We start from the raw sequence: 71,599 nt of genomic DNA on the forward strand, positions 1-71,599 counted from the left end.
TAGTATCCGAGCCCTAGAACCTATTCAAGAACGTTATTTTGCAGTTGCAATAGAAATTGTGCACTGCACATCCAGTCAGTTAGACATAGGGTTTACGTGGGACTGTGGACAGAGTGATCAGAACATGAAAATGATACTTGCATCCTCCGCTAAAAATAGCTCCTCCTCAACTCCTATTTCTGGATGCTGTGCTGGTGAGACGATACATGTATCACGCTCTCGCGAGTCGCTGATTACCTATAACATTGAGCACTTGTCCAATGGTTACACGCTGATTGAGGAACGCGATGTATATGTAAGCGCCAGTAAGAAGCCAATCTTGATGGTTCGTATGTCTCACCCCGGTACATCTGTTAGGATATTATCTATATGAATTGGACGTATGTTCAGGTTGTAAATAAATGGATGCGTACTTAGGAGTAGAGGAGTCAAGTAGCCCAACGCACGCCCAGCATCAATTTCGGAAACAAAGCACAATGTACGTAATTCACTGATTTTTAATCTTCCGTAATCATCCACCACCCCACACTGCTGCGCTCTAATCATGTCCTGGACAATGGCCAGCCTCTGTGGCATACAATGTATATAATTTATATTGAATGTATGGTGTCGTCACTACTGATATTTTGTTTTGATTGTTCTACAATGTATATGTGTTAATGTGAGCAAGCTCCACTACAGCCACTTCATCACTTGAAAAACTGTACATACACCTTCTCCAAATCAACTGGTCTCTTTGCTGCAAATTACATTGTCTCAGTCAAATTTTCAACCATGAGCTCGGCTATCCCAATGATTGAGAAGAAAGACAAGTGATGTGGACCCATATCAGGCAACACAATGTGGAACGAAACTACACCAAACGTGATAAAATTGCACCATCCTTTCCGCACATGCACACACATACACATACCCATGCACATGCCAAAACTAAGAGACACACACTCTTACTCACACTCGCACCAACACACACGCGCTAACACCAGCTCACACTCCGAATCATACCCACACTTACACGCGTTTAGCAAAGAAACACGCACGCATACACACAAAATACCCAATCTACCTGAAAACAAGGTGTGAATAGTGGCGGGACTATGACAAAAAGAGATGAGATTCCGTCCCCAAACTGCACTTACGCTAAAACATTGTGCTGAACAGTATAACAATATTTGGTTGTACATAATTATATTAGGATTAGGTTTGCTCCCACACTGTAGCTCGTGCTATTCCGCCGACTTGACTTGACACTTGACTGACTCACGACTGCCATCCAGAGCACAAGAGAAGTCCATCGAACCTTCGACTCGGCGAACCTGCAAGAAGGCAACACTCCCTGCTCAATACACAGTGTTTCGGGGAATTCATCAGTTGAGCTTGAGTAGGCTGAGGAAGATTGCGCCTGAAGAGCACGACTTATAATAGTGCTCTCCAGGCACAAACATCACCAGAGATACAAACTTACAGAGACGCTCTGTTTGCAGCGCGACAAACACCTCGTGAACACCAAATAGCAGCGTGAGTCAATGTCGCTCTTGGACGGTGAGAGCAGACGTAGAAGACCCTCGGCCATTCAGAACACTGTCACCTCCAAACCAGCTAGTCAGCAAATCCATTCCTAAACAATTATCGCCGAAGTCGCAACAACTATTTCATAATTATATTATTTTTGATAGGATTGGGAGAACTTCGAAATTCAAAGGATCAGTTGGGGAAGTGAACTGCCTGAAAAGAGAAAAAACCGCCAGACCCACCAGGACTCGAACCCGGGACCTTGCTTGCGATAAGCAATGCTCTAACCACTGAGCTATGGGACAGGGCTGAACCTAGAAGGCGCTGACAAGTTTTTAACTCCAAAGGCAGCTCACAACATTTGCCGCATATATTGATAGAACTTGGGTCTTTCTCCCTCCCCCAGGGGACCAACCACGGTCAGTGTCTAGACCCTACCAGAAGTGAAAGAGAATGATAAATTTTTGAACGGATTGGGAGAACTTCAAATTCAAAGGATCAGTTGGGGAAGTGAACTGCCTCAAAAGAGAAAAAAACCGCCAGACCCACCAGGACTCGAACCGGGGCCTTGCTTGTCAAGAGCAATGCTCTAACCACTGAGCTATGGGACCGGGCTGAACCTAGAAGGCGCTGACAAGTTTTTCACTCCAAAGGCAGCTCACTACACGTGCCACACATATTGATGGCACTTGGGTCTTTCTCCCTCCCCCTCGGGACCAACCACGGTCAGTTTCTGGACTCTACTAGAAGTGAAAGAGAGTGATACATTTTTGAAAGGATTGGGAGAACTTCAAATTCAAAGGATCAGTTGGGGAAGTGAACTGTCTGAAAAGAGAAAAAACCGCCAGACCCACCAGGACCGGGTTCGAATCCTGGTGGGTCTGGCGTTTTTTCTCTTTTCAGGCAGTTCACAAACCACTTCTTTCACATCGTGAATACAATAAAACAAATGAAAATGACCAATTTCTGCAGTGATCAACCTTCTCTGTGGAGGAGCTATGCCTTTCATACGTCATCACTGCGCTGGTCTCTATGGCAACGTGAGCAGACAATTGGTGATTTGGCAAGTTTGGCGTATCGTATGGAAGCGAGAGATATGCCATTCTAACCGATATCAAATTGTCTTTCCTCTGGACCCTACTCGAAGAATCGATGCACTTCCCCTTTAAGCCTGGTTCACACTAGGCCGATTTTACGGCCGACGCTCCACAGGCACAATGAGAAGTATCAAAAGTTTTTGCCAGCTAGCTGGCCTCTGCGTACACCGCAGACACACCCACCCACACACAACAGAAAGATACAGATCACAGTAGTAGTGTGGTCTTTGTTCACTCACGGTGGAAGATGGAAGAGCTTAGCGCAGTGTATAGATGAGCATGAAGATGGGCATGCCACCTCACGCATATACATGTACACGTATGTACCAGACCAACATGATGCAAGAAGTGAACCACTGTGGTGAATGGGGCCGCCGGATAATTAACCAGCCCGAAGCTGGCGGAAAAAACCTCAGGACCCCGGCGGAGACACAACCCTGAGGAAAAACCGGTTAGAATAACCCCATAAGATAAATGAACAAAATGTAGCCTGCAGGACCTATCCCGAAGTGAGAATAAAGGGGAGGGCGGGTGGGAAACTACAACGAAAAGAGAAAGAACACGATGAAGAGAAAAGTTTGAGAACACTGACAAAAAAACCAGCCGACACAATCCTGGTGCCGTAACTATGGTGAAAATACATTTTTCGTTTCATTTGCTACCCTCAGCCAACGAAAATTAACACGTTTAAAAAAACTGAAACTGATGATTGATTGACAACGTTAAAGCAGTGCACATCGCAATCAAGAACACCGGTGATGTTGTCTCGCTCTCAACTTTGGCATCCACAGAAGCCAAGGGGCTGCGGGGGGAACAGTGGGCACTATTGCGGATGGGGTGCGTGTGTGGTGTGATAGGCTCATCCGACCACAAGTCTCGGAGTCAGAGTCACACAAACGCAATAGTGATTAACTAACTTGATAAGAGAGAGAGAGTGTGTGTGTGTGTGTGTGTGAGGGGGGGGGGCAGATAAGATAAGACATTTGGGTGATTCAGCCACAGTGTGAAATGTAACATAGTTAGATGTAGCTTGGTGCGACAGCACCTCAAACAAACACAGTCCGTGTCACTTCTCACGTTATTCACTATCCGCCACGGCCAATCCGGCAAACGGATTGCGGGTGGCCGGAGAGGCTGCGGCCGCACGTGACGCTACCCCACGACAGGAACTATCATCTGCTGACGATGCGGCAGCACTGGAGTTGCTGCTAGCACTAAGCTGTGCCAACAGGTTAAGGCTCTGGCCTCAACTCATCATGGTCCAAGCCCTCCAGTTGGACTGCAACAACGCTCTTTAGTTCGGGATGGCACATCCATTTCGCTAAGTCTTCAGTGTATTTCGGCGGTCGTACGAACAGTGCTATTCTCCCGTCTGTCGCCAGGCGCAGAATATGATTCGCGGCACGGTAGGTATCGGGACGGGCGCCCTTTGCGGTATGGAAACCCCTTTCCTCCGCCCACTTCTCGCAGACGTCCCACGCGGACCAGGTGTGGCCGTCACAACGAAGTGAGCTTGAACTAGCGTGGCCGTTGCACAGCGGGTTTGTTGAACTGTCGACGCATGCATCGGATTGTGGAGGAACAGTCGGGCATGTTTCACTTGTTTTCTTGGCCAGTCCCAGTCGGTACAGCAAATTACATCCCAGGCGCGCCGCCAGATAGCCGACGGATGTATATGGCTCACGCACTTGGGAAATAGGGTACATTCCGGACAGGATCTGTAGCTGTTTTTCAACACGTGACGGAAAGACTAGGCCAGGTGAGTCGCACAGGAGGATGTGCGGTGTGAGGAAGTGCGTCTGAAAGTGCTTCGTGTGGCCGGGTGTGCGCGACGCACTTACAACTTTCTTGCCAATCAGGCTATTGAGAATGGAGGACTTACCCACGTTGGGATGGCCGACCAGACCTATTGTAATGAATGACGGCGGTGAGGATGCTGTTGCCGCTGCCGTACCTTCATTGCCACCGTTGGTACCGTTGCTGGAGTATGCAGTATGCTTACGACGCCGGCTATGACGTACTATCTCTTCGTGCACTGATGCTGCTGTTATTCCAGCATCGTCGCACACTTCAAACTTTGAGAGTTTATCCGTCCAACCGGACAGCATACTGTGATCGGCCACCACATTGGCCAGGGCGCGGATCAGCTGACGGGCACCTTGTACGCATATCATGCGCCGCTTAGCGCCGCACCGGGCGTGCGACATCAGACCCTTGGCGTCGGAGCGCTGGCTGCTGCTCTGGTTCCCTGGGCGTGCCGTGTAGAGGACGACGTGAAGTTGCGGGAACAGTCCATAGAAGTACTCGCGCCACGCCAGTACCACACTCGCCGGCACCAAGTCTATCTTGTTCAGCACTAGCACGAGCGTTTTGTTCAGTTCATGTACGACGTGGCGGTACAGGGATGGTGGGAAGTGCAGGATGGGATGGCGTGCATCGGCGATAACCACTATTACATTCGACATCTCCAGCACACGCCACAGCTGCCGCCAAGTCTCCAGGTTCCGCTCAAAGTAGCTTAGCGGATGGCCGTGTGTATCAGCCATGAGCCGGTCAATGTACTCATTGAAGTAGCGCTGCTCCTTAGCTTCCAGCTGCTGCTTGCTCAGGCTGTATTGCCAGGTGGGACGAACAGGCATGTCAATGTGCTCCATACTTCCATAGATATCTTCATAGGACACTTCCAAGTCTTTTTCTGCCAGGGTTTGCAATGGCTGACGCGACTCCCGCTTGCGCTCCTCAATTTCGCTGGCACTTTCTTGGGCAAACATCAGTTTGTATCTGTCTTGACGCCTTGTCTCAGCCACGGCATCGCCTACTTCGAACTTGGGCTCAAATTTATCTGCAATCTTGGCACTTTCAGACGTGACCAGTGTTTCTTCATCTTCATCTGAGTCAGATGGCGAGTCTGAGCGTATCTCCAACTTCTCTTTGGCAGGCTCCTCGTCGTCCTCTCGGAATCGCTGCACATCTCGCTTTCGCTGGAGCTGGGCTCTCTTCTGCTTGCCACTGAACGGTTTTCGGCGACTGTGTTGAGGCATTTTCAACAATGTCAATAAATGCAGATTGCCTGGAAAGTACCACAATCCACCAGAACTGGAGGCGAGAATCCAGAAAGCAAAATTCTTCTTTCACCTTGAACCGACAACATAGCACTCTGTCACCTGGTTCTAGAGGTCTGCGTTCAGAAACAAGGAGTTATAAAACACAAAGTATTGAATCAACACCAAACGGAACCGATTTCTTCTTCACTACTGACTTGTGTAACGTAACTGAGAGAATGCTCGTTCCCGCGCTCACCTTTATACCAGGTTGTTGGCGTGGGTGAAGCACGTGAAAGGGCTTCATGATCCGCGACGCTTAGAATCTGAGCGTACATGTACATGTACGTGCAAGCCATAGAAAGGAGCAAGATCACCGTATCCCGCTGGGCCTCGCCATTGTTGTTTATCCATTGTGCTCTGCGTTGCCACGCGTATCCTAGGACCCATTGACGTCACACTATACAATTAACAGCCCCGTTATTATTACAGGGTGCGACCCCGTTAGTATTATTATTCTTACAGTCATGACATGTAAGCGTGGACTGTGCTGACTGCTGAGAGCCTCCCACGTACGTGCACGGTATGGTCACTCATGTCTAGTGGCTGAGTCACGTAGATCTACGTTGTTGTTGTTGTTGTTGTTTATTTATTTTACATCGCAAGGCAAACGGGCAGTTCTGCCCAATATTATGGAAGCGATGACAACCAGTAAGAGGAGTCAGAAATGAAGAGAAAAATAAATGAAAATAGAAATACGAAAATGGAAGTAGCAATGAGGGGAGGCAGGGTCAAGACGAGCAGAAAAAAATGGATCTCAAATTTACAAGTCGGGTCATCGTAGCATGATTCTATCGAGCCTCATCAGCAGGTTACAAAAGCCATTACATTTAACCGAAGTAAAATACGCGCAGCATGCGTTTGAATTCACGGACAGATACTATGGACTTCATACAGTCGGGCAGGCCATTCCAGAGTCGGCAGCTGGCTAGAAGCGGTCGGCATGCGCCAGAAGCACTGTGGGCCAGGGGAGGGGAAGGTTGCGTCCCAATTGACCTCGAGTGGTCATGCCTGTCGGCGGGCCTTGCAATACAATTCGGGACGACAACAGCTCACTGACGATTCCAGAACGGATTCTAAATGTCAGGAGTCGGAGCTTGCATTCTCCTCGTTCCAGCGCTGAGCAGACACCCAGCCTGGTGTACAGGGGAAGAGTGTGGGCCAATGGGTGCTCATCGGCCACGCAACGGATACAACGTTTATCCAGTTTGGCTACTGTGTTCCGCTGCTCAGCGGACAGTCCTGGGAGAAACGCATTCGACGCATATAGAATATCCGGTATGACAAGGGCAGAGTAATACAGCATCGCCTGCCTCACTGTTAGGCAGTGCCGGATCTGGCGGAGGATCCGCAGCTTCATAGCCGTGCGTCGGACGATAGAGGTGACTTGCGGTGACCAGCGAAGATTTTCGTCCAGAGTGACTCCGAGGTAGCGAGCCGTACTGGTCTGGGCAAGAGGCGTGCCAGTGCAAGTAATGTGGAGGTCGAGGTGTGCCTGCCGTCCAGCTTTGATTGCAAGCACTTGCGTCTTTCCGGTGTTGAGGATAAGCCCTTTGGCATCGAGTAGCCTGGCGACAGCCGACACTGCTGCGGAAAGGGTGATGTTGATGGCGTGAGCGCTAGCGTGGCTCAGGTACAGCATGATGTCGTCCGCGAACATTAGTGTACGCACCGGGTCAGCTACTGATGCGACACATCTCGTGTAGATCGCGAATAATATCGGACCAAGCACGCTTCCCTGGGGGACACCGCACGTGCAAGCTGTTTCCTCTGAGCGTGTACCGTTGGCAGTGACCACACACTGGCGTCGTGAGCTGAGGTAGTCCGCAAACCAGTCCAGTGCCGTAGAGGAGACACCAAGTTCGAAGAGATCCTGGAGCAAGGTCTGATGTTGGACCTTGTCGAAAGCTTTGCTCATATCAATGAGCACCACGCCGGTATGCAGGTGCTGGTCTGCGGCTTCGTAAAATTGATCTACAGCCAACAAGACTGCGTCCTCTGTGGAGTGGTGGGCTCGGTAAGCGAATTGCTCGGCAGGAAGGAGGTCATGTTCGGTTAGGAGCACACAGAGCCTTTTATGCACAATCCTTTCCAGGATCTTTGAAACAACCGGGAGCAAAGATATAGGGCGGTAGTTCTTAGCAGTTTCGGGGTCTCCTGCCTTGAAAATGGGGCGAATATGGGCCAATTTCAGCATCATCGGAACCTTTCCCATGGCCAGTGACGCGTTCATCAAGATAGTCAGTGACGGGGCCAGGACCCGAGCGCAGTGTCGCAACACATAGCAGGGAATTCCGTCGCTACCCGTGGCCTTCCTCTCGTCTACCTTCAGTAGGAGAGCAAGCACTTCTTCGCATGTGGCTGGTTCGAAGCGGTTCAAGCCATCTGCTATGCCCGGTCCCTCAGGTTGGGATAGGACATCAGGTCGCTGCGGATCACTGACAACTGAACTGAATTGGGCATTGAGGGCAGACGCAGTGAGTCGAGTAGGAGTTGACGATTTCTTCCGACCGCAGAGGTCGTTGAGGACCTTCCAAGCTTTACGGGGGTTGGATTGACACGTGTCCAGTAGTTGTGTATAGTAGGATGATTTCAGCTGACGAGCAAGCCGCTTTGCTGCTTTGCGGGCATCTGAAAATGTGTCGTAAAGTTCCGTGTCCGTAGGTTTTCGGAGCCAACGATGGTGGGCATGATTTCGTTCGCGGACTGCATCATGGTAAACGGCCGTTTTCCATGGGGATCTTGTAAGAATCTGATGTCTAGAGCTGGATAAGCGGTGCTCCTGGACAGGAGCATGCCTGTCAAGGAGTGAGGTGACCTTGTCATACCATAGCTGCCACATATCTTCCAAGGATTTCGCTGTGCTGAAGTCTTCTAGACGAGAGTTGACCAAGTCCTGGCAGAGCTGCGGAAGATTTATTCCTCTGATGTTTCGGCTAGATCTGAGTACTGGCACGGTTGGCATTTCGAAGGCAAGGGTAGCCAAGATGGGGAGGTGGTCACTGAGGCTATGCGGGAGAACGCGGCAAGAGCCCACTGCACCGTCCTCAGCCAATAGGAGGTCTATGGTGGTTCTGGACCCACCACGTCCAACACGCGTCGATTCAGTGACGTGGTTCGAAATACAAAAGTTACCGCAGAAGTGTTGAAGATGCGTCAGCTGGGCGGCTCTGGAAGACGATGTGTCGATATTGAAATCTCCGACCAAAGCAATAGGCGTGCCGGCCCTGGGCGCGTGGACTGAGTCCACAGCGTCAGTCAGCTTGTCCCAGTACGAGACCAGCGACCCAGGAGGTCGGTAGACTGTGCCGAGGATTAGTTTACCATTGAGGCCGTGAACGAGGAGAAAGAGAAGTTCAAGATCACCACGAGCAAAGTCCTCTAGCCGAGTAACATGAAGTGAGCTCCGTACATAGGCCGCTACTCCACCACCGAAGCCAGGTCTGTCTTGACGGACAAGTTTATAGTTTGGGATGTTGACAAGGCTGTCCGGGGTCTCTGAGGTCAGGAATGTCTCGGCAAGACACATTATGTCTATGTTGTGCTTCTGGATGAATTCCTCGACCTCGTCCTTCTTGTTAAGCAAGTGACAAATGTTGAGGAAACTAATCTGGAGGCCCGCTATCTCAGACTGAGAAGCACTACTAGCACTGGAGATCGGGGGTGGTTGAGATCTAGTACCTAAACTATGATGATGATGCAAAGGGTTACGGGATTGAGTGAAAAGACCCGGAAAAAAGGGGGCGGCATTAGGATTAAGGTCAGACATAGGTGAGAATAATGATAAGAAAGTTATAGCGTGGATATACTAGAATAGTTACCTTGCAGGACACTGTAGCCGTTAGCAGCTTTCTCTGCGGCAGCGGATCATCATGTTGACTGCTGCCGTTGTCGGCTGGGGATACTGCTCACGGGTGAGGACGCGGGGATGGAATGTGTGTTTACCTGAGGCCAGGGTGAAACCTTCCTCATCCGGAGACGCATGGGCCGCTTTGCCCCGGGATGCCAGCCGGAAGGCTGGAATAACAGGTGTAGTTTGGCTACTGGGAATCCTGGATCCCTGCTTCTGCTCTGGTTGCTGCTGCTGTTCCTGCTGCTGCTGCTTAGGCAGTGGTAGCCGCGGCTGCTGGGGATCGGCCTGCTGCCCTTGGGCTGGCGCATGACGTGCCTCGCTGTGGGGAGTTGCCGCACCAGTAATGCCATGTGCGTCCGCTGTTCCAGCAGTAATGTCCGTGGACGTCACTTGCTGCTGCTGCTGCGTGTCGTCACTGAGACCAATTTCCGGACTGGAGGTTTTCTCCCAGCCACGCTTCTTTCCCTTCGTACTCAGTACGGGGCAGTCCCTTGCCTCATGACTTGGCTTGTTGCAGTGCCAGCATGTTTTAGCCTGTCCTTTGTGCCATGTACAGTCAACTTCGCCAATAACGACATTCGGCGGGGCATCAGAAAAGTGTCCTTATTCGCGAAGTGTCCTTATAACCGAAGTCCCATTTGAATGTATGTGAACCCATATTTTGTATAGTATGACATGCATATCAAAATCAAGCTCTTTTCTTGCTCTATGTCAATGTATACTTTATTTTCATATTGCAGTTGAAAGGAACTAAAAATTCAATATGCAAGGGAAATCAATTGAAAAATATGCCTTTTTGAGCCATCTACAGGGCCAGAGATATGTACATGTATGATGATTACTGTACAATCATGTACATGTACAACTACATGTACATTGTATACATATAGGTGTGCTGGTAAATCCAACAATTTTGAAGCCAACATAAAAAAAGGAAGAAAAAGCCCCCCCCCCCCACCCCCCATTGGCTGCATTTTCTTGCATGTGTGCCTTTATAATTATATCCATCACCATAGGTTCTGGTACTTCTGCATGACAGGTACATGTACTTGACTGACAGGTACTTGAAATAGCTGTCAAAAGCCCAGAAAGTCGTTATTCAAGCAGTGAATATGACCTCGGGGCACTAAAAGCATGTCGCTATACGCGAATTGTCGTTATTCAGATAGTCGTTATATCCGAAGTAAAATGTATACAGTTAGATGGGACTTTGCTCTGGGCATGGAAATTCGGTCGTTATTCGCGAATTGTCGTTATATCCGCAGTCGTTATTAGCGAAGTTGACTGTACGCAGTTTCAGCTGGCCGACTGCTACACACGAAGGTACGACTGTACGCGGTAGAATGGTGACGTACCTGGTGCCGGTTTCAATTTCGAAGTTCTCAACCCAGAATTTTCCTCGCTGAGGGACCCCTATCACTGAGCCAAATTTCAGGAATGAGGCTGCGACAGCACTATCCGACAGGGAATGGGGGCATCCAAATACATGGACGCTGACAACGTCAGCGCCACTGATAGTTAACTGAACGGGCTTACCAGCAACAGAGATGCCTTGGGAAAGCACACGATCCCGGACCGCCACGCTCGAGACAGTTACTGAACAAAATCCACGACGGCCGTGGAGGTCGATCTGCAGGATGTCAGAGACCGCAATTCCGCTGCTCATGAGGTTGTCTATATAGAACATGTGCTGGCTTGGCCAGTCATCGTCAAGCTTGAAGGCAAATGCAGTAGAGCCTGCAGCTCGGTTTTGGCCTCCCGCCTCCATTTTTGAAAAAAAGCGGTACGTAGGTGAGTTTGAGTGCGTTATGCAGTCTATGCCAGCTCGCGCTGCACTTCACCCTCTCAGAAAACAGATCCATCATGACTGCATCCTGCTAGTATTAATGCGAAGTGTGTGTGGTGATGGGGATCCAAAGGCGTAGGGGGATGTGGTGACGTCACGTATCTTGACACCATATGCCTACAGCTCGAGCTCTCTATTTCAGTACTTGTAGTACAAGTGCGTTGAAGTCGTGTGACTCGTGTTCTTTAACCTCCTCTCAAACAACCACTAGCCATCAGGAAGATCGTTACTAGTAAAATCCATATACCCGCAAGCCGAAAAATTCGCCAAAAACGAGATTTATCGAAAAATCGCTAAGCTTTCGCCAATTTTGGAGAATTCCTTTGAGAATCGCCGAAACCCTTCCAAAACTTCCAACATTTCTCCAATTTTGAAGCCAGTATGCTTTGTGTGTGTGTGGGGGGGGGGGGGGGATGGTAGGGGAGAAAGCAATAAATTCACGAACAAAGCCAGCAGGTTCTGAATAGATATTCTTTCAGTAGAGTTCAGTTGCAACTCTGTTTCTCTCTATTTCTCAATTCTAGTTACTCGTAACACTGGAGCTCATATACTTCCCACAGAGTTGACTTGACAACATTCTTCTTATAATTATCGCCCAAGTCACTATCACTAATTCTAAGTTCTGTGTATACTTCGTAGGGTCTAAGATAGTGCCAGAGGATCGAATTCTGTTGCGAGATAACAACTGTGGTAGGTGATGATTGCATTATCCTAATCATTCTGTCACTGCTTCCCACGAATTGGCTAGTGCTTTGTTGCTGAGCCGCATAGATGTAGGCAGACATGACGAAAACCACTTGCTCTCGTGTGATTTTTAACCCCAGTCGTCGCTCCAATAGAACCCGGGAATGGATTAACTACTAGAGTTTTCACCAACACGCCACCGATTCCTACAATTGTTATCCTATTCCAAAGGTGATATTTTGCACATCTTCCTTATACCGCTTTAAAAGTCGTAAGTGGTGCACCAACATGGCGCTGGACGTATGTATGACGGTGGTATCTCTCAGCTCACATACTCTGGTCATATTCCTCTCAGTGACGTTAAAAGGAAATCCTCACATCCTCTAAGCTATGTTGTTCTCAGCGACGTATAATACCTGGTCAGTTTATTTTGTGCGACTGTATGATGCGGCCACCGTGTGTATTCTGCAGAGATGGAGTCGATAAAGCAGGCAAACTCCTCACGTGTCTGTACAATATCTGTAAGGAATGCCTGGCAGCCAGTGTTCAGCGAGACGGGAGAATACGTTGTGCCAAGTGTCGATGTCCTACGCCATGTCCACCTCCTGGTCGAAGTCACGAAGAGCAGTTGGTGGACGATTCCATGTTCGACAATGTTCCATGTGATCTTGTAGATGAAGTTCATCCACTTCGTAATTGCGAAGAGATGCAACTTGATACAATTCCACCAGATTCAAGCAGCTCCATCCAAAGTTGCCGGAAAACGATACCTCGACAGGGGCGAGTGCACCATTGTCCTGTCCACAGCAAGATGACCATGCGATATTAGTGTGCCAAATGTAGAGAGGTTCTGTGTGAAAAGTGTAAGCTCCAAAGCAAACACGCTTCTCATACAAATCAGATTCGCGATATAAGTGCGGAAGCTGCAGTTGTACGTACGAGACTGACGGAGCGTCAGAGAAAGATATCACCCGAAGACAAGGAAGAAGAAGTGGAAGCAGGCATGAAACGCGCTGGTGATCTCATTTAAGCATTTGGCTGTGACCTCCAAGGAAAAGTAGCTGATATCAAGAGATTGATACATGAACACTGCGACGAGCAACTTCACCGGATCAAGCAACGAAAAGAAGACCTGATGAACGAGGTGGAATTGCAAAGTAAGAAGTTACGGGAGCTACAGGCTCACACATTTGCCGAGTGCAATGGAGTTTTCTTCCAACCCAATGCTTTGAAGGCCATCAGCAAATCTTCTCTGAGGAATGAAGATCTCCTCAAAATCCATCCACACTTGACTGAAGTTCTTAGAAGTTCTTTGCAGTACTTCGGCGACAAGAATTATTCTCTGATGCGGAGATTAGCGTTTGAGTGCCAGAACCTTTCTGGTTTGGCAGGCATTATCGGCACTACAGGAGAGGTCGTTAACAACACTCATATCGATTTGTCCAGGTGTGCATTTTCCGATCAGAACAATATGTACATCGGTTATGTAGGCGAGGAGACGAAAATTACAGCTTTGGTAAACAATTCGCAAGGTGATCCCATATCTGAACCCGCATTGAAAGTCTGCAGTATTCAAATCTGGGCAACTAAAATCCAAGCTACGATGATCCCAGTGGCCGTGCCGATATCAGGTTATAGCACAGGTGAAGTGCGTGCTCACGTTCAGTGTACTGAAGCGGCTGTTTTCCTTCTGGAAATCCGCTTGGATAGTCCTCGTCCATTGCCAAAACTGCAAGGATACGAGTTGATCGACGATTTGCGCACATGCAGCCCTTTGAATGCCAAACTTTTGGTTTACGGATGCAGGTCCATTACATTTGGTGACGTCCACAGCTCTCCGAAAGGATTTATACGACCATGCCTAAGTTATTCTATTGAACACGTAGCATACACGCATGTCACCCTGTGTCAAATTGAGGATGGAACTGCTAGTATCCGAGCCCTAGAACCTATTCAAGAACGTTATTTTGCAGTTGCAATAGAAATTGTGCACTGCACATCCAGTCAGTTAGACATAGGGTTTACGTGGGACTGTGGACAGAGTGATCAGAACATGAAAATGATACTTGCATCCTCCGCTAAAAATAGCTCCTCAACTCCTATTTCTGGATGCTGTGCTGGTGAGACGATACATGTATCACGCTCTCGCGAGTCGCTGATTACCTATAACATTGAGCACTTGTCCAATGATTACACGCTGATTGAGGAACGCGATGTATATGTAAGCGCCAGTAAGAAGCCAATCTTGTTGGTTCGTATGTCTCACCCCGGTACATCTGTTAGGATATTATCTATATGAATTGGACGTATGTTCAGGTTGTAAATAAATGGATGCGTACTTAGGAGTAGAGGAGTCAAGTAGCCCAACGCACGCCCAGCATCAATTTCGGAAACAAAGCACAATGTACGTAATTCACTGATTTTTAATCTTCCGTAATCATCCACCACCCCACACTGCTGCGCTCTAATCATGTCCTGGACAATGGCCAGCCTCTGTGGCATACAATGTATATAATTTATATTGAATGTATGGTGTCGTCACTACTGATATTTTGTTTTGATTGTTCTACAATGTATATGTGTTGATGTGAGCAAGCTCCACTACAGCCACTTCATCACTTGAAAAACTGTGCATACACCTTCTCCAAATCAACTGGTCTCTTTGCTGCAAATTACATTGTCTCAGTCAAATTTTCAACCATGAGCTCGGCTATCCCAATGATTGAGAAGAAAGACAAGTGATGTGGACCCATATCAGGCAACACAATGTGGAACGAAACTACACCAAACGTGATAAAATTGCACCATCCTTTCCGCACATGCACACACATACACATACCCATGCACATGCCAAAACTAAGAGACACACACTCATACTCACACTCGCACCAACACACACGCGCTAACACCAGCTCACACTCCGAATCATACCCACACTTACACGCGTTTAGCAAAGAAACACGCACACACACATACACACAAAATACCCAATCTACCTGAAAACAAGGTGTGAATAGTGGCGGGACTATGACAAAAAGAGATAAGATTCCGTCCCCAAACTGCACTTACGCTAAAACATTGTGCTGAACAGTATAACAATATTTGGTTGTACATAATTATATTAGGATTAGGTTTGCTCCCACACTGTAGCTCGTGCTATTCCGCCGACTTGACTTGACACTTGACTGACTCACGACTGCCATCCAGAGCACAAGAGAAGTCCATCGAACCTTCGACTCGGCGAACCTGCAAGAAGGCAACACTCCCTGCTCAATACACAGTGTTTCGGGGAATTCATCAGTTGAGCTTGAGTAGGCTGAGGAAGATTGCGCCTGAAGAGCACGACTTATAATAGTGCTCTCCAGGCACAAACATCACCAGAGATACAAACTTACAGAGACGCTCTGTTTGCAGCGCGACAAACACCTCGTGAACACCAAATAGCAGCGTGAGTCAATGTCGCTCTTGGACGGTGAGAGCAGACGTAGAAGACCCTCGGTCATTCAGAACACTGTCACCTCCAAACCAGCTAGTCAGCAAATCCATTCCTAAACAATTATCGCCGAAGTCGCAACAACTATTTCATAATTATATTATTTTTGATAGGATTGGGAGAACTTCGAAATTCAAAGGATCAGTTGGGGAAGTGAACTGCCTGAAAAGAGAAAAAACCGCCAGACCCACCAGGACTCGAACCCGGGACCTTGCTTGCGATAAGCAATGCTCTAATCACTGAGCTATGGGACAGGGCTGAACCTAGAAGGCGCTGACAAGTTTTTAACTCCAAAGGCAGCTCACAACATTTGCCGCATATATTGATAGAACTTGGGTCTTTCTCCCTCCCCCAGGGGACCAACCACGGTCAGTGTCTAGACCCTACCAGAAGTGAAAGAGAATGATAAATTTTTGAACGGATTGGGAGAACTTCAAATTCAAAGGATCAGTTGGGGAAGTGAACTGCCTCAAAAGAGAAAAAACCCGCCAGACCCACCAGGACTCGAACCGGGGCCTTGCTTGTCAAGAGCAATGCTCTAACCACTGAGCTATGGGACCGGGCTGAACCTAGAAGGCGCTGACAAGTTTTTCACTCCAAAGGCAGCTCACTACACGTGCCACACATATTGATGGCACTTGGGTCTTTCTCCCTCCCCCTCGGGACCAACCACGGTCAGTTTCTGGACTCTACTAGAAGTGAAAGAGAGTGATACATTTTTGAAAGGATTGGGAGAACTTCAAATTCAAAGGATCAGTTGGGGAAGTGAACTGTCTGAAAAGAGAAAAAACCGCCAGACCCACCAGGACCGGGTTCGAATCCTGGTGGGTCTGGCGTTTTTTCTCTTTTCAGGCAGTTCACAAACCACTTCTTTCACATCGTGAATACAATAAAACAAATGAAAATGACCAATTTCTGCAGTGATCAACCTTCTCTGTGGAGGAGCAATGCCTTTCATACGTCATCACTGCGCTGGTCTCTATGGCAACGTGAGCAGACAATTGGCGATTTGGCAAGTTTGGCGTATCGTATGGAAAGAGATATGCCATTCGAACCGATATCAAATTGTCTTTCCTCTGGACCCTACTCGAAGAATCGATGCACTTCCCCTTTAAGCCTGGTTCACACTAGGCCGATTTTACGGCCGACGCTCCACAGGCACAATGAGAAGTATCAAAAGTTTTTGCCAGCTAGCTGGCCTCTGCGTACACCGCAGACACACCCACCCACACACAACAGAAAGATACAGATCACAGTAGTAGTGTGGTCTTTGTTCACTCACGGTGGAAGATGGAAGAGCTTAGCGTAGTGTATAGATGAGCATGAAGAAGGGCATGCCACCTCACGCATATACATGTACACGTATGTACCAGACCAACATGATGCAAGAAGTGAACCACTGTGGTGAATGGGGCCGCCGGATAATTAACCAGCCCGAAGCTGGCGGAAAAAACCTCAGGACCCCGGCGGAGGCACAACCCTGAGGAAAAACCGGTTAGAATAACCCCATAAGATAAATGAACAAAATGTAGCCTGCATGACCTATCCCGAAGTGAGAATAAAGGGGAGGGCGGGTGGGAAACTACAACGAACAGAGAAAGACCACGATGAAGAGAAAAGTTTGAGAACACTGACAAAAAATACAGCTGACACAATCCTGGTGCTGTAACTATGGTGAAAATACATTTTTCGTTTCATTTGCTACCCTCAGCCAACGAAAATTAACACGTTTAAAAAAACTGAAACTGATGATTGATTGAAAACGTTAAAGCAGTGCACATCGCAATCAAGAACACCGGTGATGTTGTCTGGCTCTCAACTTTGGCATCCACAGAAGCCAAGGGGCTGCGGGGGGAACAGTGGGCACTATTGCGGATGGGGTGCGTGTGTGGTGTGATAGGCTCATCCGACCACAAGTCTCGGAGTCAGAGTCACACAAACGCAATAGTGATTAACTAACTTGATAAGAGAGAGAGAGTGTGTGTGTGTGTGTGTGTGAGGGGGGGGGGGGCAGATAAGATAAGACATTTGGGTGATTCAGCCACAGTGTGAAATGTAACATAGTTAGATGTGGCTTGGTGCGACAGCACCTCAAACAAACACAGTCCGTGTCACTTCTCACATTATTCACTATCCGCCACGGCCAATCCGGCAAACGGATTGCGGGTGGCCGGAGAGGCTGCGGCCGCACGTGACGCTACCCCACGACAGGAACTATCATCTGCTGACGATGCGGCAGCACTGGAGTTGCTGCTAGCACTAAGCTGTGCCAACAGGTTAAGGCTCTGGCCTCAACTCATCATGGTCCAAGCCCTCCAGTTGGACTGCAACAACGCTCTTTAGTTCGGGATGGCACATCCATTTCGCTAAGTCTTCAGTGTATTTCGGCGGTCGTACGAACAGTGCTATTCTCCCGTCTGTCGCCAGGCGCAGAATATGATTCGCGGCACGGTAGGTATCGGGACGGGCGCCCTTTGCGGTATGGAAACCCCTTTCCTCCGCCCACTTCTCGCAGACGTCCCACGCGGACCAGGTGTGGCCGTCACAACGAAGTGAGCTTGAACTAGCGTGGCCGTTGCACAGCGGGTTTGTTGAACTGTCGACGCATGCATCGGATTGTGGAGGAACAGTCGGACATGTTTCACTTGTTTTCTTGGCCAGTCCCAGTCGGTACAGCAAATTACATCCCAGGCGCGCCGCCAGATAGCCGACGGATGTATATGGCTCACGCACTTGGGAAATAGGGTACATTCCGGACAGGATCTGTAGCTGTTTTTCAACACGTGACGGAAAGACTAGGCCAGGTGAGTCGCACAGGCGGATGTGCGGTGTGAGGAAGTGCGTCTGAAAGTGCTTCGTGTGGCCGGGTGTGCGCGACGCACTTACAACTTTCTTGCCAATCAGGCTATTGAGAATGGAGGACTTACCCACGTTGGGATGGCCGACCAGACCTATTGTAATGAATGACGGCGGTGAGGATGCTGTTGCCGCTGCCGTACCTTCATTGCCACCGTTGGTACCGTTGCTGGAGTATGCAGTATGCTTACGACGCCGGCTATGACGTACTATCTCTTCGTGCACTGATGCTGCTGTTATTCCAGCATCGTCGCACACTTCAAACTTTGAGAGTTTATCCGTCCAACCGGACAGCATACTGTGATCGGCCACCACATTGGCCAGGGCGCGGATCAGCTGACGGGCACCTTGTACGCATATCATGCGCCGCTTAGCGCCGCACCGGGCGTGCGACATCAGACCCTTGGCGTCGGAGCGCTGGCTGCTGCTCTGGTTCCCTGGGCGTGCCGTGTAGAGGACGACGTGAAGTTGCGGGAACAGTCCATAGAAGTACTCGCGCCACGCCAGTACCACACTCGCCGGCACCAAGTCTATCTTGTTCAGCACTAGCACGAGCGTTTTGTTCAGTTCATGTACGACGTGGCGGTACAGGGATGGTGGGAAGTGCAGGATGGGATGGCGTGCATCGGCGATAACCACTATTACATTCGACATCTCCAGCACACGCCACAGCTGCCGCCAAGTCTCCAGGTTCCGCTCAAAGTAGCTTAGCGGATGGCCGTGTGTATCAGCCATGAGCCGGTCAATGTACTCATTGAAGTAGCGCTGCTCCTTAGCTTCCAGCTGCTGCTTGCTCAGGCTGTATTGCCAGGTGGGACGAACAGGCATGTCAATGTGCTCCATACTTCCATAGATATCTTCATAGGACACTTCCAAGTCTTTTTCTGCCAGGGTTTGCAATGGCTGACGCGACTCCCGCTTGCGCTCCTCAATTTCGCTGGCACTTTCTTGGGCAAACATCAGTTTGTATCTGTCTTGACGCCTTGTCTCAGCCACGGCATCGCCTACTTCGAACTTGGGCTCAAATTTATCTGCAATCTTGGCACTTTCAGACGTGACCAGTGTTTCTTCATCTTCATCTGAGTCAGATGGCGAGTCTGAGCGTATCTCCAGCTTCTCTTTGGCAGGCTCCTCGTCGTCCTCTCGGAATCGCTGCACATCTCGCTTTCGCTGGAGCTGGGCTCTCTTCTGCTTGCCACTGAACGGTTTTCGGCGACTGTGTTGAGGCATTTTCAACAATGTCAATAAATGCAGATTGCCTGGAAAGTACCACAATCCACCAGAACTGGAGGCGAGAATCCAGAAAGCAAAATTCTTCTTTCACCTTGAACCGACAATATAGCACTCTGTCACCTGGTTCTAGAGGTCTGCGTTCAGAAACAAGGAGTTATAAAACACAAAGTATTGAATCAACACCAAACGGAACCGATTTCTTCTTCACTACTGACTTGTGTAACGTAACTGAGAGAATGCTCGTTCCCGCGCTCACCTTTATACCAGGTTGTTGGCGTGGGTGAAGCACGTGAAAGGGCTTCATGATCCGCGACGCTTAGAATCTGAGCGTACATGTACGTGCAAGCCATAGAAAGGAGCAAGATCACCGTATCCCGCTGGGCCTCGCCATTGTTGTTTATCCATTGTGCTCTGCGTTGCCACGCGTATCCTAGGACCCATTGACGTCACACTATACAATTAACAGCCCCGTTATTATTACAGGGTGCGACCCCGTTAGTATTATTATTCTTACAGTCATGACATGTAAGCGTGGACTGTGCTGACTGCTGAGAGCCTCCCACGTACGTGCACGGTATGGTCACTCATGTCTAGTGGCTGAGTCACGTAGATCTACGTAGGTGAGTTTGAGTGCGTTATGCAGTCTATGCCAGCTCGCGCTGCACTTCACCCTCTCAGAAAACAGATCCATCATGACTGCATCCTGCTAGTATTAATGCGAAGTGTGTGTGGTGATGGGGATCCAAAGGCGTAGGGGGATGTGGTGACGTCACGTATCTTGACACCATATGCCTACAGCTCGAGCTCTCTATTTCAGTACTTGTACTAGTTGTAGTACAAGTGCGTTGAAGTCATGTGACTAGTGTTCTTTAACCTCCTCTCAAACAACCACTAGCCATCAGAAAGATCGTTACTAGTAAAATCCATATACCCGCAAGCCGAAAAATTCGCCAAAAACGAGATTTATCGAAAAATCGCTAAGCTTTCGCCAATTTTGGAGAATTCCTTTGAGAATCGCCGAAACCCTTCCAACACTTCCAACATTTCTCCAATTTTGAAGCCAGTATGCTTTGTGTGTGTGTGTGGGGGGGGGATGGTAGGGGAGAAAGCAATAAATTCACGAACAAAGCCAGCAGGTTCTGAATAGATATTCTTTCAGTAGAGTTCAGTTGCAACTCTGATTCTCTCTATTTTTCAATTCTAGTTACTCGTAACACTGGAGCTCATATACTTCCCACAGAGTTGACTTGACAACATTCTTCTTATAATTATCGCCCAAGTCACTATCACTAATTCTAAGTTCTGTGTATACTTCGTAGGGTCTAAGATAGTGCCAGAGGATCGAATTCTGTTGCGAGATAACAACTGTGGTAGGTGATGATTGCATTATCCTAATCATTCTGTCACTGCTTCCCACGAATTGGCTAGTGCTTTGTTGCTGAGCCGCATAGATGTAGGCAGACATGACGAAAACCACTTGCTCTCGTGTGATTTTTAACCCCAGTCGTCGCTCCAATAGAACCCGGGAATGGATTAACTACTAGAGTTTTCACCAACACGCCACCGATTCCTACAATTGTTATCCTATTTCAAAGGTGATATTTTGCACATCTTCCTTATACTGTTTTAAGGGTAGGACTAAAGGGACAAGCTTATCTATTTTTGCAGATTTTCTTTCATAAAAAAAGAAACGTCACAGCCAAGCCTTCGTACGTGGCCGCGTCGCAGCGGTCCGCGATACCGACCGGGAAGCTCGTTGCCTGGTGTAGGACACTTGGCCGTGGCCATTGCAAGGTCAGACGGATGAGCAACCTGAATCAGTCGCATGAAGTACGAAGTAGTCTGGTGTATGTACCGTATGCATACCGTATTTTTCTTATCTCGTCTAGAGAGAATTTGTTGAAGGAGAAAAATTACGAACTGATTGTGATTATGCATTGCGCCAACTGCAATTACCGGTAATTATTTAGATGGTTCTTCCCCCGTCTGTTGGCTCTGGTAAAAGAATTAAAAGAGCTTTGTCGTTGGCAGATGTCAAGCCTAAGAACATCGTGGTAGCTTTGCAGTTGATGCTGTGCGAGTTGCAGGACTGTCTGCCTTGGAGCTTGAAATGGAGCTGTGCTTTTTCGATTACCCGAAAATCTGGCATTGGTATGGAGCGGCGGAAGTTTTTGATGCAAGATATGTGTGGCCGTGACGCACCAGTACATGAACTATGCAGGGAAATCATTGTATGAATAGGCGCGAGGCGTCAGACACGTCTCCTGGAGAAGGGACCATGCTGAACATGTAAACGTACCAGAATTGTCCCATTGCCAGAGAATCAGCTCAATTCATGTGCCTGATATGTGAGGATTTTAACTCGTGCTGCTTGAGAATTGGTCTACTCGATGCTGTGCAAGAGAGCATAGCAACATATCATCATGACTGTCGTGATTTGCGGCCATACATAATAGGGCCGTGAAGCAAGAGGAGATGTGCGAAATGATAGGCACATTAATTTCGCCTGCAGACTTGCACAACAGTATATTTCCAAGATCGTCTTTGCCGCAAGTGGATATGCGTTTTGTGGAACGAATGGTCAGTATACAGCGCGAGTCGCTAGTCCATCGCTATGCCGCGACTTTGCCCACACATATCAATTATTGATATTGTAATCGCATAGCCTCTATTGGTGTCCAGCTGCCGACTGAAGGGATATGGCAGGGCTATTGGAACCGTCAATTCTACATGATTGCAGGAGACATTTAACGAACCGCCAACCCTCAGTTTGTGGATTGTACCCTCCCAGCACTCCCATCACTATCAGCATTAGGTGTATACAGTACTAGCAGTCAAGAAGGAAAGAAACGATGTGTTCGTCTTTATCTCTCTTCATTATCATTCTGAAGAAGACAACCGTCGAATCGCTAATACATTAGTATCAATCAGTCAAATCTTGCTTGTCTCTCTCTCTCTCTCTCTTTCTCTCTCTTTCTCCCTCTGTAGCTCTCAGAACAATATGTCCTCTTAACTCAATAGCACACCAGAACGCAGTTGTGTGGAGTGATCATTGTTGAAGTATTCATTCTCAGAGTCCACCAACAGAATTAGTGTTAATAATTACCACTCGAGAGAAGACTGTAAACTCAGCACGTGCATATAGGGCTGCACACACAGGCTACGCTAGCTGCAGCGCCGGTACAACGGAACTATAAAGAGCCAGCCAGCATGAATCAAAGCAATCGACTGTCACGGCACCAGTGCAGACAAAGTGATGCGTACACAACACAGACAACGTGACAAGTCCAGCTACATACAGTTACTTGAGCAGAGAGAAGCACCAACACAATCTTCAGCATGCATGCACATACTTCTAACAATTAGCCTTACGCATGCCCGCACGTATACCTAGACATACTCTCTCTCTCTCACACACACACACGCACACACACACACACACACACACACGGAGGCATATCGTGATATCCAGTCGCAGCCACGAGGTTGACGCACCCGCATGCACCAGTCTTTTAAATAATGTGACAGACAAAAGCCAAAGAGAGCGTACCAGCTAAGGTTCCAGGAAAGCAAATAAATAACAAGGCCTATTACATAAGTCCACGTGTCGATGGCATGGATACGGCATACGCACAAACGCCCAAGCATGCATCACCAATCGTTCACACGACAATGCCTGCAGTATGTTCCCATGTCGTGCGTACTGCAAACATGGTGAAACACATGAGAGCAGTTGTTGTTGCGGCACGGCTTGGTCGGTAGCTGCGGAAATGCGCAGCTGGGGTTACAGCACTTAGGCTGCTGCGGACCTACAACACACATAAATACAAATACACACACACACACAAACATGCACACACACACACACACACAAACATGCACACACAGTGTTGTAGCCTAGCATAATATTACTAATGCAAGAGAACACAATTTCTACCATTCTGCAGGTGCAACATATGCGAAGAAAAATAAATTACAAGCTACAGGACATGAACAAACCCGAAAGCTTTATTTGATTATTTAACAAATGAACGATAAACTCTGTCACCTCGCTGCCGATTTAAAACTGAAATAGGGAAAATTGTGAGGATACTGCAAACAAAAACCAGCATACCTGTATTGCATCTTGTCCTTTGCTGTAGCCCATCTGTTGCGAATACTGGTACAGACGTAGCAGGCATTGGATACAACGTGGCTCCTGCAGAGTGAAGTAAACGCGCAGCTGTAATATGTTGACACACACGAACACGCAAGCACATACGTACACACACACATACATACCTTGAAACTGCCACCTAAAGGTGATGCAGTGCCTCAAAGAGGCAAGGAGGGCAGAGTTACTTCTTGCATTTGTGTTGAGCCAGGTACTGGAGACGTGTGAACTTCCGAGAGCAGGTCGGGCATGGGATGGTGCGGCGCTCGGAGCCAGAGCTGCATGTTCTGCGGTTGCAGTTGTGCCGGCGGTGCCCAGCTTTGCTCCGGAAACAGCGGTCACAGGTGTGGCAGTGATAATGACATTGGCTGCAATCAGGTGGGCGAGGTGCAACAATCTCTGGAACTGGAGCGTCACCAAGACTGGGAGAGCAGCTGTGCACAGCAAATCCACCTCGGCTAGCAAACCAACGATGGCACGTTTCGCACAACACAGCACCGGCCTGTTCATGGATCGGCTTCAGTCGCTCTTCCCTGCATTTGTGCCGCCGAAGTCCGCTTTCACTGGCGAAGAGTCGCTCACAGATCGCACAACACACTGACTTGGCTGTCGTTTCAAGGCGTAAACGCCGTGCAACAATAGCATCCGAGATGGACTGGATCCACTCGCCACGTTCAGCTGCGAGGTCGTACCAACCGGTGTATAGACAGAACGCCTTGAGGTCATCGCGCACCACATCACGCCATCGACGCCTGGGGCCATGAGCAGGGCGTGGAGTATGGAGCCACGAGAACAACACTGCCTTTGGAAGCCGGTGGTCGTCCATCCTGGCAATGTGGCCAAGCCACTGCAACCGTCGACGGGCAACCATGTCAGCAACTGGCTCTGTAGCGCACATTCTATGCAGCGAGGCAGATGACAGGTGGTCCTCCCACTGTTTGGAACGCGAGATGCCGAGAATGACACGAACGCAGCGGTTGTGGAATTGTTCAAGGCGACGTATGTCGGCACGCAACAGTGTCCAGTTCTCAGCCCCGTACAACAGCACCGACAACACACAGCATGTGTACGTGTGTTGTTTTGTCTTGGATGTTAGTGAAGTGTTCCGAAAAACTGCCGAGTAGAGGCTGCCAAAGGCCTTAGATGCAGCAGCTATGCGGTTGGACACATCGGTGTGGCATCGTCCGTCTGGTGTTACCACTGAGCCGAGATATGTAAACTGGCTGACATGCTGGATGGCGTTGCCTTGTACGCTTAGCGGGGTACGGTCACTGTCGTTGATCTGATGCCCAACAGCCATGAACACTGTCTTTGCCATGTTGAGAGACAGCCCGAATGCTCCACTGACCTCCGCAAATATCTCAAGCATACGCTGAGCATCCGAGTGGCTGGGTGCAAACAAGGCTGCATCATCAGCAAACTCACCATCTGTGATGACCATATCATTACCACGCTTAGATCTCTTGAAAAGCTGACCATCGGCACAGGTACGGAGTGGAAAACCAGACACTCCACGCTCTTGGACGCGTGCGCACCAACGTTCCATCACTGCACCAGCAAACAAGTTGAAAAGGACTGGTGCCATTGTACACCCTTGGCGCAATCCGTTGCACACTGGGAAGCCTTCAGTGGGGGAACCATTAACGATGATCGTGGCTGTCATGTTGTCGTGAAAAGACTTCAGAAGGCTGACCAGTTGCTCCGGGACTCCCAGCTTCAGCAGGACAATCCACAGTGCAGCACGCGGAACAGAATCGTATGCCTTCCTCAAATCGACAAACACCAGGAATCCCTTGGATTGGTGCTCGTGACACTTCTCTACAACCTGGCGAACAACAAACGTCATGTCCGTGCAGGAGCGACCTTTCCGGAAACCACACTGTGATTCAGGCAGCACACTTTCGGCGACTTTCTGCAATCGGTTTTGCAGCAGGCGTCCGAACAGCTTGCCAATGACGTCGAGGAGTGCGATGCCACGCCAGTTGTCGCAGCTAGTGAGGTCACCCTTCTTGGGTATCGGTATTATCTCAGCATCCACCCAATCTTGCGGTACTACGCCCTCCTCCCAAACCGCGGTAATGAGCTTAAACAGATTGGCATAGAATAGGTCGCAGTTGTATTTGACCATTTCCGGTAGAATGCCGGAGCTTCCAGCAGCTTTCCCGTTCGTAAGATAGCGAAGGCAGCGCTGGGCCTCTTCAGCAGTGGGTGAGGTGGCCAGGTGTTCCATGATGTTGCGCTGCTGGACCAAGTCAATTTCAGATCGGACAAAGCCGCTTGGAAGGTTCAGCAGCTTTTCGAAATGTTCAGACCAGCGGTTCTGCTGTGCCTCAACGGACGAGCATGGTGAGCCATCAGTCTGTTTGATCAGGCACGACTTAGTGGGAATCAATCCACGCCGGGCAGTCTGTAGATCCCGGATGCTGTTCCACACAGCCTTACACCCAAACTTCCTAGATTCGGCATCAGACGCAGTCTTACGGAACCAGTCCTCCTTAGCACTGCGTACAGCATCCCTTGCAGCTGAGCGCGCGCGGACAAACTCTCGCCGGACCAGAGGTGATGGATCTGCTAAAGATTTCTGGAATAGAGTGTTACGATGTGCAAGGAGAGGCTCGAGAGTGGCAGAACTGGCTGAGAACCAATCTGGCTGACGACGGCGACTCTTGCCTAGGACAGAGGTAGCTGCTTTAACTGTGGCGTCCCGTAGTGAAATCCATTGATCCTGAACTGAGGTCCCTGGTGCAGCGTCTTGCAGACAGTCGGATGAGGTATGGTACCACTCCGCCACAGTTGCTTGCCTTACTAAATCATCATCCTCTGATGCAGTTGGGTCAGCAGGTCCGAGCTGGGATACATCAAAGCGACGGCGATCAGGGGCCTTGCTCTTTGGCGGGTAGAAACGCCGGCGGCAACCAAGTGACACCGTTAGCCCAACAAGTTTGTGATCGGTCCCACACTCAGCAGACCGGTACACACGGCAATCTGTACAGCGCTGAAAATCCCGCTGCCGGGTGATCACATAATCAATACAGTGCCAGTGCTGTGAACGTGGGTGCTGCCAGGTAACTTTATGAATGTCCTTTTTCTTGAAGTACGTATTACAGAGTCGAGAGTTGAACATGGATAGAAAGCTCAACAGTTCCTCACCAGCTTCATTCATGGTACCAACGCCATAAGGACCACGCACTTGCCTCCATGCGTCCTCTTCATGACCTGGGCTGCTGCCAACACGGGCGTTGAAGTCACCAAGTACGACGTACAAATCGCGCTCCGGGATGGATAACAGACAATCACGAAGTTCGCCATAAAATTTCTCCTTTTCATGGCGAGGCCTCGCGAACGTTGGAGCGTAGCAGGAAATGACATGCAGCCACTGATCGCCAAACAACAGTTTCGCCACAACAACTCGCGAGCTGACAGCTCGCCACTGACACCCGCCGTTTTTCCACGCTCGTTGGGCCAAACCTAAAAGAACGATTGCAACTCCCTCGCCGCGATATGCGGGCATTCCTCGCTCTGTTGGGACGGGGCGTCCTGCATTTAGAACAGACGCTCCACTGATCAAATACTCGTGATCGCCGAACCATTTCGTCTCCTGAAGACCTGCGACTGAGAAATTCAAATTTTGAATTTGGTGAAGAACAATTTGAATTTTTTTGTCTTCCGCGACGGGCAAGCTTCTTTCGTGACGAGCTGTCTCGATGCTTCCATCATTCTCCACTAAGCTGTTGACGTTCCAGGTACAAAACTTCAACACAAACGCTTCGTTTCTCCGTCTCCTACTTCGTGCAAGGGGGTCTACCTGGAGGTTTGCAAAACCGTCGCAGGTGTTGTGGGTACGTGGCGGGTTGCAAGTGGCAACATCAGGCGTTGCCCCGTCATTGCTTCCCAGGTCTCCACGCACCATACTCACAACCTAGCCAGGGGTGGCCCTAGGCCACCCCTGGGGATATTATAGCTAAGCAAACTTGTGAACCAGCAGAGCTCAAAAACACACACACACACACACACACACACACACACATACATACACACCCACACACACAAACACATTAGCATGATTTTGCTCTCATGGGGCAGCTGGACACAAAATCAAAACATGATATGGATGAACAGATACTTATTATATATTATTGGAGTGGATTACACCGAGCAACACCAATGGCTGTACAGTGTACAGATGCACACTGAAGACATCGCCACTTACGTTCGGGAGCTGCAGCCTGTTGTATTGAACTGCTTCCCGTCAATGCTGTCAATGTGACGGAACCAGGTCTTGTCGAGGCTGTAAGAAATGTTTGAGGCATAAATTGGCAAGGAAAATAACGCGTGAATTATAATAGGGGGGAAACGTACATCTAGAACTTACAAGAAAATGTAATTAAGTGGGGAAGGAAGCAAATGAAATTAACTGGGGAAAGGAAAGCCTACCACACACCTTTCTCACGCTGTTGAGCTTGTAGGAACTGCCTCCGCTCAGTCTCTCCGGAAACTCCGACACGACACCTGAGGTGTCTTTCGACTGCAGGTCGACCACGCTTGGCATGCCCTGACTCCAAGGCTGGATCAGGGACAGCAGTGCTATATGTTTCGTGCAGTCTGCGCCTGGCGCTAAAGTGTTGGTTCAAGGTGAATGAAGACGCTGTGCAGGAAATCATACAGAATAGCACAAACAGTACTCTATCGGCTTTGGATAGCTAGCTATTTAGACTTGTTTGGTGGCATTAGCGGAACTCAAGTGACTGGCCAGGCCTATTACATCAAAGTCTAGCGAACAACAAACCTTTATGAAACCAGCTCACTAGCACACACAAGATCCATATCTGCGGAATCGACAATTTTTTATCTTGATTAACGACACTATACATACCCTCTTGGATAACCAAGCCAGACTCATCAGTGGGCAGACTTTTCGCAAGTTCTTCTGACAGCTTCTCCAGTTGAGCGCAGAGATTTTTTAGAGCACTTGAGTCTGTACAGACGAAGGTCTGTGCATCGATTACTTTGAGCATGTTTCGTGCTTGCCTTGCAGAGAGTTGGTTTTGTTGCTGTTGTGTCTGTACAAAAGGAAAGTAGTCGCAAATTTAAAAAAAATTAATAGAAAGATCAGAATTGTCGGAGAATATAATGTACAAGTTTTCAAACGTTAATTATGCAATAGGCGCACTCATATCACAGTCATAGCAACGGATATAATGTCCCATGCTATCATAGCGCGCCTATAGTTTCACGCATTGCATTATTATTAAGATTATTGTCTCCACGTAGCCTTTGTAAAAATGTTACTCAATGATTTTCTTTCAGGCGATTATATGCAAGGGAAAAGGGCTCAAAAAGCACATTAAGCTATAAACAAACTTACCCTGTGTAAAGGAATTTCATTTGAAACTGGATCTGACAGCTGGGCTCCAACTTCATGCGAGTTGTTCACCTGCTCGGGCACTTCCAAATCTTCTGAATGAACCTCACCATCTCCAAGATCGATGTCTAGAGTCATTTTGGGGCTGGAGCAGTACGTCTCGGGCAGCGACTCCCAGCTGCAGCCGGGTACATTCTTGAATACGGCAAACATATGTTTGCACGGTAGGGCTCTCAGATTCCAGTCCTCGCAAGAACATGAGGGTGTTTCAAAGCTAACGAGACGAGTCCTCCCAAATGACTTGACATTATACTGGTGATCCCCAACAGCTTCAACATTCTCTACAGGGAAAGAGGAGAAAATAATGATAAGTAGTTCTCAAAGGGATTGGTGGATGGGTGACTCGATATGGACTTTCTTAAGTTCCTTTTGCTAGAATACATGTGAAACCGTGACAGATTTTCATACATCCATGACCTGCACAGCACAAAAGTGGAGCGAGGCTTGTTTGTTGCAACTCTGAGATCAAGGAGATGCATATGCAGTACAGATTATGGACAATATTTCAAACCAAAGCCTACTAGGTACAATGAACATGAGGCCTGGCGATCGGTCAGAGCGTGAAGCGTTATAATAACGAACAATTACAGCGAAAACAGGCTCTCGTTACCTCGTTTTGTGGGCACTCAACAAGGAAAGACCTACCTGGCAAGTACTCCTGAGAAGACTGCTCGCGTTCCATGCAGTGCAGGATGACATTCCTGGGCCGGTCGCGTAGGTATACGGGTACGTAGTCGTTGTACCTGAAGAAACACAACGCAAATAACAGTTCCCGTACAGAGGTAAAGCAGTACATGTACTGTACATTGGGTGTCCAAACAGAGGAGTTGGGGTGTACAATTTAGATGCCAGTGACGTGAAATGTGGATATGGTCATAACAGTGAAGACGTTTACCTTCGGAAGGAGCTCAGCTGCATGATATTCTTCTTCAGGTACTTATCTCGCTGCTCAGGTAGGAACTGCTCAATAATGATGGTGAAGGTATCACTAAGCGTCCTTTTCTTGCCGTTGTTACTTTTAAGGAAGGCATATTTCAGGACCTTTCAAAGAAGACAATCAGATAAGAATAGATATAATTGTGAGAAAAGAGAACATGTTTGTATTGACACGAATAATTGCCTTACATCTAAGAAACAAACACTCGGTGACATACTAGTAGTCAATCTCGGATGTAACTAGATAAACACAGGGACATGTGCATGTGTACAGTCCGGCTTAATCCGCTATGCCAAATATGCGAACCTTGTTTTGGGCCTCGATCCCATTGTTCGTAAACACGTTGTGGTGGTATTCACGCTCTGTCCATGCCCTGGCCCACCGCTGTATGAAATAGAACACAATACCGAACACTCTCAGATACAACCAAGTACATTCTACCCTCCGAGCCATCCAACTCCGGACACACTAATCAATAAAAACTAATCAATCAAAATTTAATAACTATTCCTACTACTACTACTACTACTACTACTACTACTACTGCTGCTACTACTACTGCTGATCTTCGCCTTTATTTGAAAACAAACCGGGTGTCAGAAAGAAGAAACTGAAAACCAAAAGGTATGTGCGCTTCCGAATATTCCCGTGCTCTAAAGAACATTGTTCAGCACATTGTCGAGAAGCAGCCAGAGCTTAGTTATGCAATATGCAATAGTAATGTCGCATTTGCGCTGCAGGATCTCTAATATAATAATAATAACACAAATGTACCTCTGGGATTGAGAGCCATTTGGCATTCAGCCAACTTCGCACGTGCTTATTGGCGCACCACACATCAAGACTACGTAGCTTTGATTCCGCTTCACGGTAGTGTCTGAAACACAGGAGCAAATCCATGGTATTATACGTACATACCACAAAGCATTTGCAACATCAGGGGAACTCAAAACTTGAATTAACGAAAAACTCTACAAATGCAAAGGCTCAAGATGTTCAATCTCATACTTTTCTGGAGATTGTCCCGCCTCTCGACACGGTGAAGCATAAGCCAATTGTCGCAAGCTTTCTAGCAGTGTTACGGCTTCATCATCACTTAGGCCGTGGGAACGGTCTTTGGTCCAGCGCTGCCAAGCCTGCTCTCTGTGGAAGTCACAGAGAAATATCCTCCCTCCAGGGAAAACCTATAGTTCCATCAAGCACACAAAGATACGTAGAAACATGCGAATACATGCGGAAAATAAGATTGCGGGAAAAATAATGACCTTCTACTACTAGAAGAACTCTGATGGTGAGCCAAGGAAAAATTTGGAACATGGAAAGTGTGGGCACTTGTCAGTTTTGTGCTAGATTGTGCACGTCTGACTGTTAAAAATCTGGTTTAGTTGGTGGACTCGATCGCATAACTCGTGCCCACAATTCCATGTTACAAACTTCAAATATTACTTAATCATTGGTTTGAGGGAAAGATGCAAGCGGGAAAAGTCAGAAGAAAAATTACTGTCACCACGAGGACCTCCTACTCATTTATTTTTTAAATTCTCATATGGTAATCATACCTAACCAACAACCATAGCTTGCTTGGTGATGCCAACGCGAACAAGCTTATAATAATGAAAACAATAACCGTACTGAACTATGCACAAAGGTGAGCCGGTTTAATAATGCACACACCTCAAAAAATTCTAAATAAATCAATCTAATTACCTCCTCCAGTGCAAGCATCTCAGCCTGGGAATAATCCGTCATAAAGAATTTAGGTTTCCAAGACGGAGTCCGTTGCTTGATTATAGTGAGAGCTTCAGCTATATCAGCGTGTTTCTCGGATTGCACACAGAATTCTACACACAGTGAAATTAAACCAGACAGGAAAACTGCTATTCCTTTGCAAGACTTAAAAATGGTGAAAGAAGACTCATGTTCTTTGAGGGTGCCAAGCCCAAAAAGACAACTGAGAGGAACCATGAATCATGAACAGTAATTGAAGTCTTGTGCTCTCCATCATTCCAAGCCAAAAAGACAACTGAGAGGAACCATGAATCGTGAACAGTAATTGAAGTATTGTACTCTCCATCATTGCAAGCCACTTACCTGCCACAACGATGTAGCCTGTATTAGTGTGCACAACCAGGAAAAACAAGGCCAGGTCATAGCACGTTGTGCGGTATGTAGCGTCCATAAGAACGAGCTCGCCATACTTTACTAGAAGCTCTCTTTGCCATACCTCCTGGTGTATTACCAGGAGGCGTGAAGAGGCTGGCACGGGATCCACTAGCGGTTCGTCATCACCGCCGCCGCTGCCCTTATACCTGTGTCAGAAATTTACAACATCACAAGGTTTACAACAAGTCTCTGTTAGAAAGGCAAAAGTCGCTTACCAATGTCAATGGCCAACAAAGCTTTGTTAGGGCATTCCGGCTGTTGTTAATTTTGGTACTGCTCTGAGCCCACGCACTTACAATCAGCACTTGCAAGGAGCAGTTGCAGGCATATTAAATAGATACTAAATAGCATATAATTATTATAATGTACCTTCCATCACTGGGTTCCAAGTCACTTTCAGCTTCCAAGGAAAGAGCTGGTGCAGCACTGCACTCTGATGGTTCTGAATCTGGCACATATGGCCGGAACTGCATAAGCGCAGGTGGGCGGGGGGACTCAGACCATGCCTTCACCTGGAAGGAAAAGAAAACAGGTGGATCGGTACTCCTGTAAAACCACTAATGTTAACGAATGCTTAAGGTTATGTGCAAAAATGTACGTGTACAGTCATTACATTTCACCTCGTTGCGTTGACCAACAAAATCCAGAGATCGCTAACTTTAATTGACGTTAAAATATCAGGTCTTCCAGTATTGATTTTATTCTTCGCCAAAATATTGTAGTATCGCTTGAATTGGGAAATGTCTGATGTAACCCAAGCAGGTTAGAATTGATAACAGAATGCACGAACACCGTTTATCTTCGTATCCATACTCACCTTGTGAGCCATCTGAGTCTGGTCCAGTCTAGATTGCTGCAGCTTATGGGTAGCCAGGGCTATGTGGGAGCGGATGTCCTTTAGCTCTGGGTGGTACGCCCGGCCAAATTCCTGGGCAGTAGACAATGCATATCCGACATAGGTCGTATTAAAGGAGATTGCCTTCCCTTTATCACAGGAAGTTATCACGTGCATTAACTACCGTCTAACCACAATGGTCAGTGCACAGCAACAAGAATGCGTACAGAAAGCTATCAAGTGACTATTGGGTGATTGAGCACTGAAGATTGTTCTCTATGGAAGTACTTACATGCCAATACTCCACTTTGAACATGGTCTGGATAGCCCGGGCATCTCGTAGACCACTCTCGACGAGTTGGAGAATTCGGTCGATAACCGACTGACTGAGTCTTTGGCTGAGCTCGCTGGCGAGTTTACCTTTCTCGGTAATGACATCATGACCACTGTGACTACCCTCAGTTGGGTAGCTCACGATAAACCTAGTGGGCATGCACATACGTGAAAGACATTTTATTGGTGATTCTGCAGAGCTACGTACATTACACATACTATGGTACCATACAACTGGGTTAATTGGCCTACGTACCTTACATGGCAAGTGTGGCATTCATACATGAACTACCGATCACTGTACACAATCAATTACTTTCGCACTATGACATAAAAAGGTATGTTATAATGTTAGTATAACTCACCGATCGCACACATTGAGTTTGGACAGGTCGCCAGCATCGAGAGCAGCCAAAATAGATATCTTAAGCTCCTTCACTTTACCCGCTTTTGCTTTTACCAAGGCGGAAGCAGAAAGACCAGTTGAGTCAACCGAATAAGCGGGGAGTCGCAGAATGCGATGAATGTTGCACGATGCCTCACATCCAATTTTTCTTGTCCCTATAAGAATTACAGGGCATACCACAGTGACATCAACATGCAGTACAACTATAAGCTGGGTGCATTACAGCTGGATAGTGGCAAAGATTCCTTATTCGTATCTTTGTATAGCAGTTGACATGATGACATGTAGAACAACAATTTAAAAAAACCGATGCCTAGCTTTACAGCAATGTGCACCAAAAAGATAACCATGACTCTGGGTATGCTTCTGACCTTGGAGTTTTATCCTCTTCTTCTTCTTATCAGCTGAGGCTTTGGGGTAAGAATGATCAGATGCTGAACTCGTTACATCATCAGAGGACTCGGTGCATTTTGTGGTGTGGCACCTGTAATGTTACCGACACAACAACACTTGGTCACTGACAAAGATGATGCAAAAGAATCAAGAGGTAGTACAACTGTTCTCATTGATAACTAGCAATTGCATGAAATAGATCACATTCAGATTCTTCCTGCCCATTTAATTCCATTACCTGTGCTTCCCAAATTGACATTCTAGTATGCGAAAGCCACAGCAGACGAACGGAACTCCATCAAAAGGAATCGGTGCACAGCTCGTGCCACGTTCCTGGCTCCATATGAACCCCTTTGGACGCAGAATGGCCTCCTTGAAGATCTCTTCAACACTGCAACATTTGTGGACATAGCACACATACATGTACGAGACGTTATAATTATACCAGCAGTCATTACTGTTAATCCAGTGACGACGCTATGTACACTGCAAAGATATGCGTTGGAGAATGGTTAGTTATGTGTTGGAATACAGTGGATGTGAGGTCTTCTTGCTCAACAGGGAATCAAATTAGAGCCTGATTCCCAAAACATGATTCAGCACCCTGGGTGTAAGGTTTCGTACCCTGCTCAACGAACTAACAGACAGCATGACCATCAATTTTTTTGATGCATCCTTGCCATACTTCGTTCCAATGTTTCTAATACCGTAATGTCGCGTATAACAGCAAACCGGGGTCCAAACCATGCTTCTATTCAAGTTATGCTTCTATTCGAAATATGCTTCTACGTCAACATCATTCTGCACTGTGCAGTGGATACTGCCACGCATGTACTCGCACATGTACTTTACAGGGAGCGGCTTCTATTCAAACCAACTGTGTTACAGCGGGCTTCAAAAAAATCGGCTTCTATTTGAGTCATGCTTCTATACAGGTCATGCCTTTTATACGCGACACTACAGTATGTGGGATGGGTGCAGTCAGTGGCGGGTTTAGGGGGGGGGGCGCGGGGGGCGCGCGCCCCCCCCCTCAAAAATTTCGACCTAGGTTTCGAAAAATAATAGGCAGGGCGCCGGGTCGAGCTAGACTAGGCTCGGGGCGCGCGCGGCCTGAAACGATCGTCCAAAAGCGGTTGCACGGTCGAGCTGGTGTTGATTGTACACACTACAGACTAGTACAGACTCAGTCTACAGAGTAGAGTCTACGTACAGTGAGCATGCACGGCGCGGCTACAGAAACACGGTGACCTGTGTGTACTGTTGTACAGTGTGATCCCTGCTGCAGCGCTGGGACGCGCTCGACGCGTCTTCAACGGTACAAACATCGAAGAAAAGTCTTCGATCGAGTCAACCAAAACACGATTCGAATGCCGAGGGCTCAGGCGATCATCCTCGTTCGAATCGTGTTTTGGTTGACTCGAAGGCTTTTCTTCGATGTCTCAGGGACATCCCAAAAGGCCAAGCTCTAGCCAGCAGAGCCTGGAATTTTTGTAAAGCGTTCCTGTGGCGGCGCAACTCCTGCTGCCGCTCCAACAGGAAACAGTGGGAGTGATGAAGTCGCTGTTATCGGTTATTCCAGTTGAACTTTCGGAGCGGACTGACAGTCACACTCCGCCAGACGCGTGGAAGAACCTGTTGTCAGCGAGCAGCCAGAACATGAAGAACAGCGCACAGTGACAAGTAGCGCTGCCTATGTAAAGGATGCTTTGACTCTTTGAGAGCGGTGAGAAATTGTTGGACTCGCATAAATAATTGCAGTTGATTCGCTCACATAACGGCAAATTTGAAGTTTACAATGTACATTGTTGCTGCGTGTACAGAAATACTGCTCATGGTGTGTGAGATTTACGGCTTGTTGTTGTTGTTGTTGTTTATTTTACTTCACCAAATGAGCAGGCAGAGATGCCTTCTCACCTGCCCATAGGACAGGTTCTCACAGAATGATGAAGAGATGATATGCAAGGGAAAACAAGAAATGATAATAATAATAATTATTATAAGACAGAAAGGACCAAAAGAAGAAAAGGAAAAATTATATGAAGACAATTTCATGGAGTCAGAAATAGAAAGACAATAATTTCATGGAGTCAAAGAATAGAAAGACAATCTCATGGAGTCAGGAACACGTGGTTGATTTTATAGACATGCATGCACAAATGTGATAGATGAGAAGGTTGGAATTTATGGCAGATAATAAAAGTTTAAAGGGGAAGTATACCCTAAAATCAAATTTTCACCAGTTGTAGTCTTCTGGGTGCTGAGTCGAATGGTCTTGGTCCGAGGAAGCTGCGACGCTCCCTTCCTACTTGAATCCCAATCGAACTCGCGCACTTCCACCGAAACTGGGTGACTGCGCCCTACTAGATGGGGATTTGTATGCAAAATGTCACTAAAAGCGCCATTTCGTTCTTATAAAAGCACGGATGACCGCGATTGGCCCATATGTTGTAGTCTTTTGGACGCTGAGTCGACTGGTTTTGGTCCGAAAAGGCTGCGATGCAGCGTTCCTCCTTTATTCCCAATCGAACATGGTTGAACAAGCGGTCACGTGCTCCTGGGTGCCCAAATCACCTGGTCACCGCGCCAGCAGGCGACAACTTTCACACCAAGGTTCAACTCGAGTTCAACTCGAGTGACAGGACTGCACCCAAAAAAGGTCAAACAGGCTAGTAAGTTGTACCCTGCAGGCACGGTGACCAGGTGACTGGTGTACGCAGGAGCACGTGACCGCTTGTTCAACCATGTTCGATTGGGAATAAAGGAGGAACGCTGCATCGCAGCCTTTTCGGACCAAAACCAGTCGACTCAGCGTCCAAAAGACTACAACATATGGGCCAATCGCGGTCATCCGTGCTTTTATAAGAACGAAATGGCGCTTTTAGTGACATTTTGCATACAAATCCCCATCTAGTAGGGCGCAGTCACCCAGTTTCGGTGGAAGTGCGCGAGTTCGATTGGGATTCAAGTAGGAAGGGAGCGTCGCAGCTTCCTCGGACCAAGACCATTCGACTCAGCACCCAGAAGACTACAACTGGTGAAAATTTGATTTTAGGGTATACTTCCCCTTTAACGAGGATATTCACAAAGAAAGTATATCAATGGCAGAAAGAGCTTTTCGGAAGGGACCAGGGACACGTATCACTCTAAAATCAGAGGGGAGAGCGTTCCAGAGAATGCTTCCCCAAAACATCATGGTCGATCGTCCCGCAGGCCCACGAAGAAAGGGAACTTGAAGCAAGTTCGACACTTGTCCCCGTGTGGTGCGCTCATCCTCCGGAACAGTCTCTGGGGCCGTTCGGGTGAATAACTGTTGAAGAAGGGGGCTACAGGAGGAGCTTCTTGATATTGGTTTTCAAAATGGCTGACCTGGGACAGTAGCATGATGTCATTTACCCCCACCCCATCCCGCCTTGATCCCGGCCGCAACCCCCCCTCAGCCAAATCCTGGACACGCCACTGGCAGTGGATATCAAAACTAATTTATAATCGTCCCGCTCTATGCAAGTGTGAATGCATTTACGTGTATCCGCTAGCAGGGCTGTAATGCACTGTGCACTACTGTAGGGCAATGCACACTGCATATTCTTCTCTTCAAAACCTATGAATTATACGACTCACTGCTCCTTTGGAACCAACATAAACACGATGAAGACAGCATTTTCGTGCTCCGTTTTGGTGGGTCTTACCTGTTTGAGAACGGTTTTTCTGTGGTCCTCGTTACAAAGTTAGCGCGTGGTAGGGCAACTTTCAGGAAATCCTCCAATTCCTCCGCTCCATCTAATACTCTAACCTCGTTTGCCATCATATCGGATCATGATCAGGACAAAAACCAAAACCAAAACGTGTCCATCTAAAAAAACAAAACCAAAAAAACAAAACGTCGTCTGTCACTACCGGTATTCTTCCCTTCCCGCCGCAATGACCTTTCAAGTTTCAGGTCATAAAATAATGTGTATTGTTGTACAATGTATGTATGTACGTGTACGCGACGAGACTGCAAGCTGAAATGCATCCGTCATCTGTCCGACCCTGCAATGGCCACGGCCAAGTGTCCCGGAGCTTCCGATCGGTATCGCGGTCGCGCGACGCGGCCACGTACGAAGGCTTGGCTGTGACGTTTATTTTTTTATGATGGAAAATCCGCAAAAATAGATAAGCTTGTCCCTTTAGCCTTTCGCCTGTTTTAAAAGTCGTAAGTGGTGCACCAACATGGCGCTGGACGTATGTATGACGGTGGTATCTCTCAGCTCACATACTCTGGTCATATTCCTCTCAGTGACGTTAAAAGGAAATCCTCACATCCTCTAAGCTATGTTGTTCTCAGCGACGTATAATACCTGGTCAGTTTATTTTGTGCGACTGTATGATGCGGCCACCGTGTGTATTCTGCAGAGATGGAGTCGATAAAGCAGGCAAACTCCTCACGTGTCTGTACAATATCTGTAAGGAATGCCTGGCAGCCAGTGTTCAGCGAGACGGGAGAATACGTTGTGCCAAGTGTCGATGTCCTACGCCATGTCCACCTCCTGGTCGAAGTCACGAAGAGCAGTTGGTGGACGATTCCATGTTCGACAATGTTCCATGTGATCTTGTAGATGAAGTTCATCCACTTCGTAATTGCGAAGAGATGCAACTTGATACAATTCCACCAGATTCAAGCAGCTCCATCCAAAGTTGCCGGAAAACGATACCTCGACAGGGGCGAGTGCACCATTGTCCTGTCCACAGCAAGATGACCATGCGATATTAGTGTGCCAAATGTAGAGAGGTTCTGTGTGAAAAGTGTAAGCTCCAAAGCAAACACGCTTCTCATACAAATCAGATTCGCGATATAAGTGCGGAAGCTGCAGTTGTACGTACGAGACTGACGGAGCGTCAGAGAAAGATATCACCCGAAGACAAGGAAGAAGAAGTGGAAGCAGGCATGAAACGCGCTGGTGATCTCATTTAAGCATTTGGCTGTGACCTGCAAGGAAAAGTAGCTGATATCAAGAGATTGATACATGAACACTGCGACGAGCAACTTCACCGGATCAAGCAACGAAAAGAAGACCTGATGAACGAGGTGGAATTGCAAAGTAAGAAGTTACGGGAGCTACAGGCTCACACATTTGCCGAGTGCAATGGAGTTTTCTTCCAACCCAATGCTTTGAAGGCCATCAGCAAATCTTCTCTGAGGAATGAAGATCTCCTCAAAATCCATCCACACTTGACTGAAGTTCTTAGAAGTTCTTTGCAGTACTTCGGCGACAAGAATTATTCTCTGATGCGGAGATTAGCGTTTGAGTGCCAGAACCTTTCTGGTTTGGCAGGCATTATCGGCACTACAGGAGAGGTCGTTAACAACACTCATATCGATTTGTCCAGGTGTGCATTTTCCGATCAGAACAATATGTACATCGGTTATGTAGGCGAGGAGACGAAAATTACAGCTTTGGTAAACAATTCGCAAGGTGATCCCATATCTGAACCCGCATTGAAAGTCTGCAGTATTCAAATCTGGGCAACTAAAATCCAAGCTACGATGATCCCAGTGGCCGTGCCGATATCAGGTTATAGCAAAGGTGAAGTGCGTGCTCACGTTCAGTGTACTGAAGCGGCTGTTTTCCTTCTGGAAATGCGCTTGGATAGTCCTCGTCCATTGCCAAAACTGCAAGGATACGAGTTGATCGACGATTTGCGCACATGCAGCCCTTTGAATGCCAAACTTTTGGTTTACGGATGCAGGTCCATTACATTTGGTGACGTCCACAGCTCTCCGAAAGGATTTATACGACCATGCCTAAGTTATTCTATTGAACACGTAGCATACACGCATGTCACCCTGTGTCAAATTGAGGATGGAACTGCTAGTATCCGAGCCCTAGAACCTATTCAAGAACGTTATTTTGCAGTTGCAATAGAAATTGTGCACTGCACATCCAGTCAGTTAGACATAGGGTTTACGTGGGACTGTGGACAGAGTGATCAGAACATGAAAATGATACTTGCATCCTCCGCTAAAAATAGCTCCTCCTCAACTCCTATTTCTGGATGCTGTGCTGGTGAGACGATACATGTATCACGCTCTCGCGAGTCGCTGATTACCTATAACATTGAGCACTTGTCCAATGATTACACGCTGATTGAGGAACGCGATGTATATGTAAGCGCCAGTAAGAAGCCAATCTTGATGGTTCGTATGTCTCACCCCGGTACATCTGTTAGGATATTATCTATATGAATTGGACGTATGTTCAAGTTGTAAATAAATGGATGCGTACTTAGGAGTAGAGGAGTCAAGTAGCCCAACGCACGCCCAGCATCAATTTCGGAAACAAAGCACAATGTACGTAATTCACTGATTTTTAATCTTCCATAATCATCCACCACCCCACACTGCTGCGCTCTAATCATGTCCTGGACAATGGCCAGCTTCTGTGGCATACAATGTATATAATTTATATTGAATGTATGGTGTCGCCACTACTGATATTTTGTTTTGATTGTTCTACAATGTATATGTGTTAATGTGAGCAAGCTCCACTACAGCCACTTCATCACTTGAAAAACTGTACATACACCTTCTCCAAATCAACTGGTCTCTTTGCTGCAAATTACATTGTCTCAGTCAAATTTTCAACCATGAGCTCGGCTATCCCAATGATTGAGAAGAAAGACAAGTGATGTGGACCCATATCAGGCAACACAATGTGGAACGAAACTACACCAAACGTGATAAAATTGCACCATCCTTTCCGCACATGCACACACATACACATACCCATGCACATGCCAAAACTAAGAGACACACACTCATACTCACACTCGCACCAACACACACGCGCTAACACCAGCTCACACTCCGAATCATACCCACACTTACACGCGTTTAGCAAAGAAACACACACGCACACATACACACAAAATACCCAATCTACCTGAAAACAAGGTGTGAATAGTGGCGGGACTATGACAAAAAGAGATAAGATTCCGTCCCCAAACTGCACTTACGCTAAAACATTGTGCTGAACAGTATAACAATATTTGGTTGTACATAATTATACTAGGATTAGGTTTGCTCCCACACTGTAGCTCGTGCTATTCCGCCGACTTGACTTGACACTTGACTGACTCACGACTGCCATCCAGAGCACAAGAGAAGTCCATCGAACCTTCGACTCGGCGAACCTGCAAGAAGGCAACACTCCCTGCTCAATACACAGTGTTTCGGGGAATTCATCAGTTGAGCTTGAGTAGGCTGAGGAAGATTGCGCCTGAAGAGCACGACTTATAATAGTGCTCTCCAGGCACAAACATCACCAGAGATACAAACTTACAGAGACGCTCTGTTTGCAGCGCGACAAACACCTCGTGAACACCAAATAGCAGCGTGAGTCAATGTCGCTCTTGGACGGTGAGAGCAGACGTAGAAGACCCTCGGTCATTCAGAACACTGTCACCTCCAAACCAGCTAGTCAGCAAATCCATTCCTAAACAATTATCGCCGAAGTCGCAACAACTATTTCATAATTATATTATTTTTGATAGGATTGGGAGAACTTCGAAATTCAAAGAATCAGTTGGGGAAGTGAACTGCCTGAAAAGAGAAAAAACCGCCAGACCCACCAGGACTCGAACCCGGGACCTTGCTTGCGATAAGCAATGCTCTAATCACTGAGCTATGGGACAGGGCTGAACCTAGAAGGCGCTGACAAGTTTTTAACTCCAAAGGCAGCTCACAACATTTGCCGCATATATTGATAGAACTTGGGTCTTTCTCCCTCCCCCAGGGGACCAACCACGGTCAGTGTCTAGACCCTACCAGAAGTGAAAGAGAATGATAAATTTTTGAACGGATTGGGAGAACTTCAAATTCAAAGGATCAGTTGGGGAAGTGAACTGCCTCAAAAGAGAAAAAAACCCGCCAGACCCACCAGGACTCGAACCGGGGCCTTGCTTGTCAAGAGCAATGCTCTAACCACTGAGCTATGGGACCGGGCTGAACCTAGAAGGCGCTGACAAGTTTTTCACTCCAAAGGCAGCTCACTAAACGTGCCACACATATTGATGGCACTTGGGTCTTTCTCCCTCCCCCTCGGGACCAACCACGGTCAGTTTCTGGACTCTACTAGAACTTAAGTGAAAAAGAGTGATACATTTTTGAAAGGATTGGGAGAACTTCAAATTCAAAGGATCAGTTGGGGAAGTGAACTGTCTGAAAAGAGAAAAAACCGCCAGACCCACCAGGACCGGGTTCGAATCCTGGTGGGTCTGGCGTTTTTTCTCTTTTCAGGCAGTTCACAAACCACTTCTTTCACATCGTGAATACAATAAAACAAATGAAAATGACCAATTTCTGCAGTGATCAACCTTCTCTGTGGAGGAGCTATGCCTTTCATACGTCATCACTGCGCTGGTCTCTATGGCAACGTGAGCAGACAATTGGCGACTTGGCAAGTTTGGCGTATCGTATGGAAGCGAGAGATATGCCATTCGAACCGATATCAAATTGTCTTTCCTCTGGACCCTACTCGAAGAATCGATGCACTTCCCCTTTAAGCCTGGTTCACACTAGGCCGATTTTACGGCCGACGCTCCACAGGCACAATGAGAAGTATCAAAAGTTTTTGCCAGCTAGCTGGCCTCTGCGTACACCGCAGACACACCCACCCACACACAACAGAAAGATACAGATCACAGTAGTAGTGTGGTCTTTGTTCACTCACGGTGGAAGATGGAAGAGCTTAGCGTAGTGTATAGATGAGCATGAAGAAGGGCATGCCACCTCACGCATATACATGTACACGTATGTACCAGACCAACATGATGCAAGAAGTGAACCACTGTGGTGAATGGGGCCGCCGGATAATTAACCAGCCCGAAGCTGGCGGAAAAAACCTCAGGACCCCGGCGGAGGCACAACCCTGAGGAAAAACCGGTTAGAATAACCCCATAAGATAAATGAACAAAATGTAGCCTGCAGGACCTATCCCGAAGTGAGAATAAAGGGGAGGGCGGGTGGGAAACTACAACGAAAAGAGAAAGACCACGATGAAGAGAAAAGTTTGAGAACACTGACAAAAAATACAGCTGACACAATCCTGGTGCCGTAACTATGGTGAAAATACATTTTTCGTTTCATTTGCTACCCTCAGCCAACGAAAATTAACACGTTTAAAAAAACTGAAACTGATGATTGATTGACAACGTTAAAGCAGTGCACATCGCAATCAAGAACACCGGTGATGTTGTCTGGCTCTCAACTTTGGCATCCACAGAAGCCAAGGGGCTGCGGGGGGAACAGTGGGCACTATTGCGGATGGGGTGCGTGTGTGGTGTGATAGGCTCATCCGACCACAAGTCTCGGAGTCAGAGTCACACAAACGCAATAGTGATTAACTAACTTGATAAGAGAGAGAGAGAGTGTGTGTGTGTGTGAGGGGGGGGGGGGCAGATAAGATAAGACATTTGGGTGATTCAGCCACAGTGTGAAATGTAACATAGTTAGATGTAGCTTGGTGCGACAGCACCTCAAACAAACACAGTCCGTGTCACTTCTCACATTATTCACTATCCGCCACGGCCAATCCGGCAAACGGATTGCGGGTGGCTGGAGAGGCTGCGGCCGCACGTGACGCTACCCCACGACAGGAACTATCATCTGCTGACGATGCGGCAGCACTGGAGTTGCTGCTAGCACTAAGCTGTGCCAACAGGTTAAGGCTCTGGCCTCAACTCATCATGGTCCAAGCCCTCCAGTTGGACTGCAACAACGCTCTTTAGTTCGGGATGGCACATCCATTTCGCTAAGTCTTCAGTGTATTTCGGCGGTCGTACGAACAGTGCTATTCTGCCGTCTGTCGCCAGGCGCAGAATATGATTCGCGGCACGGTAGGTATCGGGACGGGCGCCCTTTGCGGTATGGAAACCCCTTTCCTCCGCCCACTTCTCGCAGACGTCCCACGCGGACCAGGTGTGGCCGTCACAACGAAGTGAGCTTGAACTAGCGTGGCCGTTGCACAGCGGGTTTGTTGAACTGTCGACGCATGCATCGGATTGTGGAGGAACAGTCGGGCATGTTTCACTTGTTTTCTTGGCCAGTCCCAGTCGGTACAGCAAATTACATCCCAGGCGCGCCGCCAGATAGCCGACGGATGTATATGGCTCACGCACTTGGGAAATAGGGTACATTCCGGACAGGATCTGTAGCTGTTTTTCAACACGTGACGGAAAGACTAGGCCAGGTGAGTCGCACAGGCGGATGTGCGGTGTGAGGAAGTGCGTCTGAAAGTGCTTCGTGTGGCCGGGTGTGCGCGACGCACTTACAACTTTCTTGCCAATCAGGCTATTGAGAATGGAGGACTTACCCACGTTGGGATGGCCGACCAGACCTATTGTAATGAATGACGGCGGTGAGGATGCTGTTGCCGCTGCCGTAGCTTCTTTGCCACCGTTGGTACCGTTGCTGGAGTACGCGGTATGCTTACGACGCCGGCTATGACGTAATATCTCTTCGTGCACTGATGCTGCTGTTATTCCAGCATCGTCGCACACTTCAAACTTTGAGAGTTTATCCGTCCAACCGGACAGTATACTGTGATCGGCCACCACATTGGCCAGGGCGCGGATCAGCTGACGGGCACCTTGTACGCATATCATGCGCCGCTTAGCGCCGCACCGGGCGTGCGACATCAGACCCTTGGCGTCGGAGCGCTGGCTGCTGCTCTGGTTCCCTGGGCGTGCCGTGTAGAGGACGACGTGAAGTTGCGGGAACAGTCCATAGAAGTACTCGCGCCACGCCAGTACCACACTCGCCGGCACCAAGTCTATCTTGTTCAGCACTAGCACGAGCGTTTTGTTCAGTTCATGTACGACGTGGCGGTACAGGGATGGTGGGAAGTGCAGGATGGGATGGCGTGCATCGGCGATAACCACTATTACATTCGACATCTCCAGCACACGCCACAGCTGCCGCCAAGTCTCCAGGTTCCGCTCAAAGTAGCTTAGCGGATGGCCGTGTGTATCAGCCATGAGCCGGTCAATGTACTCATTGAAGTAGCGCTGCTCCTTAGCTTCCAGCTGCTGCTTGCTCAGGCTGTATTGCCAGGTGGGACGAACAGGCATGTCGATGTGCTCCATACTTCCATAGATATCTTCATAGGACACTTCCAAGTCTTTTTCTGCCAGGGTTTGCAATGGCTGACGCGACTCCCGCTTGCGCTCCTCAATTTCGCTGGCACTTTCTTGGGCAAACATCAGTTTGTATCTGTCTTGACGCCTTGTCTCAGCCACGGCATCGCCTACTTCGAACTTGGGCTCAAATTTATCTGCAATCTTGGCACTTTCAGACGTGACCAGTGTTTCTTCATCTTTATCTGAGTCAGATGGCGAGTCTGAGCGTATCTCCAGCTTCTCTTTGGCAGGCTCCTCGTCGTCCTCTCGGAATCGCTGCACATCTCGCTTTCGCTGGAGCTGGGCTCTCTTCTGCTTGCCACTGAACGGTTTTCGGCGACTGTGTTGAGGCATTTTCAACAATGTCAATAAATGCAGATCGCCTGGAAAGCACCACAATCCACCAGAACTGGAGGCGAGAATCCAGAAAGCAAAATTCTTCTTTCACCTTGAACCGACAATATAGCACTCTGTCACCTGGTTCTAGAGGTCTGCGTTCAGAAACAAGGAGTTATAAAACACAAAGTATTGAATCAACACCAAACGGAACCGATTTCTTCTTCACTACTGACTTGTGTAACGTAACTGAGAGAATGCTAGTTCCCGCGCTCACCTTTATACCAGGTTGTTGGCGTGGGTGAAGCACGTGAAAGGGCTTCATGATCCGCGACGCTTAGAATCTGAGCGTACATGTACGTGCAAGCCATAGAAAGGAGCAAGATCACCGTATCCCGCTGGGCCTCGCCATTGTTGTTTATCCATTGTGCTCTGCGTTGCCACGCGTATCCGAGGACCCATTGACGTCACACTATACAATTAACAGCCCCGTTATTTTTACAGGGTGCGACCCCGTTATTATTATTATTCTTACAGTCATGACATGTAAGCGTGGACTGTGCTGACTGCTGAGAGCCTCCCACGTACGTGCACGGTATGGTCACTCATGTCTAGTGGCTGAGTCACGTAGATCTACGTAGGTGAGTTTGAGTGCGTTATGCAGTCTATGCCAGCTCGCGCTGCACTTCACCCTCTCAGAAAACAGATCCATCATGACTGCATCCTGCTAGTAATGCGAAGTGTGTGTGGTGATGGGGATCCAAGGGCGTAGGGGGATGTGGTGACGTCACGTATCTTGACACCATATGCCTACTGCTCGAGCTCTCTATTTCAGTAAGTTGTAGTACTAGTGCGTTGAAGTCATGTGACTCGTGTTCTTTAACCTCCTCTCAAACAACCACTAGCCATCAGGAAGATCGTTACTAGTAAAATCCATATACCCGCAAGCCGAAAAATTCGCCAAAAACGAGATTTATCGAAAACTCGCTAAGCTTTCGCCAATTTTGGAGAATTCCTTTGAGAATCGCCGAAACCCTTCCAAAACTTCCAACATTTCTCCAATTTTGAAGCCAGTATGCTTTGTGTGTGTGGGGGGGGGGGGGGGGGATGGTAAGGGAGAAAGCAATAAATTCACGAACAAAGCCAGCAAGTTCTGAATAGATATTCTTTCAGTAGAGTTCAGTTGCAACTCTGATTCTCTCTATTTCTCAATTCTAGTTACTCGTAACACTGGAGCTCATATACTTCCCACAGAGTTGACTTGACAACATTCTTCTTATAATTATCGCCCAAGTCACTATCACTAATTCTAAGTTCTGTGTATACTTCGTAGGGTCTAAGATAGTGCCAGAGGATCGAATTCTGTTGCGAGATAACAACTGTGGTAGGTGATGATTGCATTATCCTAATCATTCTGTCACTGCTTCCCACGAATTGGCTAGTGCTTTGTTGCTGAGCCGCATAGATGTAGGCAGACATGACGAAAACCACTTGCTCTGGTGTGATTTTTAACCCCAGTCGTCGCTCCAATAGAACCCGGGAATGGATTAACTACTAGAGTTTTCACCAACACGCCACCGATTCCTACAATTGTTATCCTATTCCAAAGGTGATATTTTGCACATCTTCCTTATACTGTTTTAAAAGTCGTAAGTGGTGCACCAACATGGCGCTGGACGTATGTATGACGGTGGTATCTCTCAGCTCACATACTCTGGTCATATTCCTCTCAGTGACGTTAAAAGGAAATCCTCACATCCTCTAAGCTATGTTGTTCTCAGCGACGTATAATACCTGGTCAGTTTATTTTGTGCGACTGTATGATGCGGCCACCGTGTGTATTCTGCAGAGATGGAGTCGATAAAGCAGGCAAACTCCTCACGTGTCTTCACAATATTTGTAAGGAATGCCTGGCAGCCAGTGTTCAGCGAGACGGGAGAATACGTTGTGCCAAGTGTCGATGTCCTACGCCATGTCCACCTCCTGGTCGAAGTCACGAAGAGCAGTTGGTGGACGATTCCATGTTCGACAATGTTCCATGTGATCTTGTAGATGAAGTTAATCCACTTCGTAATTGCGAAGAGATGCAACTTGATACAATTCCACCAGATTCAAGCAGCTCCATCCAAAGTTGCCGGAAAACGATACCTCGACAGGGGCGAGTGCACCATTGTCCTGTCCACAGCAAGATGACCATGCGATATTAGTGTGCCAAATGTAGAGAGGTTCTGTGTGAAAAGTGTAAGCTCCAAAGCAAACACGCTTCTCATACAAATCAGATTCGCGATATAAGTGCGGAAGCTGCAGTTGTACGTACGAGACTGACGGAGCGTCAGAGAAAGATATCACCCGAAGACAAGGAAGAAGAAGTGGAAGCAGGCATGAAACGCGCTGGTGATCTCATTTAAGCATTTGGCTGTGACCTCCAAGGAAAAGTAGCTGATATCAAGAGATTGATACATGAACACTGCGACGAGCAACTTCACCGGATCAAGCAACGAAAAGAAGACCTGATGAACGAGGTGGAATTGCAAAGTAAGAAGTTACGGGAGCTACAGGCTCACACATTTGCCGAGTGCAATGGAGTTTTCTTCCAACCCAATGCTTTGAAGGCCATCAGCAAATCTTCTCTGAGGAATGAAGATCTCCTCAAAATCCATCCACACTTGACTGAAGTTCTTAGAAGTTCTTTGCAGTACTTCGGCGACAAGAATTATTCTCTGATGCGGAGATTAGCGTTTGAGTGCCAGAACCGTTCTTGTTTCGCAGGCATTATCGGCACTACAGGAGAGGTCGTTAACAACACTGATATCGATTTGTCCAGGTGTGAATTTTCCGAACAGAACAATATGTACATCGGTTATGTAGGCGAGGAGACGAAAATTACAGCTTTGGTAAACAATTGACAAGGCAATCCCATATCTGAACCCGCATTGAAAATCTGCAGTATTCAAATCTGGGCAACTAAAATCCAAGCTACGATGACCCCAGTGCCCATGCCGATATCAGGTTATAGCAAAGGTGAAGTGCGTGCTCACGTTCAGTGTACTGAAGCGGCTGTTTTCCTTCTGGAAATGCGCTTGGATAGTCCTCGTCCATTGCTAAAACTGCAAGGATACGAGTCGATCGACGATTTGCGCACATGCAGCCCTTTGAATGCCAAATTTTTGGTTTACGGATGCAGGTCCATTATGTTTGGTGACGTCCACAGCTCTCCAAAAGGATTCATACGATCATCCCTAAGTTATTCTATTGAACACATAGCTTACACGCATGTCACCCTGTGTCAAATTGAGGATGGAACTGCTAGTATCCGAGCCCTAGAACCTATTCAAGAACGTTATTTTGCAGTTGCAATAGAAATTGTGCACTGCATATCCAGTCAGTTAGACATAGGGTTTACGTGGGACTGTGGACAGAGTGACCAGAACATGAAAATGATACTTGCATCCTCCGCTAAAAGAGCTCCTCCTCAACTCCTATTTCTGGATGCTGTACTGGTGAGACGATACATGTATCACGCTCTCGTGAGTCACTGATTACCTATGGCATTGAGCACTTGTCCAATGATTACACGCGCCAGTAAGAAGCCAATCTTGATGGTTCGTATGTCTCACCCCGGTACATCTATTAGGATATTATCTATATGACTTGGACTTCTGCTCAAGTTGTAAATAAATGGACGCATACTTAGAAGTACAGAAGTAAAATAGCCCAACCCACGCCCAGCACCAATTTCGGAAACAATGTACAATGTACGTTATTCGCTGATTTTTTAATCTTCCGTAATCATCCACCACCCCACACTGCTGCGCTCTAATCATGTCCTGGACAATGGCCCGCTTCTGTGGCATAACATGTATATAATTTATATTGAATGTATGGTGTCGTCACTACTGATATTTAGTTTTGTTCTACAATGTATATAATAATTTTGGTTTTGTGTTAATGTGAGCAAGCTCCACTACAGCCACTTCATCACTTGAAAAACTGTACACACACCTTCTCCAAATTAACTGGTCTCTTTGGTGCAAATTACATTATCTCAGTCAAATTCTCAACCATCAGCTCGGCTATCGCAAGGATTGAGAAGAAAGACAAGTGAGGTGGACCAATATCAGGCAACACAATGTGGAACGAAACTACACCAAACGTGATAAAATTGCACCCTCCTTCCCGCACATGCACACACACACACATACCCATGCACATGCCAAAACAATCAGACACACACTCCTACACGCACTTGCACCAACACACATACGCTCACACCAGCTCACACTCCGAATCATACCCACACTCACACGCGTTTAAGGTGTGGATATTTTTTTTTACAATGATCACAGCTCACAGGCAAAGACAAACAATTGCATAGTGGGAGCATAGTGATGGTGAGTGGTGGGACTATGACAAAAAAAGATGAGAGTCCGTCCCTAAACTGAACTCACGCTAAAACATTGTGCTGAACTGTTTAACGATATTTGGTTGTACATAATTGTATTAGGAATAGATTTGCTCCCACTCTGTAGCTCGTGCTATTCCGCCGACTTGACTTGACACTTGACTGACTCACGACTGCCATCCAGAGCACAAGAGAAGTCCATCGAACGTTCGACTCGGCGAACCTGCAAGAAGGCAACACTCCCTGCTCAATACACAGTGTTTCGGGGAACTCACCCCCATCAGTTGAGCTTGAGTAGGCTGAGAAAGATTGCGCCTGAAGAGCACGACTTATAATAGTGCTCTCCAGGCACAAACATCACCAGGGATACAAACTTACAGAGACGCTCCGTTTGCAGCGCGACGAACACCTCGTGAACACCAAATAGCAGCGTGAGTCAGTGTCGCTCTTGGAGGGTGAGAGCAGACGTAGAAGACCCTCGGTCATTCAGAACGCTGTCACCTCCAAACCAGCTAGTCAGCAAATCCATTCCTAAAATATTATCGCCGAAGTCGCAACCACTATTCATAATTATTATTTCTGATAGGATTGGGAGAACTTCGAAATTCAAAGGATCAGTTCGGGAAGTGAACTGCCTGAAAAGAGAAAAACCGCCAGACCCACCAGGATTCGAACCCGGGACCTTGCTTGTCATGAGCAATGCTCTAACCACTGAGCTATGGGACAGGGCTGAACCTAGAAGGCGCTGATAAGTTTTTCACTCCAAAGGCAGCTCACAACATTTGCCACACACACTGATGGCACTTGGGTCTTTCTCCCTCCCCCAGGGGACCAATCACGGTCAGTTTCTAGACCCTACCAGAAGTGAAAGAGAGTGATATTGTTTTGAACGGATTGGGAGAACTTCAAATTCAAAGGATCAGTTGGGGAAGTGAACTGCCTCAACAGGGAAAAAACACGCCAGACCCACCAGGACTCGAACCCGGGACCTTGCTTGTCAAGAGCAATGCTCTAACAACTGAGCTATGGGACCGGGCTGAACCTAGAACGCGCTGACAAGTTTTTCACTCCAAAGGCAGCTCACTACACGTGCCACACATATTGATGGCACTTGGGTCTTCCTCCTTCCCCTTGGGGACCAACCACGGTCAGTTTCTGGACTCTACTAGAAGTGAAAGAGAGTGATAAATTTTGGAAAGGATTGGGAGAACTTCAAATTCAAAGGATCATTTGGGGAATTGAACTGTCTGAAAAGAGAAAAAACCGCCAGACCCACCAGGACCGGTTCGAGTCCTGGTGCCTGGTGGGTCTGGCGTTTTTTCCCTTTTCAGGCAGTTAGCACAGCACTTCTTTCACATCGTGAATGCAATAAAACAATTTAAAATGACCAATTTCTGCAGTTTGAAACTTGGATGTTTAGCCATAAATAAATGCAGAAAGGAAAAGGACATTATGATGGATACGAGTTAAGAGTAACTCTCCATCACTGTAACTGGATACTATATACAGTCAGAAAGGGCAATAACTAGGCACTCTTGTCAGTTTTGTGCCTAGTTATTGCACTTTCTGACTGTATTATACATGTAATATCCAGTTACAGTGATGGAGAGTTACTCTTAACTCGTATCCATATGTCCTTTTCCTTTCTCAATTTCTGCAGTGATCGACCTTCTCTGTGGAGGAGCTATGCCTTTCATACGTCATCACTGCGCTGGTCTCTATGGCAACGTGAGCATACAATTGGCGATTTGGCAAGTTTGGCTTATCGTATGGAAGCGAGAGATATGCCATTCGAACCGATATCAAATTGTGTTTACTCTGGACCCTACTCGAAAAATCGATGCACTTCCCCTTTAAGCCTGGTTCACACTAGGCCGATTTTACGGCCGACGCTCCCACATCGACTCAGACCGACTGTGTCGGATGAGTCGGACTAGCTGTTCACACAGAACGGTGGGCAATTTCGCTTGAACTGTAGTTGTAGGCTTTTCTGTTACACATGTACACGCGGTACACAGCCGCACTAGATCGTAGTAGAGCTAGACAACGGAAATGTAATAGTGTTTACACGAGCTACAAGGCCAAAGGCGTGAAAAGGTTAGAATGTAGTACTAGTAGCAATCCAGTGCAGCCAGTTCACGGTCTGCATCGACGCTCTCCGCTTTCATGGTGAAAAGCCTAGAGTGATTGGTCCGATGCCCGCTCCATCACGTGCAAGGACTAAAAATCGGCTGGCTTTTCGGCTAAATATCAACCAGTCGATACTTGGCCGAAAACTAGTACGACAAGAAAAACGCCTCAGATCTGTCGGAAACCTGTACGACAACACTGTCCACACCAGGGAATTTTCGTACGAGTCCATGTCGGCCAGGAAATCGGCCTACATGTAGTGTGAACCAGGCATAAGTACCGCTTTGGCGGCGCCTACAAAAAGGTGCATGCGTTCCCACGGCCAAGGCCTGGGTCACACATGCACTTTTGCGAAAGGGCGATCTGGGAAATGCCTACTCCACGACGACTATGCATACAAAAACTTCTGTTGCCAGTTCTTGTTGGCCACTGGTTCTTTTAAACTTTGTCAGTTTGTGCTTTGCTCATCCCTTTCACAGATAAAAAGTTTACACAAGGATAGCTCGCCTGCCCTGCTAAACCACATGTAGACACACTCTGTCTCTGGTGTCTACCAGGTCTACTAATGTAGATCTACTTTGGCTGTGCTCGAGCTAGAGCCGTACAGGATCTGACCATACCTACTGTCCTGGACACGGAAATCCGGTCGCACGTCTAGAGGCCCCAGGGGCTGGCCATGCAGCGCTAGGCGTGGGTAACCAGTAGTAGTACTACATGTACTACATGTAGTAGATCTACACGCTACAGCGCTGGTCACTGCCTCAACACGACTAGACCCCAATAATGCAATATGCATGGTCGGCAGTACTGTGCACGTTTCGTTGTTCTACGTAGACGGCATGGAAAATGCTAGAAAATCATGATCATAATGCTAATTTTATGCTGCTATTGCTCCATACAATCCGGGCCCTTGCAGCTAGCTGTCCAGCGAGGAATGTCTCGAGTGGAAGCCTCTCGATCTGTTCGCTCATTCGCCTGGCACTTCATCGCCAAGGACTTCAATTCAAAACAGTTTTCACACTGCGCTTCAAGCCTTTTTCCTCGTGAACTTGCTGCAAACGTATGTATACTATGAGCTCTGCTGCGCGTGTTCCCTTTGTGTGAGGCCCAGAAACTGCTAGTATCTCCGTACTTCGATTGGCTGCATCGATGTCGTCCAGGTTCTCCTCGCTATCGCCATCACGACTCTAACTGGAGACGATTTCTTCACCATTTTCCGCAAGCAGCAGCTAGCGCAGAAATTTCGCCATCCCTGAGTGTAGGAGATGGAATCCGTTCGATCAGCTCAAAAACTCTTCGTTGTGACTAGAGTAGAGGAGTAGCAGGCAATATTCTACCGGAAGCCCTTTGACTTCTCTGACTGCTGAAACCCTTTCTGCCATGACTGCTACTTCTTCAAACTGTACAACTTACTACAAGCGATGTTCTCTTTCAAAGTCTTTGGTTCCGCATGCACTCGAGCGTCCACGCGACACAGCCTTTTTACAAAACATCATTTTTCTAAAAAAAAAATGATTTTCACCCTAGCCTGGTTTTCGCAGATGTAAGGGCCATTTGAGTATAATGTCACTTTTGTGGAAATGTAGTGTTATAAATAATGCTAGAATAATGCCCGTTGCAAATCGCACACTATAATGCTACTTATAATGCTAGCATTCTCCGCCCAGGCCTAATCACACTCCGCAGCGCCATACCGATAGCTGGAACAGTGGAGGCTGGATAATTCTTCTGGCTTTTGCCAGCACTTGAGCTTGATTCACGGAACTTGATTTTTAAGGTATTGCTTGTGTGTGCTTGCCTGCAGGCACAGATATTAGTGTTAAATGACTTGCAGTCACTGTTGTTAATTTTAAAATTTTGTCAGTGTGTCACACGTGGAAGATTGATATTCCAGTATCCTTGCTGTGCATGAATGCATGCCGACCAAGGCCGCGGCGTAGCCTGCATGGGGTACAGGGGGGGGGGAGGGAGCATGTGCACCCCCTAAACTAAAGATGTCGACCTAGGTTCAGCATGTACATAATGACCACGAATGACATGCACCAGCCATCCTACGCATATGCGGTCGTGCACCCGCCCCCTCCTCCCCCCTTAAAAGGGGGACCAGCTACGCCCCTGCGATTGGCCTTGTAAGCACTGTAGTGTATGTCTACTAGTCCTCTCAGTAGGGACTCGGGTTTAGACCCACGTACAGGCGTTTTCTGATTCACGACATACCGTGTATGGAGCGGAACGTGGGTGAAAATCAGAATGGAGCGCATTGTGCGAGCTGTGAGGGTGCTTAGCTGAAGAAGTTTCCGAAGCACGAAATCAAAATATTCGATGAGCTTCGAAGCTTCGTCTTTGACTAAGTTTGGGCCTTTCGCTTCATGCTTTTGTTTGTTCCGTGTGACTAAACACAACATTGCGAACGTGGGTCCATTGCATGAACTTTACGTGTATCACCCACGTTCCTGTATTCGTTACGTGGGACTAAACCTCCCCAGTAACAATCAGCAGTTCAGTGCTGGTCGCGGTCCTGCCACCTCCATACTATCTGCACTGTCAGCCCTTGAACCCAGAGTTTTTTTTACCTGATTTTTATTCTACAGGTTTGATTGTGCCTATAATGGCATGTTCGATTGGTAGGATCGATTCAGGATCCGGATCCGCCACTGGATTCACTCCCTTTTGATTGGTCGGATCCGGATCCGGTCAACCCACCTAGCTCGGGGCCAGCAGGGTTGACCGGATCCAAATGTGACCTTTGAGGGTATATGGCGGGTAAAAATAATTTTTTGTACACATTTTGGTACGCACACACGTGGACCGAGATACTCTTGAGTCTTGTTGACTTTTCGTACGACTCATGTGCATGCGATGAGTACGACTTTCACCCTTTTGGGTGACCTCAGGTGGATAGTTGCTTCATAACTCGTTTCGATGTGATTTCTATTTTAAAAATACCTGGTATTTGATATCAAAGTTTTTCACAAAACGAAATAATTTCGTTATGGGGTGGGCCAGAGGGGGCAGGGTTGACCAATTTCTTTTCAGAAAACATTGATACATGTACACGGCCATAGGAGCAGTGACACACTTGCGAGTTTTGCATGTATTGTGTCCACATTGTTTACGTTTCTTAGGGGGAGGGGGGGGGGGGTTGGGTCCAAACTAAATGATTTGTTTGGAGAAAAAAGTTGGACATTCACGGACGGCCCCTAGTATGTGTTACTTCCTACACAGCACACTTGGTCAGATGAAAGAAAAGTACTTAGAAGTACATGTATCACCAGTAAATATGCACCGTTCAATAAAAAAATATGAACAATGAGCCTAGGCTTCTGGAAAATGCTTATTATGCCTGAAAGTTAAAAAAGATTTAAAAAAAGCAGATAAATAATCAGGTCCAAAATCAGGTCAAGCAGATAAATACTCAGGTCAAGTTGGCAAAATATTATTACGATCGCTGGTCAGAGCGGGGCATGCAGCGACAGTAAGTCAGGGAGAGAGCAGTACTGCCAGCAGGGAGTACAGGCACAATGAGAAGTGGCGAATGGGGCCGCCGGATAATTAACCAGCCCAAAGCTGGCGGAAAAAACCTCAGGACCCCGGCGGAGGCACAACCCTGAGGAAAAACCGGTTAGAATAACCCCATAAGATAAATGAACAAAACGTAGCCTGCAGGACCTATCCCGAAGTGAGAATAAAGGTGTGTGAGGCTCATCCGACCACAAGTCTCGGAGTCAGAGTCACACAAACGCAATAGTGATTGACTAACTTGATAAGAGAGAGAGAGAGAGTGTGTGTGTGTGTGTGTTTGTGAGGGGGGGGGGCAGATAAGATAAAACATTGGGGTGATTCAGTCACAGTGTGAAATGTAACATAGTGAGATGTGGCTTGGAGCGACAGCACCTCAAACAAACACAGTCCGTGTCACTTCTCACGTCATTCACTATCCGCCACGGCCAATCCGGCAAACGGATTGTGGGTGGCCGGAGCGGCTGCGACTGCACGTGACGCTACCCCAGGACAGGAACTATCATCTGCTGACGATGCGGCAGCACTGGAGTCGCTGCTTGCACTAAGCTGTGCCGACAGGTTAAGGCTCAACTCATCATGGTCCAAGCCCTCCAGTTGGACTGCAACAACGCTCTTTAGTTCGGGATGGCACATCCATTTCGCTAAGTCTTCAGTGTATTTCGGCGGTCGTACGAACAGTGCTATTCTGCCGTCTGTCGCCAGGCGCAGAATATGATTCGCGGCACGGTAGGTATCGGGACGGGCGCCCTTTGCGGTACGGAAACCCCTTTCCTCCGCCCACTTCTCACAGACGTCCCACGCGGACCAGGTGTGGCCGTCACAACAAAGTGAGCTGGAACTAGCGCGGCCGTTGCACTGCGGGTTTGTTGAACTGTCGACGCATGCATCGGATTGTGGAGGAACAGTCGGGCATGTTTCACTTGTTTTCTTGGCCAGTCCCAGTCGGTACAGCAAATTACATCCCAGGCGCGCCGCCAGATAGCCGACGGATGTATATGGCTCACGCACTTGGGAAATAGGGTACATTCCGGACAGGATCTGTAGCTGTTTTTCAACACGTGACGGAAAGACTAGGCCAGGTGAGTCGCACAGGCGGATGTGCGGTGTGAGGAAGTGCGTCTGAAAGTGCTTCGTGTGGCCGGGTGTGCGCGACGCACTTACAACTTTCTTGCCAATCAGGCTATTGAGAATGGAGGACTTACCCACGTTGGGATGGCCGACCAGACCTATTGTAATGAATGACGGCGGTGAGGATGCTGTTGCCGCTGCCGTAGCTTCATTGCCACCGTTGGTACCGTTGCTGGAGTACGCGGTATGCTTACGACGCCGGCTATGACGTACTATCTCTTCGTGCACTGATGCTGCTGTTATTCCAGCATCGTCGCACACTTCAAACTTTGAGAGTTTATCCGTCCAACCGGACAGTATACTGTGATCGGCCACCACATTGGCCAGGGCGCGGATCAGCTGACGGGCACCTTGTACGCATATCATGCGCCGCTTAGCGCCGCACCGGGCGTGCGACATCAGACCCTTGGCGTCGGAGCGCTGGCTGCTGCTCTGGTTCCCTGGGCGTGCCGTGTAGAGGACGACGTGAAGTTGCGGGAACAGTCCATAGAAGTACTCGCGCCACGCCAGTACCACACTCGCCGGCACCAAGTCTATCTTGTTCAGCACTAGCACGAGCGTTTTGTTCAGTTCATGTACGACGTGGCGGTACAGGGATGGTGGGAAGTGCAGGATGGGATGGCGTGCATCGGCGATAACCACTATTACATTCGACATCTCCAGCACACGCCACAGCTGCCGCCAAGTCTCCAGGTTCCGCTCAAAGTAGCTTAGCGGATGGCCGTGTGTATCAGCCATGAGCCGGTCAATGTACTCATTGAAGTAGCGCTGCTCCTTAGCTTCCAGCTGCTGCTTGCTCAGGCTGTATTGCCAGGTGGGACGAACAGGCATGTCGATGTGCTCCATACTTCCATAGATATCTTCATAGGACACTTCCAAGTCTTTTTCTGCCAGGGTTTGCAATGGCTGACGCGACTCCCGCTTGCGCTCCTCAATTTCGCTGGCACTTTCTTGGGCAAACATCAGTTTGTATCTGTCTTGACGCCTTGTCTCAGCCACGGCATCGCCTACTTCGAACTTGGGCTCAAATTTATCTGCAATCTTGGCACTTTCAGACGTGACCAGTGTTTCTTCATCTTTATCTGAGTCAGATGGCGAGTCTGAGCGTATCTCCAGCTTCTCTTTGGCAGGCTCCTCGTCGTCCTCTCGGAATCGCTGCACATCTCGCTTTCGCTGGAGCTGGGCTCTCTTCTGCTTGCCACTGAACGGTTTTCGGCGACTGTGTTGAGGCATTTTCAACAATGTCAATAAATGCAGATCGCCTGGAAAGCACCACAATCCACCAGAACTGGAGGCGAGAATCCAGAAAGCAAAATTCTTCTTTCACCTTGAACCGACAATATAGCACTCTGTCACCTGGTTCTAGAGGTCTGCGTTCAGAAACAAGGAGTTATAAAACACAAAGTATTGAATCAACACCAAACCGAACCGATTTCTTCTTCACTACTGACTTGTGTAACGTAACTGAGAGAATGCTAGTTCCCGCGCTCACCTTTATACCAGGTTGTTGGCGTGGGTGAAGCACGTGAAAGGGCTTCATGATCCGCGACGCTTAGAATCTGAGCGTACATGTACGTGCAAGCCATAGAAAGGAGCAAGATCACCGTATCCCGCTGGGCCTCGCCATTGTTGTTTGCCCATTGTGCTCTGCGTTGCCACGCGTATCCGAGGACCCATTGACGTCACACTTTAAAATTAACAGCCCCGTTATTATTACAGGGTGCGACCCCGTTATTATCATTATTATTCTTACATGACAAGTAAGCGTGGACTGTGCTGACTGCTGAGAGCCTCCCACGTACGTGCACAGTATGGTCACTCATGTCTAGTGGCTGAGTCACGTAGATCTAGGTGAGTTTGAGTGCGTTATGCAGTCTATGCCAGCTCGCGCTGCACTTCACCCTCTCAGAAAACAGATCCATCATATCATGACTGCATCCTGCTAGTAATGCGAAGTGTGTGTGGTGATGGGGATCCAAGGGCGTAGGGGGATGTGGTGACGTCACGTATGTTGACACCATATGCCTACTGCTCGAGCTCTCTATTTCAGTACTTGTAGTACTAGTGCGTTGAAGTCGTGTGACTCGTGTTCTTTAACCTCCTCTCAAACAACCACTAGCCATCAGAAAGATCGTTACTAGTAAAATCCATATACCCGCAAGCCGAAAAGTTAGCCAAAAACGAGATTTATCGAAAAATCGCTATGCTTTCGCCAATTTTGGAGGATTCCTTTGAGAATCGCCGAAACCTTTCCAAATCTTCCAACATTTCACCAATTTTGAAGCCAGTATGCTTTGTGTGTGTGTGTGTGGGGGGGGGGGGGGGGGATGGTAGGGGAGAAAGCAATAAATTCACGAACAAAGCCAGAGGTCTGCGTTCAGAAACAAGGAGTATAAAACACAACCACCAGATTAAAAATAGCAATGAAAAGTATGAATGCCGCAGACATCACCACGCAACATGACAATTTGTTCAAGGTTTGGTTTTGTGTGTTTCCAAAATCGATTTTCACGTTCCGATCATCAGTGGAAATACGGAACTAAAGAGATCAAGGGAAAAACAAAGGTTAAAAATCCAAAGAAGTGTGACACATGACGGGTAACTTGTGGTAAGTATTACAAAAAGTGAGAACTAAAATAAAGAGTAAGTGTGACAAACGGGCATGAACAGTGCAAAAACAACTCATGAACACGGGGTGCAAACTCACGAAAATAACCTAAGTGCTAAAACATGTTCTTTTTGCTTACACAAATCGGGCTGATTATTACCTCTTTATTTTAGTTCTCACTTTTTGTAATACTTACCACAAGTTACCCGTCATGTGTCACACTTCTTTGGATTTTTAACCTTTGTTTTTCCCTTGATCTCTTTGGTTCTGTATTTCCACTGATGATCGGAACGTGAAAATCGATTTTGGAAACACACAAAACCAAACCTTGAACAAATTGTCATGTTGCGTGGTGATGTCTGCGGCATTCATACTTTTCATTGCTATTATTAAACTTTTATCTCCACGTAGATTACCAGATTAAAACGCACTCAATATCGTGATTGATAACTGAATCAATGCTTTTATTGTTGCTTTTAAGCATAGCGCCACGCATTTATTTTGCTTGCCCGTACAAGAGGTTTCAGCACAGCGCCACGTGGACTTGTCCACATTGCATTGATCCTAGCCTTCGTAGACCTAGTATGTACAGGTACACCATGACATTGTATCATGAATGGTACCGGTATACAACGACTTTACGTAAGCGCGCCCTGCACTTATCGCCTACGCGTATTCGAGTGGCGCTGATTGATTACAGCGCCACTTTTTTTATTTTGCTTGGCCGTACAACTAACTATTACTTACTACAAGAGGTTGCAGCATAGCGCCACGGTACGGGTGCACGTGCACTTGGCCACATTGTCCTACGTAGTACGTAGATCTACGTACGTACACCATGTAGGCCTACCATGCTACACGTAAGCGCGCACTGCACTTATCGCCTAGCGTACACGAGTGGCGCTGATTGTTTACTACCGCCTAGTACCGGTAGTAGTACCGGTACTAGCATAGCAAGACTGCACGAGTCCATAACAAATGTGGCTCAATTTCAGGGCTCACGGTTGTGTACAAATACGTGGGCGCCATTTTGTTTCTGGCCAGCTCACGCGACGACAGGTCGACTGTCACGCGACCACAGCTCGACCACCCCTTGTACACAAACTCTAGCCATCTCGCAGCGCATTTTCAGTGCGACACATGTCTCTTCAAAATAGAATAAGGTAGCACAGGTAGACAGTACGACACTGAAAATTTGGGTGGAACCAGGCAAGATGTGAACTAGGGGTTCAACTGAAGGAATTTTTGATTTTGGCCCTGGGAAGCTGAAGATATGGTCACAAAGTCCGTGAATGCTCTACAGCGATCCCTTCATCTAGAAAAAAATCGCTTCGGTTAAACTGTAGCTTAGTATCTACTGAGGATTTTGAGCCATCGATTGTCAAAATCGGCCAATATTGTGCTACCTTATACTGTTTTGAAGTGAGCTAAGTCGGCAGGTGCGCACGCGAACTCCCGTGCGCGACGACAAGGAAGGAAGCCTGTGCATATGCGTTGTACGATGCGGAAACTACACCAGCGAGGCAGCAGCAAGGCGTTTTTTGCAATGTTTCCTCCGTGACTGACAAACTCTTGAAATATTATTGACCGTTTGCTGTCTCGCTCATCGGCGCTCTACTGCTGTGTGTTTCAGCAGCTATGGCGAACCGAAAATACATGACCAGTACAACGGCGAAGCCATTTGATTCGTCCTCTTGCAACGAAACAGAGTGGCAAATCAAATAATTCACAACTCTCCATCGTCACTTCTCACAGCAGCGTGGCACGGCTCTTTCACTCGTGTAAGTGCATTTACAAAACGCTCTGAGAACAGAGATAACGAACTAGAACACGGTGTGAGTCTTTGCTTCATTCCATCAAGGAGCTCTTGTCCTCTACCTCTCCTCACCTGCGCCAGTGCATCAGCGGAGGACATAGATTTCGATCCCTTTCTCACTAAAAAAACTCGGCGGCAGAACTCGCGACTTCTCATCGCAGGACTCAGCGTGCGAACGAACTGTCTGAAGCCTTCGGCTTACGAGGCCAGCACTGCTCGCAACACACTCGCTCGGAAAGAAGCAATAACAACGACAGTGAACGGCAACCAAAGTGAAACGCAAGTCCCCAGCCGGTCTCCGTCTTCCTCAGTTCTACTGCTTCTTGTCAGTCACCAGGTCACTGCAACTCTCTCCTTGCTGTGCTCCGCGCCGCGTAGGCGTGCACAGCTCGAGTCACGCGAGCTCATTTCTATGGTGATCAGATTTCAAGATGTCCTCCCACGTAATCGAGTTTTGGCATCCCAACCGTGAGCCCTGAATTTAGCTGAACCATCGGACCTTATTTGTCAGCTTGGATCACGTGGTCCATCCAGCTGCCGCGTGCGGCAAACAGCACGAATAGCGCTAACTCTGGCCGGCAAGCGTTTGCTGCGACTAGCGCGCTAGCGCTCGTGACATGCACAAACCCGCTAGCTAGAATGCTTTGACTTTGATGGCTTTCAGCTTCTATTTTTTGAAAAGTAGCGCGCTCAGACCAGCTCGCTCACGCGTTTCCTCTTCCATTTTTTAGGGCAATTGTTTTGTTTGATAGACGAAGTTTAGGGTATCCTTGGGTTTGCAGCCCTTACCCTCCTGGAAAAAATCATAGTTGCTAGACTGCGCCACTTCAGACCAGGAACTATTAGAGCCGCTAATGCCTATGGACGACGGGCTATTTTCCGCTATCCGGAGCTCAAGCTTTTGAGCCTCTAAATGGACGAGGCTCCTGGGGGAAAGGATGCAGAGAATGAGGAGAATACACTCGTATGGAGCAGGGAGTAGGTATTGTACTACTTTCTGGTATGTAGCACCGAGAAGCGGTAAGTCTTAGGGCAATTCTTAGCCAGTAATAATTATTTCTTTCTCGCCATAATTATGTTCTCGTTTTTCGTGTCTTCTGTCAGTCCTAATATTCCCTCTTGAGTCCTCTTGCCAGACAGTATACATGTACTGCATGTGATAGTCTAATGCCAGTACACTAGCAGTACAACTACACTGTAGGCGAGAGTCCATAAGCCAGAGCGTGCAGCTCTCCATCTATGCAGCATAAACAAAATTTATAATTCATGACAAATTTCCTTTGCCTAAGGGCTGGGTTCCACTGCCGCTCCTCCGCACATCATCCACTGCATGAAACGTAATCATTACGAGCTGGTGCAGTGAGGCCGCGGCTCATCACCAGCTTTCGCTTCGCTGCTTGATACAAAAAAATTGAAAAAATGCAAGCCGCGGTCACGGCTTGCATTGTTTCCCGCACTTAATTTTTTTATACGGGGGAATTTTAAATTTCGAATTTTAATTCGTTGCACAGGCCAAAACACGAGGATTTGGATTTCACGCACGCAGGCAGGCTAAATAGGGAGGTTTAGTTCCCACGTAACGGAAACGCGTACGTGGGTGATACACGTAAAGTGGATGAAGGGCACCCACGTTGCAATGTTGTGTTTAGTCACACGGAACAAACAAAAGCATGGAGCGAAAGGCCCAAACCTGGTCAAAGACGAAGCTACCCGGGCCTTAGAAGCTCATCGAATATTTCGATTTCGTGCTTCGGAAACTTCTTCAGCTGAGCACCCTCATAGCTCGCACAATGCGCTCCATTCTGATTTTCACCCACGTTCTGGCGGAACGTGGGTGAGCCTCCATACACGGTATGCCGTGATTCAGAAAACGTCTGTACGTGGGTCACTGAGTATCACGTGGTACACACACGTAAAGTACCCACGGATTACGTGGGACTAAACCTCCCTAATGTTATCAAAAAACGTCTAGCACGATCGCGGGACCGCGAATAGCGAGTGTCACTGGAACCGCGCCGCTCTGCTGCATGCAGCCAAGTGCCGTTGAGCAGCGGACCTGCATGCGGAGCTGCAGTGGAACCTGGCCCTAACCAAACTTATACTAGCAATTGGAAAATGTTTGACAATTTTTCATAAAAAAAACTTGACAAAATTGTTCTTCTGTAGGGTGCCGCTGGCAACTCCATCAATGAGCGCAGGGATAAAGTTTAGAAACCCTTCGAGCGAGAACGTGTTTTCAAAAAGGAAGCACAAATATGCGCGTAACTTTCCCTCTAGTATGGCCCCATCAAAGACACTCGCTGACTACTTACCAGTAAAATGGGGTTGGACGGTTGTCAGATTAGCTGACATGTTTCAGCCAACACAACCATAAGCAGTTGTCAACTCTCAAGACTAAAAGAGCTTGCGAAGAAAGTGAGAAACCTTGGCTATGAAAGCACATCAAGCGTCAGAACAAAATCGTGCAAACTTGGACCTAGATTACCTGTGTCTGCTCCAGAGCCGGGTCAGTGGTCCTGTTTGTGAGTACTTGGACCTTTTTGGAAAAAGAACACTGGGTTACCTGCGACCCAGTTGGAAGTCCTGTCGAGTACTTATTATTTATTAATAATACTTCGAGGGGTATACCGCCACTGACAGGCTGCATACGCGTGCAGATGCGTGCGGCCAGAGTGCCCAGTGCGAGTACGTTCATACATGTACATGTACAATCATGTACATCAGGAAGTCGAAAGTAATTTTACTACTCCCTGACACACAGTAGACACTTGAACGCACCTGGCTCTGGCCCAGTGTTGCAGGAGTTACACTTCGGAGGCTCCGGCTACGAATGTGACAGTGTGTTAGGCCTCAAATCTTCGCTTTTCAAATAATTCACAGCGATTTAAAGAGAAAATTTACACAAACTCCAACCTCGGTCCCTTGATATTCCCGCCCTTTCCCACACTCCTTTGGCCTTTTTCTTCGCTTCAAATTGTTGCAGTTGCAGATTTATTTCTCTTTGGACGTAGCCGTATAGCCTACATACGTGTTGATTGCAGAGCCATGTCATCCGTTAGTGACCTCCCCAGTCAGGGGACGGCTGGTTCTGCGCGTCCCACGCAGCACGACCCGCTTGTGGCAAATCGTGGAGCTGCAGAGATCCAGAGTGGGAATGCTGTGCCTGAGAGGCCACCACAGCCGACTCAGCGTGATTTGCTTTCTGCCGCATCCCCCACTGTCTGCGGAAGTGGTGGGGTGCCGGCTATGCCCATGCCGCATGGAGGTTACCCGGCCTATGGGTCGTTTTATCTACCACCGCACGGGCTAGCTCCGACTGGAGAGCCGCATGATCCGTTTTCGGCTGCACAGCGGGCTGTAGGGCTCTGTGTTTCCGCCCAGAACGAAGCACTGCCTGGCCCAGGGACTGAGGTCCTTGAGTCCAGCGGTGATGCAGCCAATACTGGCACTAGTAATATCGGAGAGCCTGCAGCCAAACGAGCCGCCAGAGCTCTGGACTTCGCACCGGCCACTGCGGTGGCGAGTCGCAAATTCCTTTTCAACGCCCCTGAGGCGGTGACGAGTTATGTTGAGAAGTATTTTCGGTCTCCGCTCTCTGACGAGCAGCGGAAGGCCATGCACCAGGACCATCCACGGCCTGACTAGGCAGCAGCCTATGTGCCCAAGGTGGATGATACAGTATTGCGCTGGGCTGGTTCCCGTTTCCCCAAGACATCCGACTCACAGTGGGCGGCTGTTCAACGTGATGTGGCATCGCTCTCTGGTCCGGCTGCATGTATGCTCTCCTCCCTGGTCGAGGCAGAGGAAGGTGTTCCGGCAGTGGAGGAACTCTCCGTACCATCGGCGGAAGTCAAGGATGTGCTCCAGCGCACACTTGTCCTGGTCGGAGACCTGATGGCTTCGATCAATGGCATCCGCCGCCAGTCCATCATCGAGGCTGTGGACAAAGACGTGGCAAGAGTAACCAAAGGTATCCCACCGCCAGGCACTGGGAAGGAGCTGTTTGGTGAGGAGTTTATCTCAGCCATCTCCACGAAAGTGAAATCCGAGGCGACGTTGAATGAGGCGCAGAGGCTGGCGCGCAAGCCACAGCCAAAGCCGGGTTTTCAGCGAAAGGGGTTCGCGTTCCAGTCATCGCGTACCCCACAGCTGCATACCTTTTCCAGTCGCCAATACGGCAGGGATCGCCAGCAGCCGCCCCACCGAGGCTCATTTCGCCCCCACCGCGGAAGACCGCAAGGGCAGAGGACACCAGGGTCGAGGGGCAAGTCACCACCTCGCCCTCAGGCCCAGTAGTGGGCCACGCGGGGCAGCTCCGAGAATCGCCAACACCATCATCGGAGCTGCAGCTTCCCGTTCCTTGGCGATGGGAGGTACATCATCCACCTCCACCCGCTGGTCGCATTGCGGTGGCCTGGCAGAACTGGGAGCAACTGACGGCGGACCCATGGGTTCGCAGTACCGTCCGGCATGGCCTGCGCATCCCACTGCTGGCTCGCCCTCATCAGCGGCATGCTCCGAGACAGATGCACCTGGCTCAGGCGGAGCAGGTTGCTCTGCAGGAGGCCCTGTCCAACATGGCAGCAGCGGGGGGCATCGAGCCCACTACAGTGCGAGACGCGACATTCAAGAGCACGCACTTCATGGTACCCAAGAGCGGTGGTCGATGGAGGCTAGTGTTCAACCTCAAAGCGCTGAACGAGTTTGTGGACAACTCCCATTTCAAGATGGAAACGTTGGCAGTCGTACCCGAGCTAGTTCAGCCGAACTGGTGGTTGGCGAAACTCGATCTGAAGGACGCCTTTTACTCGGTACCGGTGCACATTCACAGCCGACGCCTCCTCCAGTTCATGTGGAACGACCAGGTATGGCAGTACACTTGCCTCCCGTTCGGTCTGTCGGAGTCACCCCGCACGTTCACCAAGGTACTTCGTCCTGTAGCAGCGTGGCTCCGTGCAATGGGTCTGCTCATCGTTGTCTATCTGGACGACTGGCTGTTGATAGCACACTCCCCTGCTCTAGTGGCGCAGCAGATCCAGTTTGTGGCAGGCCTCCTAGAACGACTGGGCTTTATAGTCAACCGCCAGAAATCTATCATGGAGCCGACGCAGATCCTGACGTTTCTCGGAGTCGAAGTGAACTTGGTGCGCATGGAATTTTCCTTGCCTCGCGACAAGCTGGACAAGATTCGCTCCGAGTGCCGTCGCCTACGCAACAAGGGATTTGCTACCCTCGCCGAACTGCGTTCAATGACAGGCAAGATGGTTGCAGCGCGCCCTGCAGTACACCTCGCTATGCTTCATGTCCGGGGACTGCAGTTCCCGCTGAACGAGGCTCTGGCACACCGTCTCGAGACCCAACAGTTGGACGAATGGGCCTGCAGCGACCTGCGTTGGTGGATAACGACGGCGGGGTGCCCGATACCCATGCACAGAGACCCACCCTCGGTCACCATGAGCTCAGATGCGTCCAATGTAGGATGGGGTGCTGCTGTGGATACGGCGCATGCCGGGGGCCATGGTACGAGTCCGAAGCTGCGCACCACATCAACTGGAAAGAGCTGATCGCGGTATGGTTAGGTTTGAAAAGCCTGCTCCGCAACGCGTCCAACCAAACCATCCGGTTGGAAATCGACAACACGACCACCGTGGCATACCTCAATCATCAGGGAGGCACTCATTCTCGGCGTCTGTGTACGCTTGCGATTCAGGTGCTGGAGTGGGCTGCAGCCCGACACCTGGAGCTGGAAGCGGTTCATATGCTAGGAGCCCTGAATCACACAGCAGACTATCTGTCCCGTTACGTGGAGGAGACGGGCGACTGGATGCTCCCGTACGATGTGTTTACTACCATCCAACAGACATTCGGCCCGCTGAGTGTAGATCTGTTTGCGGCCAGCCACAATACTCGCCTGCCCCGCTACCTGAGCTGGCGTCCAGATCCAGAGGCAGAATCAGTGGATGCCTTCTCCACCCCTCCAGAGCTATGGGAGAATGCTTATGCCTTTCCGCCATTCAGCCTGCTCACCCGGTGTCTTCGCTACATCCGGCAACACGACATTCGACGGGTAATCGTGGTGGCTCCAGCCTGGCAGTCACAGGCTTATTACCCTCAGCTGCTCCGAATGTCCTGCAGTGCTCCGCTACGACTAGTGTCGTCAGACGTTCTGGACCCACAGGGACAAGTCCATCCGCAGGCACAACGCCTACGACTGACCGTATGGAGTATCTCCGGGAAGCAGCCTCGCTGCGAGGCCTTTCGCAGGGAGCTGTCACTCTCTGGCTCTCCTCCTGGCGAACTAGCACCAACGCATCGTATCAGTCAGCATGGCGACAGTGGGTGGGCTGGTGTTGCGAACGACGTGTGGATCCCGTATCGGCGGACCCTACTCAATTAGCCAACTTTCTAGCGACACAGTATGAGGCAGGCAAGCAATACCGTACCCTGAACGTGTACCGTTCGGCGGTGTCATCCACCGTACCGCCACTCCACGATAATGTACCCGTCGGACAATCGCCTAGCGTCGTCCGGGTTATGCGTGGTATCTACAATCAACGACCGCCATTGCCTCGCTATTCACGTACGTGGGACGAGGCCACTGTTCTAGAATACATTCGGTCATTGGGCCCGAATACTGCTTTGACCCTGTCGCACCTGCAAGTCCTGCAAGCTGTGCATGCTGCTCGCACTGGCTAAGGCAGCAAGAGTAAGTGAAATCTGTCACTTGGATATCCGCGCAATGCGCTTCCTGGCAGATGGTGTCGAGTTTGAGCTGACTCACGTCACCAAAACACAACGCTCTGGCGGCCCGCGGAAGTTCTTTGTGCCAGGTCTGCCGGCTGACCCGATCCTGTGCCCAGTGGAATGCATCAAAGCCTATCTAGATGTGACTAAGTCCATCCGCACTAGACCAGCGCATAGTGCTCTCGTTGTGTCCACTCGCCGACCGTTTCAGCCAGTCTCGACCTCAACTGTCGCCAGATGGGTGACAACACTGCTCCAAGCAGCGGGTGTTGAAAGTGACTTCTCAGCCCATTCTACGCGGAGTGCCTCCACTAGCGCTGCACGGCAAGCCGGGGTGTCATTGGCGGATGTGTTGGCGACAGCTGACTGGTCACGGCCCAACACATTCATCCGCCACTATTACCGACCGCACAGCCAAGCTTCTTTTGGCCAAGCCGTCTTGACGGTTAGCACTGGGTGAGGAGTCTTCTACAAGTGCGGACTGTTGTTCCGATTTCTATGCATGGTTTCTCATAGTGATCATGCCTGCTCCCTGATTATTTCACTATCCATGTCGTTGCTTTGCTTGTGTGGAACACAACAGTTGAATTTGTTTCATATTGATTTGAAAAAGTGAATCTGTCCTCAGCGGTTACAACATGCTGTTTCCTTCCAGCTTCTTTCTCTTGACAGAGTGTAGTGTCGACGGCAACATACATTAGCCATTAATTTCATACCTTGCTACTCATGTGAGGTCTTTTCTTTAAACATCACACTGTCACATTCGTAGCCGGAGCCTCCGAAGTCTAATTAGGAATTCCGCTAGGACCTGAAAGGTCTGACGTGGAATTCAGGTTACACTAGGAGGTGAAGGCGGAGAATGTGACAGTGTGTTCCCACCCGCGCCGCCCCTGTCTCATTCTCCGCTGTCAGACGTTGCCTTTTGCTTGTCCATAAATGAGCTCATCAAAGGCCAAAGGAGTGTGGGAAAGGGCGGGAATATCAAGGGACCAAGGTTGGAGTTTGTGTAAATTTTCTCTTTAAATCGCGTGCAAGTTCGGACCACAAGTACACTGTAGCAGCTAGTTGCGAACCTAACCTGTGCCGTGATGCACGGTACTTGTGTGCATCTACTTCATCCCTGAGTACCCCACCAGGTATATGGTGCACAATAGGGCACAGTAAATAATCAGCATGCATCGCAGTTTTCTGCAACATATTCCTGAAGTCACTTTACACCTCAGAAGAATTGCGTTGCTAACTGTTAGTTACTCCCTGGGTCATTATGAATCGAAGAAAACCCGTCATACAATAGGTTCAAGCTAAAGTACCGTATCACCATGGTGATTACCTGGAAATTCGGTGTGTCTTCTGCGTTTTGTTAAGCAAGCAGCAAAGTGCAACAGAAATTACCATGGTGATACAGTAGATGACCGTGTGAAGCGGTGTGCACATGTGAGATGCAGCAAAGGTGAGCCTGTTACTACTGTAAAAGCCATTATTCTAACGAGGCGCATATATAACGATTTCCCAAAATTGACTAGTTTACGTGTACCAAAGGTAACGATTATCACTCATTCTCAACACTCAATAGGACAGTATGTGTATGGATTTGTGTATAACGATTTCTATTTGAACGACAGATTTATCCTCGTTAACTCGTTAGAGTTAGCACTTCAGAGTAAGCACTTTGTTATATATATGGCTTTTGAGTCCATCGAACCTTCGACTAGGCAAACCTGCAAGAAAGCACCACTCCCTGCTCAATAAACAGTGTTTCGGGGAATTCACCCCTCATCAGTTGAGCTTGAGTAGGCTGAGGAAGATTGTGCCTGAAGAGCACTACTTATATAGTGCTCTCCAGGCACAAACATCACCAGGGATACAAACTTACAGATACGCTCCGGTTCCAGCGCGACAAACACCTCGTGAACACCAGATTGCAGCGTGAGTCAGTGTCGCTCCTGGACGGTGAGACATAATGGTATTTAATATCAAAGTTTTTCACAAAACGAAATAATTTCGTTATGGGGTGGGAGGGGGCAGGGTTGACCAATTTCATTTCAGAAAACATTGATACATGTACACGGCCATAGGAGCAGTGACTCAATTGCGACTTTTGCATGTATTGTGTCAACATTGTTTACGTTCTCAGGGGGAGGGGGGTTGGGTCCAAACAAAAATAATTTGTTTGGAGAAAAAAGTTGGACATTCAGGGACGGCCCCTAATATGACATATTAGGTATTGTGTTACTTCCTACACAACACACTTGTTCAGGTGAAAGAAAAGTACTTAGAAGTACATGTATCACCAGTAAATATGCACCGTTCAATAAATCAAAAATTATGAACAATGAGCCCTCTGCAACATGCTTTTTATGCCTGAAAGTTAAAAAGATTTTAAAAAAGCAGATAAATAATCAGGTCAAAAATCAGGTCAAGCAGATAAATACTCAGGTCAAGTTGGCATAATAATAATTATTATGATCGCTGGTCAGAGCGGGGTATGCAGCAACAGTAAGCCAGGGAGAGAGCAGTACTGCCAGCAGGGAGTAGAGGCACAATGAGAAGTATAAAAAGGTTTAAAAGATGAAACTGATGATTGATTAAAAACGTTAAAACAGTGCACATTGCAATCAAGAACACCGGTGATGTTGTCTAGCTCTCAACTTTGGCATCGACAGAAGCCAAGGGGCTGGGGGGGGGGGGAACAGTGGGCACTATTGCGGATGGGGTGCGTGTGTGGTGTGTGAGGGTCATCCGACCACAAGTCTCGGAGCCAGAGTCACACAAACGCAATAGTGAGTAACTAACTTGATAAGAGAGAGAGATAGAGAGAGCGTGTGTGTGTGTGTATGTGTGTTTGTGTGTGGGGGGGGGCAGATAAGATAAAACATTTGGGTGATTCAGCCACAGGGTGAAATGTAACATAGTGAGATGTAGCTTGGAGCGACAGCACCTCAAACAAACACAGTCCGTGTCACTTCTCACGAGATTCACTATCCGCCACGGCCAATCCGGCAAACGGATTGCGGGTGGCCGGAGAGGCTGCGGCCGCACGTGACGCTACCCAACGACAGGAACTATCATCTGCTGACGATGCGGCAGCACTGGAGTTGCTGCTAGCACTAAGCTGTGCCAACAGGTTAAGGCTCTGGCCTCAACTCATCATGGTCCAAGCCCTCCAGTTGGACTGCAACAACGCTCTTTAGTTCGGGATGGCACATCCATTTCGTTAAGTCTTCAGTGTACTTCGGCGGTCGTACGAACAGTGCTATTCTGCCATCTGTCGCCAGGCGCAGAATATGATTCGCGGCACGGTAGGTATCGGGACGGGCGCCCTTTGCGGTATGGAAACCCCTTTCCTCCGCCCACTTCTCGCAGACGTCCCACGCGGACCAGGTGTGGCCGTCACAACGAAGTGAGCTTGAACTAGCGTGGCCGTTGCACGGCGGGTTTGTTG

At 48.3% G+C, this 71,599-nt stretch overlaps 6 protein-coding genes across 6 annotated transcripts in view; all 6 read right to left on the reverse strand.

Annotated features, from left to right (window-relative positions):
- Window positions 1-2,824: 2,824 nt before the first annotated feature.
- Window positions 2,825-5,732, reverse strand: LOC135826007 (guanine nucleotide-binding protein-like 1). The gene has a single exon (XM_065338640.1). The coding sequence runs from the start codon at window positions 5,648-5,650 to the stop codon at window positions 3,842-3,844; it is 1,809 nt and encodes a 602-aa protein (XP_065194712.1). The 5' UTR covers window positions 5,651-5,732; the 3' UTR covers window positions 2,825-3,841.
- Window positions 5,733-16,836: 11,104 nt separating this feature from the next.
- On the reverse strand, window positions 16,837-19,890 carry LOC135826008 (guanine nucleotide-binding protein-like 1). The gene has a single exon (XM_065338641.1). It carries the CDS (start codon window positions 19,670-19,672, stop codon window positions 17,864-17,866), a length of 1,809 nt encoding a protein of 602 aa, XP_065194713.1. The 5' UTR covers window positions 19,673-19,890; the 3' UTR covers window positions 16,837-17,863.
- An 8,071-nt stretch (window positions 19,891-27,961) lies between these two features.
- On the reverse strand, window positions 27,962-38,119 carry LOC135826740 (uncharacterized). The gene is made up of 18 exons (XM_065339340.1): window positions 38,004-38,119; window positions 34,556-34,708; window positions 34,296-34,408; window positions 33,884-34,079; window positions 33,478-33,667; window positions 33,168-33,278; window positions 32,720-32,862; window positions 32,279-32,496; window positions 31,895-32,028; window positions 31,196-31,371; window positions 30,962-31,064; window positions 30,494-30,571; window positions 30,146-30,291; window positions 29,896-29,993; window positions 29,194-29,531; window positions 28,702-28,888; window positions 28,270-28,473; window positions 27,962-28,116 (listed from the first exon to the last, which is right to left on the reverse strand). The coding sequence occupies exons 1-18, from the start codon at window positions 38,117-38,119 to the stop codon at window positions 27,962-27,964; spliced, it is 2,859 nt and encodes a 952-aa protein (XP_065195412.1).
- A 4,874-nt stretch (window positions 38,120-42,993) lies between these two features.
- LOC135825905 (guanine nucleotide-binding protein-like 1) lies at window positions 42,994-46,076 on the reverse strand. Its single transcript, XM_065338538.1, has one exon. It carries the CDS (start codon window positions 45,823-45,825, stop codon window positions 44,017-44,019), a length of 1,809 nt encoding a protein of 602 aa, XP_065194610.1. The 5' UTR covers window positions 45,826-46,076; the 3' UTR covers window positions 42,994-44,016.
- Window positions 46,077-55,684: 9,608 nt separating this feature from the next.
- LOC135826081 (guanine nucleotide-binding protein-like 1) lies at window positions 55,685-58,407 on the reverse strand. Its single transcript, XM_065338720.1, has one exon. The coding sequence runs from the start codon at window positions 58,220-58,222 to the stop codon at window positions 56,267-56,269; it is 1,956 nt and encodes a 651-aa protein (XP_065194792.1). The 5' UTR covers window positions 58,223-58,407; the 3' UTR covers window positions 55,685-56,266.
- Window positions 58,408-70,547: 12,140 nt separating this feature from the next.
- Window positions 70,548-71,599, reverse strand: part of LOC135826741 (guanine nucleotide-binding protein-like 1) — a 2,539-nt gene continuing 1,487 nt past the window's right edge. The window contains 1 exon segment of the mRNA XM_065339342.1: window positions 70,548-71,568. Within this exon segment, the coding sequence (XP_065195414.1) occupies window positions 71,283-71,568 (286 nt within the window). The 3' untranslated portion in view covers window positions 70,548-71,282.

Source organism: Sycon ciliatum, chromosome 10 (genome assembly GCF_964019385.1).
Source record: "Sycon ciliatum chromosome 10, ocSycCili1.1, whole genome shotgun sequence".
Classification (NCBI taxonomy): domain Eukaryota; kingdom Metazoa; phylum Porifera; class Calcarea; order Leucosolenida; family Sycettidae; genus Sycon; species Sycon ciliatum.

What these genes read in the sequence shown, in the direction of transcription:
- LOC135826007 (XM_065338640.1), bottom strand. Translation starts at nt 5,650, where the DNA reads ATGCCTCAACACAGTCGCCGAAAACCGTTCAGTGGCAAGCAGAAGAGA.
- LOC135826008 (XM_065338641.1), bottom strand. Translation starts at nt 19,672, where the DNA reads ATGCCTCAACACAGTCGCCGAAAACCGTTCAGTGGCAAGCAGAAGAGA.
- LOC135826740 (XM_065339340.1), bottom strand. Translation starts at nt 38,119, where the DNA reads ATGGCAAACGAGGTTAGAGTATTAGATGGAGCGGAGGAATTGGAGGAT. An exon ending in GGATCGAGGCCCAAAACAAG is followed by an intron (nt 30,292 to 30,493) that starts GTTCGCATATTT and finishes CTTCTTTGAAAG; the next exon opens with GTCCTGAAATATGCCTTCCT. An exon ending in AGCTCAACAGCGTGAGAAAG is followed by an intron (nt 28,117 to 28,269) that starts GTGTGTGGTAGG and finishes CATTTCTTACAG; the next exon opens with CCTCGACAAGACCTGGTTCC.
- LOC135825905 (XM_065338538.1), bottom strand. Translation starts at nt 45,825, where the DNA reads ATGCCTCAACACAGTCGCCGAAAACCGTTCAGTGGCAAGCAGAAGAGA.
- LOC135826081 (XM_065338720.1), bottom strand. Translation starts at nt 58,222, where the DNA reads ATGCCTCAACACAGTCGCCGAAAACCGTTCAGTGGCAAGCAGAAGAGA.